Genomic DNA, 72089 nt, shown 5'->3' with positions numbered 1-72089 from the left:
ACTGCTGATCTCTGATTCTCTCACATCCTCAACATACACACGTGGCTGAAGAACAAATCTAAGGAGCATTTTTACTGTCTGCTTTCATTAATCCCAACACAGTGGACGTGTTAATCTGTAAGTGCTGTGCCCCCAGAATCCGCAGCTTGGATCAGTCCTCCTGCGACTTAATGACTTTTAAATCACGCGTAATGAAGATTTCTGTACAGTTGGAGGCGCAGAACAAATAAATGGTAACTAATCTGCAAACGCATTGTTGATATAATTATCCAGTTAAGTTTTCTATTTTTTTTTTTTTTTTTTTTTTTCATCTTTTTCATTACAGCTTTATGCAGCTAAAAATTCTAACAAGACGTCTGAAGATGCAGCATCAGTCCAGTCAGGTGCAGGGGCAAATTAATGTAAATATACACCACAATTTCTGATGAGGCCATTCTTCATCATTCCTCATTCTCTGATGTCCCCTAGTATTTATTATTCCAAACATTTCCCAAATAAAATTTAAAAACTCTTCACATTATCACTGACTCTGCTGTTGATGTCTGAGCTGCAGCTCTTTCTCCAGGGATTTCAGTCTGATCTAATATGTTCTCTGAGCTTGTAGAGGCTCTTTTCATCCAGCCAGGTCCAGTGGGCTACATGCTCGGTTCTGCTTTTGTTTAGCTCCTGTCTGGCCTGCTGATTCTTTTATGCATGGCTGTATCAGCCCAACAAAAGCCGAGCAACAAGTGTGTAACACAGTGAAGATATGTAAACTTTTATGCTCCTAAATCACAGAACGTGAACATTTGACACGCTAGTGACGCGTTTTCAGAACGTAAAATAATTTATTTTTGCAAAACTGTCTGATTGGAGCCGAAGGTTCATTTTGTTTTTGTGAGTCTTCTGTTGGGATGAAGTGTGTTAGAGACATTTTATATATTAGTTATTGAGATTTGTGTGTGTGTGTGTGTGTGTGTGTGTGTGTGTGTGTGTGTGTGTGTGTGTGTGTGTGTGTGTGTGTGTGTGTGTGTGTGTGTTTTATAGGCAGTAAGTGTTTTGTACGACTGTCAGCGGAAGCAGCAGAGACGCTGCTACGTTTACAGGGGTTCAGAGGAAATACGCAGTTGTGTCTGACAACCACATTCAGGGGGATTATCACTTTTTGTTTCAGTTTGGTCGAAGTGACGCTTGTAGCCCGCTCCTTCCTTCACACCGAGAGAGCAGCTGTTTATCCAAAAAAGAGAGTAAAAATTACATCTGACACCGAGTCATGACTGAGGCAGAAAAAGTGGAGCCGCAGATGAGGCTGCCGATGGGGGCCGGAGGGGCTCGCGCATGCAAGACTTCAGGGTAAATATGAAGAGACAAGAGATCGTTGTTATGGTGGCGCATCAGCCGACTGGCGCCGAGCGGCTCTTTAACAAACTCAGTCCGAGTTAATCAGGAGCTGCGGGGTTGTTCTGAAGGAGCTGTGCATGGAAGCTGTGGGCCCCCTCCCCCGGTGGTTCCCAGAGTCCCGCACTGTCCGTACTTTGACTAAATACAACCTGTCGGAGATTACACGGCACCACGGCCTGCTCTCAGCTCACACTGAGCACTAGATCAAGTCATCGCATCGCTTCATGTGAAAATAGAAACTAGAAAATATCAGACAGAAGTAAAACACACCTGCAGTCAGTCTAAACACGTTCTAGAAACTGTGAAGTTTGTATCGAAGTGAACACTCACCGCTTTCTTTCTCTCTGATTTTTCTCTCAAAAATTCATTCATTTCCTCAAGTTTTTTTCTCTCTCTCACTCCAAGAAGCTTTGTTGTTTGTCTTTTCCAGTCTTTCGAGCTGCTGCGGCTGCCGCCTTCCCGGCAGCGCGATCAGGGAAGCGCGCGGACAAACGGGCTATCTCGCCCGGGAAAGCCGGAGCAGGCTGAGGCGCACACCGCCAGACGCAGCCGCAGCCTCAGCGTCAAAACTGCCGACACATTTAACTACAATGTCTGTTATCATACAGCGCGACCGAGAGAGCAGCAGCATTCTGAAATTAATCTCCCCGGAATGCGACCCCAAAAAAGAAAGAAAAATAAAAATTAAAGCAGGAAAAAAAGAGAGAAAGAAATGAAAAATAAAAAAAAAAATGCGAGTCGTGGATTTACTGTCGGGAGTTGTTCTAAAAGACAGAGACTAAATGTGAAGAAGCTGTTCCTCTGTGTAAAGGTGAGTATTTAGACAGGGAGTCTGTGGACAGGTTGCTTTTTCCGGAGGCGACATTGTAAAAACGCAAACCGAGAGAGGTGATGCCTCCACCGGCCAAGAACTGAGGGCTGGCCCGGTGTTTGGCTTGGAAATGGGGGTGGGATTTCCCGATCTTTCCTGTCATTGGTTAATATTTTATTCTGTTGACATGTTTTCTTACTGCTAATGCTTCCGACACCTTCTTGTCCCCCTCCTCCTCTCCTAGAGTCTGGCCGGAGCTGTCAGAACCACGCCTATAGGGGCCCACAATTGGTCCAGAAAGCGTAAAATCAGCAATCAAAGGGGCTTGGTTCATTAGTGTTAGGGATGGAGGCAGGAAGGACATGTGAGATAGTAACAGATCTGCAGTGAACGGGGCCACATCTCTTTAGTCAGAGTGGGATGACTGAAGCAGAGAAACAGCTTTTTTCTCTGAGAGGCACACAGCGCAGCCGGACTCCACCGACACATCGCCGCTTCTGCTGAAGGACCCAGCGGAGGAACCAAAGGAAAAGCACATCGGCAGCAACTCCGAGCACTTTTCTTCACCCTTACAACACGTTGTGTGTTTGACAAGACGCTGGACTCTATAGCGCTCCGCAGAAATTAACAGCTCGCGAAGCGCGGATCTACACTGGCTCCAGGTCTGGGGAAATACCACTAAAATATATCCATTGTTTCACTTCGGTTTTTGTGGATGCACCGATGAGAGATCCAGTTTTTACAGGGACTGCAATGGCTTATCACCCTTTCCACGCACACCGGCCGACCGACTTCCCCATGTCCGCCTTTCTAGCGGCTGCGCAGCCTTCCTTTTTCCCGGCGCTCAGTTTGCCTCCCGGGGCACTCACCAAGCCCATCCCGGACCACGGCCTGGCTGGGGCGGCGGAGGCTGGGCTCCACCCGGCCCTCAGCCACCATCAGGCGGCTCATCTCCGCAGCATGAAAAGCCTGGAACCCGAGGAGGAAGTGGACGATGACCCAAAAGTAACACTGGAAGCCAAGGATCTTTGGGACCAGTTTCATAAACTCGGCACGGAGATGGTTATTACCAAGTCCGGAAGGTAAGATTGAACTATTATGGATTTTAGAGGCACAGAAAAAAAAAAAACAAATTGAAAGCCGCTTAAAAATAGAAAAGAAAAGAAATCCACAATCAAACGGAATCCTGTGCGTCAGGCCTTTACCAGACGCTGCTGATTTTCCCACAGATTATTAGTCTGTTCCACCACCAAGAATCAGACCTGAACTACACGATGTTTCCCACGGATTAAACACAATCTGCCTGGTTTTTAACTCGAATTCCAGTCCCACATTTAAGACATAAACCGAACCAATTAATATTTTATTTCTGCCATCCCAACAATTCGCTCGCACAGAGATGAAAGTACATATTTGTAATATTTTGGGGGAGAATGTGCTTAAAGCTGTTATCAGCTTTTATCTTCCAAACTGCGCTCTGTGGAGACGTAGCAGCTTCTGGATTTTATAAACAGGCTGTCAGTTCAAAAAGCAGAGACGTGAAGCTCTGTGGTCATAAATACACTGTTCAGCTTTGTAGTGGAAGGCTTGGACAACACACACACACAGACGACATAAACACACACTATAGTTTCACTTAATTGCGAGCAGAGCTGCAGAATAAAATCAGACAATAATATTTCCACGCGTCAGAGCGCCGCGTGTTTTTCTGCGACCTTTGGTGCCTCTTTTGTCAGATTTGTGCAGACGCTGCTTGATAATGTGTTTGGTGTTTTTTCGAGTCGCGTTGACTCCTTGTGTTTCTCTCTGCAGGAGGATGTTTCCTCCGTTCAAAGTGCGAATAAATGGGCTCGATAAAAAAGCCAAATACATCCTGCTGATGGATATCGTGGCGGCGGACGACTGCCGCTACAAGTTCCACAACTCCCGCTGGATGGTGGCCGGAAAGGCCGACCCGGAGATGCCCAAGAGGATGTATATCCACCCGGACAGCCCGGCCACGGGAGAGCAGTGGATGGCCAAGCCTGTTGCTTTCCATAAACTCAAGCTGACCAACAACATCTCGGACAAACACGGATTTGTAAGTAACTGAGCTGATGTTTTTTATATTTTGTTGTTTGGATCACCTCATGTAGCTGGCATTAACTGGGAATAATCATTATTATTATTAATATTTTATTATTTAAACAGAGGGAAAGGTTTTATTTTATATGGAGGAGAGTCGTTGTTTCAGCAAGATCTTGATCAGGAAAAAGTTAAATAGTTGAAACAGTTTAAACTTACATCTGGAATATTATAAAACTACGTTTCTACGTGGGAGACAAAGTAAGCCATTTTTTGTTTTCTTTAAATGAATGCAAAATATTCTAAAATCTAAATAGAAAATATGCTCGTAAAGTGGAGACACCTTCATGTTCCCACTTTGTTGCCTCTTGACTTCGCACCGCCGCTGACAAACCAGCCGACACAGAATATTACCAGCCTGCTTTTTTCTGCTCCTGCCTTCAAACCTTGTTTCCAACCCGGGACGCAGCAGTAGTCTGCGCTGCGTCAGCTCAGGACAGTCCGGCGATGGATCCTCTTTACTGCGTTAGGGGGGAAAGGAAAGAAAAAATGTGTGTTCGCGAGGCTGAGGATTAAGTGGTGTATTATCAAATCGGGTCAGAGAGAAATGACGTGAAATGATTGTGAATGTCTGCCGACTGACGTCCCTGACATCCCCTCCAGCTCTAAATATATCCAAACTATGTCCCTGTTTAACATTATTTTCCCTGTTTAATAATAATAAACATAAAGAACATTGCAGCAAATAGCGAATATGTGACAAAGTTCGTCGCACTGGCAGACAAACAAATTCAACATTTACATATCAGTCTAAATAATTTGAAAGGGAGGATTTCTTCGTACCTGCAGGCCTTAATTCTGCTGCTGCATCTGTGTCTTGTTTAACAGATTAACTCTATATCTTCTCATTTTGCCAGGAATTAACTCAATGTGTCATATTTACTGCTGCTTTGTCTTTTAAATTATTTACTTTAGATTTTCTCCGTATTTTTCTTATACCGTTGGTTAAAGAAAACAATTAAAATTTTAGATCGGGGCTTATGTGTGTATATATATATATATATATATATATATATATATATATATATATATATATATATATATATATATATATATGTGTGTGTGTGTGTGTGTGTGTGTGTGTGTGTGTGTGTGTGTGTGTGTGTGTGTGTTGTCTTGTCGTCTTTGTTTTTTGTGTTTGTTTTTTGTTTTTTGTCTCTTTTATTTAGCATATAGCAGCATCAGGTTGATTTGAAAATATTCAGCTTATTTATGTTTTAACACCAAACAGAGGTAACCCCCCCACGCTGATATTCACTCCAAAGCTATGCGTTTTTGTGTGTGTTGGTCCAGACCATCCTGAACTCCATGCACAAGTACCAGCCCAGGTTCCACATAGTCCGGGCCAACGACATCCTAAAGCTCCCCTACAGCACCTTCAGGACCTACGTGTTCCCGGAGACCGAGTTCGTGGCCGTGACGGCGTATCAGAACGACAAGGTGAGTCCCCCTCTCGCGACGGCCTCTAATATGGCTGCTATAGTTTGCATAATAAATGTGCAACATGCAACCCCTCCCCCGCCACCAAACCCTGAAGACTTAATCTGATTTTGTAGGTCGCCTAATTTCCCTGCTGAGGACTCCCATGTCCCACTTCATGCTTTTTTACCGCTGATATATCTCACGATTAATTTAAATAGGTGATTTAATGCTGTGTTTTCTGATGCTTCTGAGCTTTAAATGGTCTGTTAGAAAGAAGAAAAGTGGATAAATTGGGCGTATAAATTGCAGAGATTGCGTTTTGTTTGTTGTGATGCTGAATCAAGCATGACACTGATTTTATTTTGGCTTAAAAAACAACAAGGAGCGGTTACTTTAACCATTTTTAAGGTATTTCATGTCATTGTTCCAAGCCGTCATTCTGTCCCTTTATCCTGCGCCGTGAAGCTAATTGGGGCTTGTGTCCAGGGGGACGGGGGTCTCCTTGTTGTAAAAGTTTATGGCAAACAGTCACCATCGATTAAAGCGCGTTTAAAAGCTGCGCAGCCTGCAGCCGCAGTGGACAGATGCTGCAAGACAGTCCGCTCAAACTGGAAATGCCTGAAGCGTGTTGTTATGTAGGGCCACTGAGGCCCCTCAGGAGCCAAAGCCATGCAGACCTTTCCCGGCTCCCTGTTCAAACAGTACACATCTGGACATATCGAGATGGCAGCAGTGATCCAAACCGCATTTTTAATTATTGATATGATAGTCATCTGTTCATGTATGGCACCCTGCTTCTCTTTCTGGGGATCGGAGGGCTCCGGGCCGCCATGCTGGAATATTTCGTGGCAGGATTTCTCTCCAGGGGCCGATGAGAATAACGCCCTACATTTACACTTTTATTAATAATGCAAATTACGTCCAGTGGCGGCTCCTGCCAGCATCTTGTGTGTGTGTGTGTGTCTTAATCCAAACACACACACTATATTATAGGAGGAAAAGGACACCAACAATGAAGGCTTTGTGTTTTTAGTGGAGATTTATCAATAAAAATCATATTTTCTTTGCATTTTTGACAGATAACACAGCTGAAGATTGACAACAACCCATTTGCCAAAGGATTCAGAGACACGGGGAACGGAAGGAGGGAGAAAAGGTACAAAACGGTCTTTATAATAATAATAATAATAATAATAATAATAATAATAATAATAATAATAATAATAATAATAATAATATTGTTGTTGTTGTTGTTCAGGAAGCAGCTGACCATGCCGTCTCTGCGGATGTATGAAGACCAGTGCAAGGTGGACCGAGAGGGCGCGGACTCGGACGCCTCCTCCAGTGAGACTCCAGCCGGCAGGGATTCGGTCCACTCGCCGCTGGGGGCCGGTACTAGCCCGCTCAGGTTCAGCAGGCCCAGTCGAGGTAGGAAATAGTTTTATTATTTGACATGATTGGCCCTACATGGGCAGGAATTAATGTTTACTTATAATTTTGTGGGCAAATCACTTTTACATAAGCCTTAAATCATTAAATGGGATTAAATGTGGCTGTAATTTAATGGAAGACACTAAATGTTTGCATGAAGTTGTAATTTTTACTTTTGCAAACCTGTCGCATATATTTTAAGAGTTTTAATCATTTTGCAACCTGATTTAAAAAGTTTATTACTTGTGCATTTGTACTAGTTAATTTAAAGATATTATTTAATTATCTGCAGCACCTTTAAATCACCTTTTCTTTTGTTGGAGTTCAGCAACAATGCTGCACCTGGGCACCTTTCTTTTCTTTTCTTTCTTTTCTTCCCAACTTTTTTGCTTGTTTCACAATTTCAATAAAAAAATTGTTGCACTTGTAATTATGAGAAGGACCACTATTAAAATTCCATTTGACCTCATTGCGTAACTTCCATCAATTTGTTAAACTAAAGCAATTTGGCAAAAAATCTTAGGTTTGAATGCAACTTCTTCTTAATTAAAACAATTTTTTTCAGTGATTGCAATCAAAACATGACAAACTGACAAAAAATAGTTTATAATGAAAAACTTGTCATATCCAGATGATTGGGAGGATCTGAAAAAGGTTAAAGCTTTTGGTTTTTGTTGTTGTTGTTTTGTTTGTTTTTTTTTGTGAAGGGAGCTGCTGACACTTCTTTTAAAATTTGCCCTTTTTAGATGAGAAAACATGCACAGACAGTGAGCAGGAGCTGGAGCATCATGATGATCACTGCACAGGCTCCAACAGCCCAGGAACAGAACCCGTGTCCCCCTACAGCTCCAGGTGTGAGGAGCGAGTGAGGGAAAGGCCGAGTGCTGAAAAGAAGGACGACGCCATATTCAGTATAAGGAACCTTGAGAAGGACAAAGTGGAGAGCAGGCACAGGAAGGACACCACAGACGCGTTGACAAAGGACTCAGATTCTGGAGGCATTGGTGCCAGTAAGGACACCTTCTCCCCTCTAGTAGTCCAAACTGAGAGCCCCTCACACTTCAGCCCAGGTCACTTACAAAGCCTGGCTCTGTCTGGCCTTCACAGTCAGCAGTTCTTTAATCCTCTGAACACCGGATCGCCGCTGTTGTTTCACCCTGGGCAGTTTGCTATGGCCCCTGGAGCTTTTTCTGCTATGGGCATGGGGCATCTATTGGCCTCTGTATCCGGAGCAAGTGGTTTGGAAAGTGGCAGCCTCTCAGCCCAAGGCACAGGAGGAACCCCTAACCCCTTTCCCTTCCATCTGTCTCAGCACATGCTCGCCTCTCAGGTAAGGAAGACCATTCAGTCAGAAAATGATCTGGTTCGCTTCTAAACCTGTAGCACTCGTCTGATATCAGCAAAGCAGGAAAGTTAGCTTGTTTATTTGGCCTGAATCAGTCCTGGAAGTAATTGTGACCACTAAAGTAAAAATGCATGCATTTTCTGTGGATCTGTAGCAAACATTAGAACATGATGTTGGATCTGTGGAATAAAATGCCTGATTTAAGATCTGCCTGCCAGATCTTTTCCAAAAGGAGATTTTTCCAAAAAGACTATTGTGACAACTATATGAAAATAGTATCCTTTACAACTTTGACTCTGATTCTTTCCTTTTTCATATTGCAGGGCATCCCCATGCCTCCGTTTGGAGGTCTTTTCCCGTACCCTTACACCTACATGGCAGCAGCGGCAGCTGCAGCCTCAGCCTCAGCTCTCCCAGCTGCCAGCACCTCCAGCCCCCTCACCAGGAACCCTTTCCTGGGCTCATCTCGGCCCCGCCTCCGCTTCAATCCCTACCAGCTCCCTGTGTCACTGCCCCAGAGCTCCAGCCTGCTCACCACCGGCTTGCCAGGCAGCCTCAACCTGAGCTCAGAGTCCTCTAAACCTGGCAGCAGGGAGACCAGCCCGGCCCCAGAGCACCATAGCAACCACAAGACAGGAGGATCCAGCATAAGGGCTGCATCTCCCAAAACCTCCATAAAAGACTCTGTAAATGAGCTGCAGAGCATCCAGAGACTGGTCAGCGGCCTGGAGGGCCAGAGAGAACCCTCTCCAAATGCAGACTCTCCTAAGTGATTAAAACTGTGTCTGGGATGAAGATTTGGCCACCAGAGGACTGGAAGTGCACATCACAGAGACTGAGATGATGATTTGACTGAACATGTTTGATGAAGGCTGAATTCAAATATTTTTTGGAACAAAAAGCTGCAGGTAGACAAAAATATATAATCTATGTAATGATATTTAACCTTTACTGAAATCACAAACATTGAAGGCTTCATGCAAAGCTGTTTCAGCTGTAGGATATTTCCACCATCATCATGACAAAAATCCCCCTGAATCCATTCGCTTTAGGGTTAGCAACTCCTAAACACACCAGGTGCCCTGCTAGACTTTTCATTGATTAAATTAAGACCAAATCAGAAAAATTAACAAACTGAATGTGCAAAGTACAGGAAACAATGTTGACAATAAAACAATAATCATCAAAAAAAGATATAAATTAAAAATGAAAATCAAGTTTGATGACATGAAATAGAGAAACAAAAAAGATCATTATATCGATTATAATAAATAAATTAAAACAGATCACGTGATCATACATATCTGAGCCTGCAGCTCCACAAAAGGTTGGAATTGATGTGCGGAGTTTGGTTAACTTAAAGAATTTGAGCATCCAAGTCCGTTTTATTTTCTTTTTATTTCTTTTTCTTTTTCTTTTTAAACAAAACCGAGCCTTGAACAGGAGCCTGAACAGGCAAGTCTGATTATTTCAAAAGGGATGGAAGGTTTTCCGTCTGCAGGAGAGAGAAAACACAAACAAAACAAACAAGAAAGAAAGAAAGAAAGAAAGAAAGAAAGAAAGAAAGAATCGCTTTTCATTTCACGCCAGAAATATTCTCTCTGAACTATTTATGTAATTAAAATTTTCTGTAAATAAAGCTAAGATCCAAGAATATGCAATCGGTATTAATTTATTCAAGGCTGTATAATAGCGTGTATATATTTGGAATTGAACCCCCGCCCCCTCCTTACCCTGCCCCCCTCCCTCAGTTTTACATAGACTGTACATTGAAGCTATTTAGCGCTTGTTGGTTTGAAAAAGAAAAACTGTGTGAAGCGTCGCAGATTTTTTTTTTTTTTTTTTTTTGTTTTTTTTTAGGGGACGTGTGTGCCATGTTTTGTCCACATCGACAAACTGCAGAGGAATAGAGAGAAAGAAGAAGAAAAAAACACCTCAGGTTATTTCACTCCAGACTGGAGATATTCAAAGTAATTCCTCCAAACGGGCGCATCATTCATATCTACTCAGAAATATATTTAAAGATGGAAATATCTTGTTTATGCTGGTTGTCCGGGTATTTTTTTTATCTCCCCATCACCCCCCCCCCCCCCCCCCCCCCCCCCCCCCCCGCACCCCCCCCTTTTTTTTTTTTTTTTTTTTTTTGATTGTCTCACAATTTCAATAAAAAATCGTTGTGCTCAATCACTGTATAACTTTAATTATTGTTCTAATAATAGACTCTAATGGGAGAAGAACTTGATGGAGCGATTCAAAATGAAGTTATCAATGTTTTTGACACACACGAACATACACACACGCATGTTGACAAGTGGGACATGAGCGCCATCTGTTGGTCACGTGAAGAAAAAAGCAGGCTGTGAATGTGGTCTGGTGAATTTGACAAGAAAATAGACCTGGGTTGGGTTTGCATGGTGGCCTATTATAAAAATATATAAATATATCTAAATCACATGGTTTAAATTGTGGTGAAAATTACTGGTGGTGTATTTGCATTAAGGCTACAGCTCTAAATATTACATATCTAAATATTACATAAAAATAATAATGATAATAATAATAATAATAATAATAATAATAATAATAATATTATTATTATTATTATTATTTCCGGTTTTTAGATTTAGATAACAAAAATGGAGTGGAGGTTTAATTTGAATTAGATTTTTGAAGGCCTATATTTTGTACAGCAGCAGCTTAATCAGTGTATAATCAAGGTTTTGATTGACGTTAAAGTCTTGTGCGCGCGCTCATCAGGTCTATTTTCAGCTCGTTCTTGGTCGCCATCAATCAGCATTTCCTTTAGCATTGTGTGTCCGCTGTATTTTTAGAAAGAGTTGAGTAATGTGAAAATTATAGGAAGCCTTTTCTCTGCTCCGCACAAACATGCGCGCGCGCATCCTTTACAGTCGGAGAATAATTTCGAGTCTTAATTTTAAGACAGATATTTGTGCATAATTTGAAACATTAAATCATATAAATCTGTTTGTAGATAAAGTCAGTTACTGGCTCATAATGCTGGACTTAGATGGGATGTTTTTTCTCAGTCTCTATGATAATTAATTATAATAATCACTTGTTTTATTTCCGGAGGGTCTAGTAAAGATGTTGAGGCCTCGTTGAGAGCATGACGCATCACTAATGTGTGTGTGTGATCGTGTAGATGTGTGTGTCTCGGTTTAAAGGGTTAAGCAGGGGGAGTTTAGGGCAGCAGACAGCCTTTTGTCCGAGACCCGGCGCCTGTCGCCTGCCTGCCGGCCACAGCCTCCACACCGCCCCGCTTCCTAATTAGAGAGCCCACCCTCCTCCTCCTCCTCCCCTCCGTCTTCATTTTCTTTTCTTTCTGCAGCGACAATCACAAAACTCTCATTCTATTACGGGGTCCATTGTTGCCACTCTGTTATCTTCAATTAACAAGGAGAACGACTCGACCTCGCGCTCTGGGAGAAAAAAGTATTTGTCTAAATCAATCAGTCAGTGAGTGATCAATAGGCTCCTGTGGAGGCCCCGTGGATCATAACTAATGAGTGGTGACGGCGTGGGGTAAAAAGGCCAAGATTATTCACAACTTTGTGAAATGATCAGTGCAGGTCCGTGTTGTTGTTGAAGCGTTTTGTAGGCCAACAGGACAAGTTTAACGCACGAGACAAACAGCATCTTTCCTGCTTGGGACGGAGTGAAGCCGTAAACAGGAGCCGCAGACGGCTGCCCTTCACTTTGGATCTGCTCTCCTTATCTGCACGAGATGTTGCAGAGCCTGCTGGGATCTGGTCTCACATCAGTCAGCATGCCCCACATTACACAAATATTCTGGGTGGAAGGTGACTTATATAACTGCATGTGCGGAATGTGGTGTCAGTGTTGTACGTTTACTGGTTCATTCAGATTTACACCAGTTCATATAGTCATGGATGACATTTTAATTTACCCGAACATTGAACCGTTATGTGCATTTTCCAGTTAAAGCGGTGATAAGGATAACAGCTCTAGCACCTATTTTTGTTTTCATTTAGTTATTTTTCCCCGACACCAAAGATGAAAAAAAAAAAAGATTATACTGTGAAAATAAATGCGCCCACATTAGCAATGATCCGACATGGAACAAACAAAGTAGTATTAACAATGGAAATAATTCACTTAGACTGAACCTCCCCTATAAATCTCTCTCTCTCATTATATATATATATATATATATATATATCCATGTGTGTTACTTTTGTTCAACTATTACATCATCATTTAAACCTCCAAACATTTCTGCAAAATCCGCTGTCCCTTTCTTTGCTGTGAAAAGCTCAACAAAACATTTTCCTACAGTTTGGCCTGTTGGTCTGACAGTTCTGTGAAACATCCCACAAGCATGGTGTCTACAGTGTATTATTATGCTGCAACTCTCTTCGCAGGCCTCTCTCTCTCTCTCTCTCTCTCTCTCTCTCTCTCTCTCTCTCTCTCTCTCTCTCTGCGTGTGACAGGGCAGGCAGCCTATTGGCTGCTTGGCTCAGGTGCAGCCTGACGCGCCTCTGCAGCCAAGCAGGAAGGGTCCAATCACAGAGTACTGCTCTCTTTCAGGACTTGGCAGGGGAAGAGATGAAATCCACAGCTGTAACCTCACCCTAACAGTTACAAGAGTCTTAAACTAGATCAGAAGCAAAGCCAAAGTCATTGAGTTTTTAAGAATATATTTTAAATAAAGTACCCGAGGAAAAATGTTTAGAATGCTATGAGTTAACTTAAATCTTGAGAGCAGACAATCAATTAAAACACCTAAAAAGCACACCTATAAAATGCAGTTATAATGCAGGCAGGTCACGGGGCCACCAGAGCCGTTTATTTAGATCTGCAGCCAGAGGAAAGTGTTTCAGTAACCATCAAGAATCCCAAACCAGTCAGAGTGAATGAGGGCTTTCAAAAGAGAAGAGCAACAAGACCTGACTGTGTGAGTGGATTTGTGTGCTTCAGAGTTCTTTGTTGTTGTTGTTGTTGTTTTCTTTTGTTTTCCTTTCTGTTTTTTTTTTGTTGGGGGGGGGTAAATTTAGGGTTACAGCATGCCAGCCGGTCGCCCCCTCCTGGACACAAAGGTATAGGGAAAGAGGCTATTGTATCGTCATTAAGACTTAAAGAGATCAGAATACATACATGTATATATATATATATATATATATATATATATATATATATATATATATATATATTTGTTAGTTTGTTTTGATGTTTTCCCATCTACTAAATCAACATAAACTACAACAACAAGGAGATGGAGCTTTAAGGTGAGCAGATCATAAATTATATTTGATGTTCAGAAAATCCTCAGCTTTGTATTTATTTCTTTACACATATATATATATATATATATATATATGAAACTGCTGCAAAACCCTTTTTATTGCAACTAGTTTATTTAGGATATGTCTGCACTTTCTTTAGGTCAACAGAGGCTGCATCAGCTTGCACAGCAGAATAATATCCATATCCTTAGAACAGCCTATTATTTCTTTAGTTTATATTTCCTTTTAATGTGTTTAGTATTGTTATTCCACACTAATTCAAGTATAATACATGCGTATCAGACATGAAGCATCTGTATTTTCAAACATACATTCTTGTTTTTGAGCTGACAGCAGCAGGTGGGCCTCTCAGTCACATGGCCACTAGGTGGCAGGCTTACCTACTCTACAAGGATCAAAACTAAATATAACACAATAAATACATCATGTCAACATATCAACCAAATGCTTGCTTTTGTTATGTTAAGCGCCTTGAAAATATTTTTTGTGGTTAATTAGAAGTTATAGCAAAATATTAATTAAACTGAAGAAAATTTTGCATTACACCTAGTTTTACTGCAAAACAATTATAAACCATAACAGCTCATGTTGACACTCTTCTTGTTAACTCAGATATTAAATTAAACAGGTGACTAAATAAAACCAAATATCAGGAGGGAAACAACTTGAATCAATGCATAAAAATTATGCTACTGGATCATTTGATAAATTTAAATAAAGTGTTGCGTGAAAACAGATCTATTTCAACTCCAGCAAACAGTAGGAACACATCAGCATAAATAGACATTCAAGATTTTTTCCAATAAACTTTATTTAAACTTTAAAATGTACTTGAAAAAAAATCACAAATACTAATATGTATTTTCTTTTTTAAAATGCTTGGTTAAGAGTTGAGGGTTTGCCGTTAGTTGGCCAGGTTTGGAGAAAACAAAAATCAGTGTGATGGTTTATCCTCCTGTGATCTGCAGCTCTGAAAACAACTGAACAAACTGAGAGATGTTGACAAGAAAAGTAGTAAATCAGAGCATCAGTGTGCAGGACGACTAATGAAATCCAGACTCAATGAAAAGGAAACAAGAGATACCTTCATCTCAGCCACCACAAGTCCAAATCACAAACACAGAAGGAGCCCACTGAACATCCACAGCTTTGTAAAAGTAGACTCTTGATCATGGCTGAGTCTCCCACCACATGTTTAAAGAGCACATGAACAGGAACTATGTAGGATATGTGTGTCTGACCCTGTAGAAATAATTTGCTATGATGACTCTGAGAGTTTTGACCTCCACACACTGAGCTGACACTGAGATTAACAGAAGAGAATAGCAAAGGCTAGCAGTCTCTATCATGATGAAGTCGCCTCGGTCAAGCCAGGATGCTGAGAGTAGACCTGTCAGCTCGTCTAAAAACATACAATCCCCAACCTTATCGTCTTGTCTCCAGTAAAACACACCGATGGCAGCTTAGATAAACTCTCTACCACTTCAGTGTTGCGTCCTCTGACGAGTTGGCTTCAGCAGTTTTTTTCATATCACCATGACTACAGCTGAGATGAGTGCCATTCATTCATTCGTTCGTTCGTTCGTTAGTTCGATCATTCATTCGTTCGTTCGTTCGTTAGTTCGATCATTCGTTCGTTCGTTTGTTTGTTCGTTTGTTTGTTCGTTTGTTTGTTCGTTTGTTCATTCGTTCATTCATTCAGTTCATTCGTTTGTTTGTTCGTTCAGTTCAGTTCATTCATTCATTCATTCATTCATTCATTCATTCATTGTATTGCTTAGTTGATTATGGGTGGCGGGTAAGCCGGAACCTATCCCAGCATTTTATCAGGTGAGAGGCAGGGTACACCTGGAAAGGTCACCGTTCCATCGCAGGGCCAATACCAGCTGAGATGAGGGTCATCATACTTTATTCAGCATTGAAGATCCTTCAGGTTGTTTCTCTCTTACCAACCCAGAGGTAAGCTCCACTGATACTGTGTATATTTTCATACAAGTATTCAAATTCTTAGTTAGCTCATGAAAAATCTACTGATTATTTTAACCCTAATGCTGCTACAGTCACTGTGTTCATAGCAGAAGTACCCAGAGGAGGTTTTAACCAATAATTAACACTGTGGATTAACACACTGTCCCCTTACTGGCTGCAGCATATTCTACGTCTCCACACATAGGATGATGGGCCAAAAATGCAAAAATTCTAGCCTGAAATATCTGATGTTTCTCCAGGTATCTGTTAGAGCCACTTCTCCAGTGTGGGGGACACAACCCCGAGTATTCCGATGACCACTGGTACTACTGTTGCCTTCAGCTTTAAGGCTTTCTCCAGCTCTTCATTGAGTCCTTGGTATTTCTTCAGCTTCTCCTCATCCTTTTTTCTGATATTGTCATTGCCATTTTGTTAGATGTGGGATCCTGACTGGTGCGGTAGACCTGGGATTCTGTTTGGTGCAGTAGACCTGGGGTCCTGCACAGAGTGGTAGATTTGGGTTCCAGCCTGGTGTGGTCTTGTGGTGTGGTTCCTTTAATCCAGCCCTGTCTAGCCATCGGTAGGACTTGTTCATATCAGTCACTTCAGCTATCTGTCAGTGGTACATCCCATGCAGGGCTTGTCTTCTCATGATGGTTCCTCCATTTCATTCTCCTCCAGGTTCCATTGCCTGAGACATTCAGTCAGTGCTTCATGCCTTGGGGCCATCTTCCTGATGTATTCATGGAGCTTGGATGTTTCATCTTGCATAGTGGCCTGATGCTCACTAGCCCTCGGCCTCCCTTTTTGAGCTTAGTATATAGTCTCTGGACACTGGATTTGGGGTGGAACCCTCCATGCATGGTGAACAGCTTCTGTGTTTTAACATCTGTGGTCTTAACTTCCTCCTTTGGCCAGCTTATTATCCCAGCAGGGTATCTGATCACTGGCAGGGCATAGCTGTTAATTTCCCAGATCTTGTTCTTGCCATTGAACTGACTTCCCAGTAACTTGCCTTACTCATTGCAGATATTTGGCTGTTGCAGCTTCCCTTTTGGCTTCTTCATGGTTGCCGTTTATTTTTGGCATTTCAAGGTACTTGTAGCTCTCCTCAACATCTGTTATTCTGCCCCCTGGGGGTGCAATTATGTCAGAATGGGTTACCTTCCCTCTCTGTCACCATTCAGACACATTTCAGCAGTTCAAATGACATTCCAATGTCCCTGCTGTAGATCCTGGTGGTGTGGATCAGCGAGTCATTTTCTCGCTCACTCTTAGCGTACAGCTCGATGTCATCCATGTAGAGGAGCTTTCTGATGGTGGCCCCATTCCTGACTTGGAAACCTGGGGCGGCATGGCTCAGTGGGTAGAGTGGTCATCCTGCAGCCCAACGGTTCCATCCTGGCTTGGAGAGCTTATGTCGAGGTGTTCCTGAGCAAGACACCGAACCCCTAATTGCTCCTGATGGATCGTGGTTAGCACCTTGCATGGCAGCTTCCACCATCAGTGTGTGAATGTTTGTGTGAATGGGTGACTGTGATGTATAATGTAAAGTGCTTAGGACAAAAGCGCTATATAAGTACAGACCATTTACCATAGCCAGACTTGTTGATTGGTTGGCTGAGGGGGTTCAGGCCTATGCAGAACAGCAGCGGGGACAGAGCATCTCCTTGGAATATTCCACTTTTGATGAAGACTTGCACAGTTGGCTCACAGGTGGCCTCCAGGGTGGTCTGCTACAGCCTCATTGAATTTGCATCGAAGACTCTCAGAGTGTTGTTGATCTTGTACAGCTTCAGGCATTCCAGCATTCATGTATGTGGCATTGAGTCATAGACCTATCAATCCAGGCAGTGCACAGGTTTGTCTGTCTGGTTTTGCAGTCTCAGGTGACAGTTGTGTCAACCAGCAGCTGGTTTTTGGCTCTTTGGGTATTTTTTACCAATGCCCTTCTGTGCTTCTGTCATGTATTGATCCATGTGCCTACTTATCTTAGCTGCTCTGATACCCAAAAGAGCTTCATCCCAAACAATTTGTTGAAACAAAGGCTGACAACAGTAGTGTCTGAATACTTATGTTCTACTCTTTTTATGATGTCAGAATGAACCTAAAATCCAGTATAACCTTTAAAGGAGGACTAATTTGACTTTGGTTAAACTTTTGAATGGACATGTACAACCTTTCAATGTTTAAGCAATCATTGCACAAAATGCTGTTCTCTGACAAGATTAACGGAGACAAAAACAAAATAAAAAGAATTATCTGAACCATGATTGGCGCACTAAATGTTCTGGTTCAATGACAGCTTGTATGTTGTTTTAGTCGCCTTCATCATCCAGCTCACTTTTAGACATCATCAGACCAAGACCACACGTAATACATGACTAGTTATTGACACATTTTATGTTGTGGTATAGCTGCAACTGTTGGTAGATTTTGTTTCCATAAATTGAGATGAAAGAATTCCCATCATCAGATTCTACTTAAATGTCCTACATTCATGATAGAATTTCAATGTAGCTTCAACTTTTTACATTTTCTGTAAATTCCACCTGAACGCTGAATATAACTTTTTGAGAGAAGTATATATCACTTCAGAAAGACATTGCCCCTGTGATGCCAAACACAGCAGCAGATCTACAACAGAAAGGCCAAAAAAGAAAAGAATCAAGGTGCTGAGGTGATCTAAAGTTCAGACTTCAGCCTGATTGAGATTGGAATGTGCAAACATAAATGTCCACAAACCTTAACGCAACAGTGTGTAAAATTACTGCAATCTGCCATAGTGGCCAAAATTCTTCCAGATATAAAGATGTTTTCATGTGTGAGTGGATTCTGTGGCCTCAGCAATGACTGCACAACAGGTAACTATTTGTTTTACGGTTTTCTGCTATGGGGCCTTTAAGGCATTACTTATCAAACAAAGCTGGGACTGCAATTGTTTTGGTTTTGCGTTGTTGTTCTTTTTGTGTGTGTGTGTGTTTTTTTTGTTTGTTTGTTTTTATGTTTTGTTTTGTTTTTTTGTTTGTTTGTTTGTTTTTTAAATTGGGACATTGTACATTAATAGACATTACTGTAAATGTACCTGAGTTAGCCAAATGGCTATTTTACATCTGCAGACTCTGGACGAGGAGAAAACAAACAAAAAACAAATAGCAAGACAAAATTCCACACTACAACAATTAAGCTAAATGTACATACAAAATACAAATAACAGTGAATAGTTAGTTAAAAGTATTCAATATCCATTATTATCATGACGTTTGAAGATCGTGATGAGGTCAGCACAGGGTACACATACTGAAAATGTTAATGATGGCACATCTCACTTTTAATAAACCAGTGTTTTAATTTTATTTTTTTACTATATAAGGCCAGTTCTCTGATGTTCACCGGCACAGAGTTCCAGTCCCATGCAGCTTTTACTGAAAATTAATACTGACTAAAAGCACTTTTCGGAGAGGAACAATGCAATCGCCTCTTGCTGTATCTCTTGTAAGTCAATATGAGTTATTTCTAGTGTTTACAAACTGGCTAAGTGGAGAAGATGATAGACCACTAATAATTCTATACATTGGACACAAATTTGTATATTTTATTATGTTCTCCCAGTTGAGGATATTATGCTTTTGTAAAATTGTGCAGTGATGGTACTGTAATGGTTTCTTGTCCAATAATGTGATTGTTTGCTTTACAGAACTTGGTTAAATGAACTGGTTAAACGTGGCCTGTGACCACTTTGTAACCAAGTTGTTAAACAGTAGTTTACACTCAACATAATCACTCTGTGCATGTACACCTGTTGCCTGCATTGATAAGTCTATGTAGACCCCAAAATATTCTTATAAAACAAGTATTCTGTTGAGGCAAAAAAAAGTTACTCTGTCAAGGAATGAGGAGTCTGGTTCTGAAGTGAAGAATGATTACAAGTTTATTCGAACACAGAATTAAAATACAAAGAATAGAAAGAATAGGAAGAATAGAAAGAATAGAATTGCAATTCCTGAGAGACTGCCCAGAGGTCTGACAGCACAGAGATCTGAACAGAATCTGATAAGAAACACACATGCAGCATCTTTTAAGCAGAATGATCACGTCACAACACATCATGAAATACAAACAAAGAGATTGTCTCTTCCTCACACAGGATTAGACACTTCAGCAAACCTAATGAGCTTTTTCAGTTTATTGAGCACGTAAACAACCCCAGTGACATTAAGACAGGATGCCCGGCTGGGTCATCCTGAGGCGTCTGGCTGGTATCAGATAAGTCACACAGGTCAGAACGAACTGTTCTAAAGAATGCATGATAGCAACAGGCTACTCAGTATTAAACTTAATTACCAAGAACTTAAACAACCTGTTTACCCTGAGAGAGATCAGTAGACACAATATAATAAAGGGAATAATATGAAATTTCCACAACAATTCCCTGGTACATGTACATCAGGTACTGGGACGATTGATCTGGAGAAGAACATATCCACTATTTCTGTTACATTGAGTTTTAAGCAACATTGATTTAACCTAGCTGAGACATTGACTATGGACTGAGTTAGTCTTTCTGCAACTTCTGTCATATTTTTACAATGTGTGTATATCATTGTATCATCTGCATACATGTGAACGTGGTTATTAGAACATGCTAATTGATGGTAATTTATTTATTGGGAAAAAATTAACGATCCAAGAATGGATCCTTTGGGGACACCTGTGGATAAGTAAAGGGAAGGTGAGTGATAGTTATTGATTTTGACTGACTGTGATTGAGTTGATGAATGTGAGTGAATCCATTTTATGGTGTCTGATGAAAAGTTGAACTTCTTAATTTGGTCAAAAGCACTTTATTGTTCACCGTGTCAAAGGCCTTCTTAAGATTGAAAAACTCCAACCACTCCACCTTTATCCAGTAAACATTTTATCATTTTCTATAAAGAAGCAATTGGCTTTCTTTGTGGAGCAGGGGTGTCAAACTCAAACACACAGTGGGCCAGAAAGAAGAAATTTCTAAACATTAGGAAAGGTTGCCTGTGAGATTGAATTAGGAATTTTGGTTACTTATAAAGTTTCACACACAGAGTTGATTGTCCATTCAGAGACACTGTAGGATGGTGGCAGCTGCCGTGTACGTGGACCTACGGTATGTAGATATAAATGGTTCATTCTAAGAGAATAAAAACACAGCAGTTATTTTAGTAAAGTGATTAGATATTGGTAGAAACAAAGCTTTTAACAATCTCCACCTTTAATGACCTAAAATAACTTTATTAAGAAGTCAGACGAAATTCTTACACAAATATGAGACAAACTGATAATGTCGACCAGAAAATATTCCTTCAGATTGTTGTTATTAAAGGAGCTTGTGAAGCTGCTGGATGATGGAGTGAACTTAGTTTGAATGCATTTTTTTTGCATTTTGACTTTGTTTTGGTTTGAATAAACAATGTGTTGATCATTTGAGTTTGTACCCACTTTAAAACTTCATTAAGGCCATATTATTTTTTCCTTTTCAGCTTCAAACCTGCAGTTTAATCCCCACTTCAGGTGGAAGCAATTCCCCTTTTATAAATCACCCTCTTCCTGAAAGTTTGTGCAGGTAAAAATTATATATTCCTCCCCCTGCACACCCACATTCTACCATAAATGGTCAATGCAAAATACCTTATTATTATTAACAAGCTAGCTGATCAGTCTCTGTAAATTTGCATTTTCTTGTCTTCTCGGTTGACATGATTAAGCTTAAAAAGCCACAGAAGTTGGTGCTTGTTGTTGAGGTGGAGGCTCACAAAAACATTTTATTTGGAATTTGGGATTCCACAGTAGTGAAATCCCAAAAAAACAAAAGGCTGCAGGGATGAACTGCCCGATCACAAGTGAATCTATTTCATGGTGTCTGATGTGCACATGGTGCACCTGGAAGTGGCTGGGTGTGAACGGACGCCATCCTGCAAACACCATGACACAATCAGCGCGGTGAAGGAAGTCCGGGATGCTGAGCGTTTTATCTGAAATCTTTAGCTCATTAAAAGAACTCCACGACACCTTCATGCAGCCTTGCTCCTTGTTGAAACTTCATGTCCGGTAGAGGACTGTGCATCAGGGTCCTCAGGGTGAGGCGGAGGGAGGCCAGGTGGAAGAGGAATGGCATTTTTCAGTGCGACGTTGTGCAGGACACTACACGCTATGATTATTCTGCACACCTTTTTGGGATGGTACAGCAGTCTGCCCCCCGTGCATTCCAAACACCTCCACCTGTTTCTGAGGAGGACGATGACTTGACATCACAACAGCATGTACACAAGCGTGGACCACATTAGTGCACCGCCTCTGTGCTCTACAGATTTGCATATGGAGGAGCCAGCGCCGCAGTGGGTAGCCAATGTCACCTGCAAGTTATACCAAAATAATTATGAATCAGGTTTTAATAGTTAGTACAATGTGTATTTACTTACCAAAAAGCTGCACAACGCCTGCCTGCAGTCTGTTCCTACACTGCTGTGCATCAGGATCAATGAGTCGTGTGTTGACCCCGGCCACCGGGCCACTAAATTTGTCAGAACCATCTTTGAGTCACAAATAACTTGATTGAATGTACTGTTCAATTTTTTTACATAGGCAAATAATTTTTCTCTTGGAGCCCTTATAGCAATGTGAGTGCAGTCAATTACATTTACATTTACATTACTGCAAATTGCCTTTTGAGGTTGGCCTGTTCTCCTACAGTGTAAGGAAGCTTAATGTATGGAGTAGTCTTTTTAGCAATGCCATCCAAAACAGCTGGTATTACTGGGCTCAGGGAAGGCGGAGATATACTCCAGATCTATAGATAGATATCAAACACATATCAGCATACCTGTCGGCTAATTCAGGAAGGAGACGGTTGTCAGAAATCTGATAGTGGTCAGCAACTGCAGATGCAGTTCTGGCTTGTCGGCTGATCTAACACTGGGCCCAGTTCAGCAAATAGATCTAAGAGCTGCTCTAGGGAATCTAAATTGGCATTTCAGCCAGTCATCATGATGGGCCAGGAAATCTTCATCCATCCTGATCCTGCCATTGGCATGATCTTCAAGCAGTACCAGCGCATCCATTGTGAAGTCTTGTACATGAGTGTCACTGCAGTGTTTATATGTTTACTCAGTAATAACTATTACACACCTTGTCACAATTAATGTACCAATAAGTGCCATTGCTATATAATTTGAAGATGTACGTATGTAGATACTGTGCTGTAACTCTTAGTGTTTAAGGACTGTATGGCTTCATCCAGGAACACATCTATAATATTTCAAGCCTCTGTGTTTATGACTACAAGTCTGATATGAATGGTTAAATGCATCAGATGAATGTGGCTTAAATTCACCATGTCACCAGCTGTGCTGCCAGTTTCCCCGTCTCCACAATGTCCGTACGCAAGGATCAGAGTTGGTCTATGGGTGCGCACATTCTCCCATCAAGTTTGTTTTTTATACATCAAAGTGACGTTCACCACTTTCAGGCCGTTTTGTGTGTACACAACGTTTATAAATGAGGCCCCTCAGTTAAAGGTAATAGTTAGAATTTATCTTTGTAAGAAAGCGTAGCAGAGTGGCAGTCTTGGAGGAGCTCATACCTTCTGATCAGCACTCTGGGAAGAAAGGCTTCATTCACCTCACAAATCAATTTTTTTTTTTTTTTTTTTTTTTTTTTTTTTTTCTCTGCAAGAATTTGTACAGTTCCCCTCTGATTTTAGTCTTGATTAATAAAAACTGAGTTCAAATAAAGGGTAGGACAGAGATGGTGAAATATCGAACAATAAAAGTGAACAATTTAACCCCTTTAGCCCAATCAGTATATGGGCCAAAAAGAGCTAGCATTAAAATTAAATAAAATAAAATAAAATAAAATAACAGGACAGTTAGACCACATGGAAAGAGCGAGACTATTGAATTGAAAGCTAGTAAACATTGTGTAAATTACAAAATCCTGTTGCTTTTAAATTCATATCTAAATCTAAAGTGTTTACCTGGTGGTGCCCATGCTAAAACCTTTATGGAAGCTTTGCCCTTTTTCAAATTCTATCAAATTTAGTACATTTGTAGTCAAGTACGTGCTGTAGGTGATCGTTGGCATCTGTGTGAATGCAATCATTTTTAACACAATTTTATCCTCTGTCAAGTACTGGGAGAAACAGGCAAAGATAGAAAAAGATAGAAATGCCATATTTCATAGGCATAGAAACAGGTACAGTATTTCTGATAGTGGGAAAATGTTCTCTTTGGTCCATAGATGTCCCAGGAACATGCATCCAAATCTTATTATTGTGGAGCTTTTCTTCATTTATAAGTATTGATGGTTTTTTTTATTTTTGTTGTTGTTTTTTGTTTTTTTTGTTTGTTTGTTTTGATTTGTTTTCTTTCAATAAATGCAAAATAGGAAAGAAAACAGTTTGTTTTATGATAATGCCCATTATTGCATGCAGGTACACTACCGTTCAAAAGTTTGGGGTCACTTCCCTATTGAATCCCATGGCAAAGTGACCCCAAACTTTTGAACGGTAGTGTATATTTTTGTGGCCAAAGTTGGGGTTTCAGTGACAGTCACGAGGATGTTTATTCATAGCAGCGTGTTCGTATCGTCAGTGTTTGAGTCACATCCTCACAGGATATTTTCAGCTTGACAAGAACAAAGTTCAAACACAAGAAGAAAAAAAGACTTTTCAAACACATTTTAGATGACTGCTAACAAGTCACTTACACCCAATAAAAAGCAGAGATGTAGTGAAGTGCTGCATGACAAATGACTGCTCGGCCTTTATCGCCGAAGTACAGCTGGCAGCGCACCACTGGGATGATGGGGACGAAAACCGGTTCTTAAAATCCCACAGTTCCTTTTAACTTTAATGACCCCTCAGGCAAACAGTGAAAAGGAATACAGCAGAGCTTGTTGTTGTCACAAATGTCTGTATTTTATGAGTTTGTCACAGGCAAAGATATGCTGCTGTTTCAAATTTAGCTTACAGTGAATGAAGGCTGACTACAGGAGGAGTTTTAGGAGCACCATGACCTAAATACCAACAAAAGACACAAATGCCTGATAAAGAATAGGATCCGAATTAACTGTTGACCAGAGGTGATGAATGCAACATAAATTCACGAGGAATTTAGTTCAGCTGAAGCTCCATATACTCTTGATTGAGAGTTTGGATTTGCTAAGATCAGAAAAGGCAGCACAGAGAGTCCAAATACATCACGTCCACAGTCTGTGCACATGGCGAAGCCATTTCTTCTCTGAGACACGGAGAAAGCAGGCTCAAGATGTGGTGTACTGACAACTGGGAAGGAAGAAGAGGGCTTGGGATCCATGAGAAGTCTGAGCAACAACTTGCTGTGCTCAGGCCTGTGAAGTCGGCGGGATAACCAGGTCCCATGTCTGCCCTGTCACATGTTCAGGGATCAGAGGAACTGGAAGGGCTGCAGTGTGTATGTGAGTGTAACTAAGACTATGGGCTTGACCAGATCATGAACTGAGCAGCACATGATGCCCACATACCGCCAGCCAGGCAGCCTCTAAAGTCCAGCTGAAATCAGCAATTAACCCTGACACTAATATCATCAAGCTGCGCTCCAAATTAAATGGTCACAGTGCAAACATGGCGCCCACTTCAAAGAGCACGGGGGCTTACCTCCCAAAAAACAAAGGGCATGACACTGTTTAAATACGGGCACTGTGAAAGCTGGGAGACGCCAGAGCCGATGAGGTGGAGCCAAGAGAAAGAGGCCAGATAAACAGGAGCACTTTAATAGAAGCTGTAAAACCCAAGAAAAGCCAACAAGCTCCTGGGATTCCTTTTATTTGATCAAAAGGAGATAAAATCTATTAATTCATCACAAAAACAATCTTAATGCTTTAAAGTTCACATTAAGATAAAAGCAAGCAAGAAATGTTTTCTATTTATCTCTTTTAATATTTTATAATCCAGTTTTTGGTCCCATGTTGAAACAGTAATGGATTATCAAACAACCAAACCAAGAGGTAGAGATGGTTCAGGCAGGTTTATTTCCACAAATTCATTAAAGTAGCTGAAAACTTTGCTCTACCAAATTATCTTTTTTTCTTGTTCGTATTGTTGAGCTCTTCAGTAATAATCTTTAAAATGTTGTTTATCACTCTACCATATAAGAGGTTGTGCCCCTGGGACAAAAACAAACCAAAAAACAGAAGAAATAGCAGAAAAATTGGCTAGTTTTATTTTTTTTATCATTGCATAGAAAAGTGTCCATTATTTATGAGTGAAAAATGCTGAAGATCTGACTCATGTGAAACCCATAGACATGAAATTTATTTTTCATTGGACTTATTTAACCCTCAGTTTCAGTGCGTGGTGTCTGAAAAGCCTGTTGTTATCCCCACATCGACTCCATCAGCTCATAACTTAAAACAGTAATGAGAGTTCAGCGGTATGCCGATGGTGTTACTGCTGGGAGGACAGTTTCTCGGTTGGAGTTTGTTCTTCCTCTGCTGAGGAATAATAAGTTCAATCTTTTGTTTCAATAGATTTTCTGGTCTGTTAACCTGGATCTTGCAGACCTTGAAATGAAAAGAAGATATATCTCAACAGCAAGTCTGAAAGTGAAAAAGGTTGACCACAGTGACACTCGCTATTTGAGGCATCGATGCTTAAATTGAGAGATTTCCCCACAATAAAGGTGGAAACACCCAGCTAGCTTCTCCGTGTGTCAAACCGATGTTTGTGACTACATTTAAATGCCTTTGCGGAAACACAAACCACCACTCTTCCATTAATTGGCCACAGAGGATTTAGGGCTTGATCTAATGTGACCACACGGCTTTATCCCTGCACATAACTAAGACGTATTCTGTGACATATTCAAAACAAGACTATTACACAAAACATCATGTGGGTTTATACAAATAAAGACTAGTGCAACCACTTCCTTTAAAAGGGTAACTGTTATCTAGAATTTTAAGGCTTTTTCCACTCGAGCTGAATCACTTTTTAGAGTTTTTCTATCATTTTAATGTTTTACAAGAATATAAATTTTTAGGCATCTAAAAGTGTTTTTTTTAATTAATTTAACTTGAATTAATTTCATATTAATATCATTTTTGAATGCAAAGTCTAAAAAAAATATATCTTGGTCTTACCCTGGAAAAGCAGCATGCACTGTCTTTTCCCAAAAACCTCCAGCCAACACAGATGAGAAGTCTTATAAATGCTATGAATTTTACTTTAACCTCTGCTGAGTTCAGATGTCAACACATCATCTCAGCTGCAAATAATGTGAGACCAAAGCAAAGCGAAGAGAAAAGGCTGTTCAGTCAGCTTTAAATAAAGATGATTTGTTAAATGTATTCTTAAGTTGTGACATGAAAGTTACGAGCTTGTCCACTCAGACAGAGAGAATGAAGCAAAAATAGTTATTAATAATAATCACAAAGTTTCTAAAGCAGCATTAAAATGGGATTCAGCTTTTTTTCTATTAACAATGCAAGAACCTACACAAGTAATTTTAAAGAACCACCATGATGCAGCCTACACAGCTACAGAGAAGAAGAAGAAGTTCACAACAGTGAAATCAGCAGATAATCTTTGAGTAGTCTGGATGGGTGATATTAAAATCTTTACTGTCCATACGATAACACTTATGGTACTTTTTCATCAATACTGACTAAATTATACATGAATGAAAGATTATTTAAATTTCTTATTTTAGATAAAATAAATTAATTATAATAAATATAATAAGACATAATGCTCCAGAACCTCCAATAAACAAATAAAATATCTAAACACAAAATCAGTAATGTAAGACACCATGACATCTGATAGGCTACCATAATGGAAGAGAAGGAAGAAATATGGGTTTGGGTTGGCCAGTCAATAGTATCACTAACTACAATGTCCAAATTCCAGCGTATGAATTTTGAAAAAGAGCTAATTGGTCTTACAAATACAAAGTCATTATTCTCTCAGAGGAAATAAAGGATTTAAACATGACTTATATTTCAGAATAAACTCACAGAAAGACCAACGATCAACCCGTTAAAGTGAAGCTGTTCTTATTCTGTTTTTTTAAGGTTACCCACCAAACCCTCAAACCCCACCACCCTCATCCCATGTCCGCTTATATTTCACACACTAGTTATCCACGTATATAACATCTGGAACATATGTTACCGCCTTCTTTCATTAATCAAATGACAATATTCAACTCAAGACAACTTTATTTAACCCTTTATATAACGTATAAGAGCAACTCAACATGGTTTACAAGGAGGCACACAACAATTAAAACCACTGAAATAACAATATATAGATACCAATAATAAAAGCAAACTGCAAAAAATAATCAAAAATTACAGATTGTGAACAAAACAAGAAGATCTGTTTACTTTGGGTAGGATTCCTATGATGATAACCTTGATAAGATACCAGTCAGAACTGGAGTAGCCAGAAATGAAGACAAATGTTGTATCTCGATATTCAAAAAACTATCAAATCCCATATTTTGACTGGCAGATTTCGAAGTATTGACTTCAGAGTATCGATACGTCCATCCCAAATGTGAAGTGGGGGTCGCTCCAGAGCTGTTAAGTGGTCCTAAATGTACCAAAAAAAAAATTGAACATAAATGCAGCAACGCTCTCTAAATAACATGGTAATGTTATGAGATACAGTTCTCTTCCCGGGTTAGAGTTCAACTTTAAGTCCTTTCTTTGCTTAATAGCCTCAGGTCTTAGTTTTAAAAATGATGTGACCGAACATACATATAAGCGAAATGTTGTATTAAAAGGTTTTTATTAATATGGCTTCTATTGCAAACAATGTGGGAATATTCCTGCTGGCGACTGGAGAAGAGGATCCTTTTAAGTCCTTGTCACATATCCTGCAACACAAATTTAGAATTTACAAAAATTTGAGGAGCTTAAAAGTGGCTGAAATTTCCGGATATTATGTCTTTTGATGGCAGCTGCTTTGACACATCTGATCTGATCCGTGTGTCATTCTCCTCGCTTGTGGCATGTGGATACCGAGCCTTGGCGTTATTTTTCCAACATGTAAAACTCTTTTTTTTTTTTCTCTCTAAAACTGGTGCAGGGTGATTTTCAAGCCAGGTTATAGACATGAAATGGAAATCAGACTACAGCTGATCAAATCTGAAAGTTACAGTCGTCACTCGGGCAACAACTGGATGTTTTTTAGTAAAATCAGAAGCCTATGTTGCAGCATTCAAACCTAAAATGTGCTGCAGAGACGGATTTACAGCCTGAATTTACATTCTGAATAATCAGCGAGCAAAACGTTTACATTATGAAGCTGTTTCATCCAGAGACCCCTCCTGTTTTAATAGGCTGAAGTGCTCCACTCTGTTTGCCATTCACTGCTGGCTAAACGGTGTGTTTAGAGATTTCTTGCAGAAAAAGCTGCTGAGTGCAGTAAGAGTGAACAGAAACTGTAAATTTGTCTACAGTGAAGGCGAAACAATAACCAGAAATAGGCAGAAAAGTCCTACAGAGCTGAGCGAGGCAGCAAGGTTTAGTGACGGTCTGCAAGCAACACCTCCCACACAGTTCATGATTTTTATGCACAAAACATGCTAGAAAATATTAGTGGCAAGGAGTGTGTGTAAAAGAAATTTAGGAGGCATATCTTTCAAACTAAACTGGAAGAGGCCGGGACACGGCACACTACTCAGAGTGGCTGAATGAGAATATGTTTAACACACTGGAGGTCAGCCATGAAAAATGATGCAAGGACTGAGTACAGGAGGTGAGAGGTATTAGCTCCACCTTGTCTGTGACGCACTCCGCTACTTCAATGCCCAACATTGGCTAGGAGGATTGAAAATGACCAATGACTGATTAGACATAAAGTGGTGTTGAAGAGCTGGGAGGGCTGTATTCAGCTAATAAAAAAAAAGCCTCTGCCATTTTGAATCCAGAAAAAACAGAGAACCAGAGCAGAAAAATGCAGGGCTGCTAGCCAGACACCCCCCTTCCAGCAACTTCTCCACCTCCTCCAAGTTGCACAAGGAATGAGTTTTGTTTGGGAGAATAAAGGGCAGGATAAATCCAACATCTCCAAATACGCCATCAGAGATGAATCTCATATATAAGGAGCATCAACATGAGAGATTTCTGAATGAAACAGTCACGTTGATTCAAAGACTGAAAATAATCTGATCCCTGAAGCAGCACAGTGACCTGGTTTTCAGCTCTAGACGAAATAACAGCAGCAAAACATGCAGAGTAGGGTACCTTCAAGCTTTCCTACTGTTGTCATGGAGCTAAATCTGTTTCCAGGTTAATTTAAGTCATCAAATATGAATACACCAATTTAGATGTTTCATTTTCAATAACATGTACCCTATAAATGAAGCTGTAATTATAAGTGTGTCCCCATGTAAATTCTACATATTAACAGCCTGTAAACAGCATTTATATTTAGATTAGCTCAGTAGGGATTCAGAAAAGGATCCAGACTGAAAAAACACCAATCAAACCAGCTGGTGTGGGTCCCTTTCAGTTTTTAGCAAATGGAAGACATGTTTCTGGTTCTCACTGCAGCTGAAACCTCCTCCTGCCTCAACCACGTGACAGTGGGAGTGTGTGTGGAGGTTCAATTCCCGACCAACAATTTCAGGTCAAATCTAACTGCTATAATGAAAAATGTAATGAGCTTTTGGGGTTTTTTTGTTGTTTTTTTTTTCTCCAGCAGCAGCAGACACATGCAGCAGTGCTGAAGGACTGTAAGGACTGTCCCCCCCCGACCCAGAGGAGACCGAGCCCAGAGGTCTCTGACTGAGCAGGGCGCCGAGCATTACAGCAGGTAAGAACAGACACCCGCTCATAAATGCTGACTGGCTTCATTCTGATCATTAAATGGTGTTAAATGTGTGATTTCTGCAGAAGAGCATGGTGCGTTTATGTCAACTTAAAACCTCTCAAGCTTAAAATAATTCTTTATTTTAATCAAAAGCATGTTTTATGACTGTTTTTGCTTAACGAAAAAGAGAACTCACTATATAGCAATGTAATAAAATAAAGTTGCCTTAAAGCTATGAAGAAACTCAACTATTAGATTAACATGTTTTTAACTCAAAGAAACAAGTTTTACAAGTTGATTAACTTATGGCATGTGTTCTTTTAACTTGATGCAAAGATTTATAACAACTGACTTTGCTGCATTAACCGGGTTGTTATAGAACCTAATTCATTATGATGAACTCTTAACTGTTACAGCTCAGAATTTCAAATAAAAAGAACATTTTAATCTATTGTACACATTCCCCACTGAATGGGAAACTGTGACCTACCCCTCTACTGGTACCAGTCGGGTGTGTAGACACAGTTTCCCATTAAATCCACTGGGAGTGTGTCCAGGCTTATACTGCAGTTTGGAGGCTGTGGTGGATTTGCTTTCCTGTCCTTCTCACTCATCCTGCCAACTTTAAAATTCAAACACAACAAAACTTTCTAACATGGTCTAAAAATAAAGAAAACACTGGAAGAAGTGCAGCTAACTCAAATTTATAGGATCGAAATATTGCTAAATGTCTACCAAATCTGCATGTCCCATGAGCCTTTGTGGTTCAGGTTGAGTTTTTAAAGTAGCCCCGCCCCCTGCAAGCTTCACCTTAACACATTAGTTCAATCAACGATAAAAACCTGAACAACGTTAAGTTAAACATCCAAAAACATGTTAAGTTCTGTAAGCAAAACTCATTATAAAAGTGGAGTTTAAGTAAAAAAAAGAACAACATATAACCTAATGAGGATGTCCGTTTTTACAGTGTAAAAATGAAAATATATTAAGATCAAAACTACCATGTTTTCTGATCTGAATAGATCCAGAGGCTGTAAGTGGGTTCAGGCCTTCTGGCTAATTAAACTGATTGTCTAATTGGCTCTGACGGAATAAGGGCGTTTACTGAGATAAATGCAGCCACAACACACTGAAGCTGCGCGTTTCTGCTACTAACTCAGTGAGTTCAGCCAAACAATCCAGGCTTCTTCTTTTATGGCTATTAATTCAATCATAGCTGTATAAATACACGAAGAGAAAAATAAGAAAATAATTAACTCAAAATGACTGGTTGGGATTAAATAAAGCAGAGGAAGTTATTTTAGACTGTGAATGAGAACGTGTGGTTAAATAAAACAGCCTGCAGCAGTTCAGAGTCTGTCAGCAAAGAAATCAGGCAACGCTGCACGCACACGCACGCGCAGGCGCAACCGGATGACAAACGTTGGCCACTTATTGCGCACATGTCACCAAGCAGATATGTTAAGTCACGCTGGCATTTGATTTATAGACTGACGCTTCATTTGGTGTAAAACCACAATTCACCCGCAAACACAGCGCGCGGCATGGCACGGCACGGCGCGGCGCGGGGCGGTGTGGCGCGGGGCGGCACGGCGCGGCGCGGATGTGATAGCTGATGGTGCTGAGAGTCTTTAAACTTTGAGGTAACTCAACATTCAGACCGTCCTGAGGCAGTGGAGGAATGAAGTGATCTAAATAAATGACGCTGAAAAGTGTGTAGTTTCCATCCAAAGTCCAAAATTCCCAAAGAAAAATAAACCTTGAATTAATTTCTATAAATCAGATCTTTGTGTTTTATAATCATATAAAATAAATAAATACATTTTGATTTTAAAATAAAGTTTAAGCTGCAAATAATTTAAAAGAAGACAGAAGTTAAAAATCAAGGCCTGATGTGGACTGGCGTCAAGACAGGAAGGAAGGAAGGAAGGAAGGAAGGAAGGAAGGAAGGAAGGAAGGAAGGAAGGAAGAAAGAGAAAGAAAGAAAGAAAGAAAGAAAGAAAGAAAGAAAGAAAGAAAGAAAGAAAGAAAGAAAGAAACAAAGAAAAAGTGTAATGCCATCGCTATAATTACCTCAATCTCCTCAGGTGGATGATTTTTTTGTGTTTAATTACTATTTATTTATTTATTAGCTGAAGCATTATTTGTTATTTGAGACTCATGGAGTTTCATCTTTTTGAGAATTAGTATTTTCTATGCTGCTTTTCTTTGCAAACCTTTAGACTGAGCCCGAGGCCAGGTGTTTGCTTCCAGCTCTGGTGAACGTGCAGTATTCACCTGAGTAAAATGAAACAATTAGCAGTGCTGGTTAAGTCTGAAATGTGAAGGGAGAGGTTGGTGATGCTGAGGCTGAGAGGAGAGATCCTCCTTCCCGCCACAGCTTCAAGGCCGACCCCGTTGACCAGAACATGGGAGGACAAATCACTCTCTCTCCGTTGCTTTCACACATGGAGGGGGCTGTGTGTGTGTGTGTGTACGATTTTAAGAAAACACCCCGTTGAGTTCCCCCTTAGACCTCTGAGAGCGTGCACTGCACAGGCGCAGAACGCAGATTGACTGGGGAGAGGCTCACAGGCACTTGTGGGCAACAGAAGACACCGACGCTTCCCAGAAGGGCCACCGCTGCAGCCGCCAGAGATCCGCAGGAGAGCGGGGTCCTTCCAACCCACGTGCAGCCGTCGTGGGACCCCGCCGTCTGCAGGCCGAGGACATCAGCGATGCGCGGGATGGATTTAAGCAGATGATAGCAGACTGCATGTGAGGTAGCCGCGTGTCCGCCGCTGATTAACTGAACTGTAAATTGATTATTAGCTTATTATCAGCGTTAGTTAGCCTTAGTTAATAGAGTCTGAGGAGAGGAGAGGAGAGAAGAGAGGGATCCTCTGAGGATCAATCAGCTGCAATAATTAGAATTTCCTCATTCTGCAGGTCTGAATGTGACAGAGAGAAAGGAGAGGATTTTATTTACATCCACTGCGTTATTTCCCCCGATAAAGTTTTTATTGCTGTTACTCTACATGATAAAATAACAATACAAATCTAAAAAATATGTGGTCTAAATTAACAAATAAATAATAATAATAATAATAATAATTATTATTATTATTATTATTAGTATTATTATTATTATTATTATTATTATCTACATCCAGTTATTGACATTTACGTAGTTTTACTATTTTATTTTCATGAATACACTCTCTATTTTTAATTTAGTTTTTGCAATGCAGGATTATTAGACAACTAATCAAATAATAAGAACGATATTATAAATATCATTAAAATTGCAATTATTGCAATAATTCTTATACAGAAAATGAGCTTTATTACAGAAGTTGGAGCAGCAGGAAACACCTTCTCTGTGGCAACGACAGAAATGGTGACAAAAGCGTTTTAAGGCTCTGTTTCATTTTATTTTATTTAAACCCTTTAAACTATGTAGCTTATCAGGATAATTGAAAATGTATATTTTAATTGGTTTATTAATCATCTAAATTTATAATTTTCTTTTAAAATTTGTGTGATATTTGGATTTAACAAAAAAAACTCAAGCTGCAGGATTCATGTAAAATAGCATTAAATCTTTCCAGTCTGTTATCACTCCTCACATTTTTAAAAACAACAAAAACTTTTTGGTTACATCTCCAGATTTGGACTGATTTAAATAAAGTTGTTTTTTCTGCAGGGGTCTGGGGTTTACTTGAATACTGGTCAGAGCAGCATGTTAGGATGAACAAAACACGTGAAGACAGTGGATTTACAACATTAACTTGGTTTATATGCAAATCAGTTACACTTGTGTCTTAATGCTTTTTCATGGCGGAAGTGCTCAGATTTACAAGTTGGATTTCTCCAGATTTGCATGTTATGCCTTCTGTAACACGACTTATTAGTGCTGCAAAGACACTTTCACTCCTTTTGAGGTATGTTATGTGGTTTTAAAAGCAGTTAGTTGTAAGAGAAATGTTTCCTTCAGTACAAACAGCAGACACAGACCAGGCTTTATCTTAATTTTACACATTTAAACCTGTTGAATATGCATCCAGCTTCTAAATAGTTTTTAGGTTTTAACATCGTTCAGGCCATGTGATGTAAAAGTATGTGTGCGTAGTAGTTTTCAGACTGGATGTTCAGAGTGACAGAAACGTAAACAGGGTGTTGGCTCACACTTAAACAGGATGAGTGAAAGGCTGAAAGATTCACACTGTAAAAAACAGGCTGTTTTTTAGTCAGTCCTTATCTTTATTAGCTTTCACAAATGTCTCCACCAGTTTACACTGGACGCCGCCTCTCCACTTTCATGGCTAAGAGAGGGTTCCTCTGTGTTTACACGTCCACATCACCAGCGTGCAGCTCTGAGGAATAAACATGGACATGGAGACGGTAGCAACAGGTTTTCTGCAGACTTTCCAAGCAAGACTGGTTCAGCTGCATGAACACGATAATATTACACGAGTGATGGTAATTGATGGTTAGTCTGAAATTTAGCAGCTGAAACATGTTCAGAAAGAGAAATTATAGCTGGAAATGTGTTTGAAGAGGAGTAAGAAGAAGAATAAGTCATTCATCCAACATATAAACACTGGTTCCTTCTGCACACTGAGCAACACTCAAAGGTCCGAGGCGTTCATGGACGTCCCGGCAGCGTGAGGAGACGCAGATGGGAGGTAACGAGGCCGTGTGAGAGTCAGTCTGCAGGGATTCTGGAGGTGTGACGGATACACAGACTTCATGACGTGGACAAATGCTCCTTCCATTTTTACTGGTTTATTTAATTTCTGCAGGTTTTCTTCTCTCCCGTAAACATTTCTAATCTTATTTTAGTTTTTTAACGTGAATGCAAAAGAAACCTGAATCAGGAAACATTCTTTCTATTTTCTAACTTAATCATTTCAGGAGAGCAGCTGATAAAAGCACAATTTATCTTTTATTGCATTTCACCCTTCATGTCTACATCCAGTAATAAACCATTCTAAATATTACATTGGTCAAACTAACCAAGTTATTTTCCTCTTCGCGTGACTTTGCCAACAACAGCAACTGGTGCCTCGACACTCCGTCCACTTGCAAACAATGACCCAGGTCTTCCTGACCATACAGATTTACTTTGATTGCAAACATATGTTGATGCAGCAGAGCCGAGAAAAAAAGAATAAAAAAAAAATCACTGGTTTTTGAAAACATTTTACATTCAGACTTTTATTTTTAAATTTAAAAAAGTAAATTTTTATGGCTTAAATATGCAGAAGTATTTATATATAATATGGAATTTTGGAAGCAGCTGTTAATTCCGGTGAGAGTGGGATGTTTTTATAAACTATTATTTAATATTTAATAACACATTAAAAAGCTTGTTTATATATATATTTGTTAGGAATATTCTGAAATATTCCTTATTATCATAAAAGATTCAGACAGTAAGTGGAAGTAGAAATATTATTAATAAAAAGTATAACTGAATTGGGAATAATTTTTTTACAGTAATAATAGTTGCATTTTTAATTTTAATGCAGACTTTGGTGTCATTATCACTCTGTTCAATAATAATAGTTTCTAACAGTTAAAGAAGAGCCAACAGACATAAACTGACCTCTTTTTTCACAGGTATTGGTCTTTTTTTACTGGTATTGTTCTTTTTTTACTGGTATTGTTCTTTTTTTACTGGTATTGGTCTTTTTTTTACTGGTATTGGTCTTTTTTTTACTGGTATTGGTCTTTTTTTTTACTGGTATTGGTCTTTTTTTACTGGTATTGGTCCTTTTTTTTTACTGGTATTGTTCTTTTTTTACTGGTATTGGTCTTTTTTTTACTGGTATTGGTCTTTTTTTTACTGGTATTGGTCTTTTTTTACTGGTATTGGTCCTTTTTTTTACTGGTATTGGTCTTTTTTTATTGGTATTGGTCTTTTTTTTTACTGGTATTGGTCTTTTTTTATTGGTATTGGTCTTTTTTTTACTGGTATTGGTCTTTTTTTATTGGTATTTGTCCTTTTTTTTACTGGTATTGGTCTTTTTTTATTGGTATTTGTCTTTTTTTTACTGGTATTGGTCTTTTTTATTGGTATTTGTCTTTTTTTTTACTGGTATTGGTCTTTTTTTATTGGTATTGGTCTTTTTTTTTACTGATATTGGTCTTTTTTCACTGGTATGGGTCTTTTTTTTACTGGTATTGGTCTTTTTTTTTTACTGGTATTGGTCTTTTTTTTTACTGGTATTGGTCTTTTTTTACTGGTATTGGTCTTTTTTTTTACTGGTATTGGTCTTTTTTTTACTGGTATTGGTCTTTTTTTACTGGTATTGGTCTTTTTTTACTGGTATTGGTACATTTAAATGAAGCCTGGTACGAGTAAGGTGACCAGAATTGTCTGAAAATGGTCACATGATGCATGACGGCCATTTTTACCTCTCCTTCAGCTCAGTGATGAGTCTGACAGCTGAGTATTTTTCTAATCCTGCAGAGATGCTGCAGGAGAAGGCTTCAGCTGTGTCGGATGAACATATGAGCCGGGTCCAGACCGACGGGGAGAGGGATCTCCTTCCAGACCAGTCACGACTTGGCCTGTCTACAGCTCCCACAGCTCCCAGTTCCAGTGGGCCTGACCAGGTACACATGGCAGCGGTTGTTTGTTTCGTCTGCAGCTGAATAAAGGAAGCATTCTTCTTTCCAGCCAGCCAGAAGTGGCTGTAAGTTGTTGGAAAGGTTTGGACTGCCACCAGAGCCAGAACCAATAGAACCCAAATCCAGCTTTTAATAAAGCACACTTTGATTAAGTATTAAACTGAAGGACAAAACTGGAGAGAATTTGAATTAAACTAATGTGTGTTTTTATATTTTAGACAGTTTGATTTGTGAAGATTGTGGTTTTTGCTTTTCTCTTTAGAATATTGAGAATATTAAGGTTGTCCTGCATGAGAGGGAGCTGTGGAGGAGGTTCCACGAGGCCGGCACAGAGATGATCATTACGAAAGCTGGAAGGTAAGAAAAACTGCATCTATCAGGCCTAAAGAAAGTTATTTGCTAGTATTCACCTCAACATGTTATTTATTCACTTCCATAAATTAATATTTTCACATTGTTGGAAAGTCTAGATGTGTGAACAGCAGAACAACCTGGCCTGCAGACCAGATTTAAACGGCCACCTGAAGGTCAAACTTGTTTTTCTTTAAGCTGTCAGGTATTCAGTGGTGTTTTTTGTTGTTTCTTTATTTTATTTATCAGGGACAATGCAAAGAAACATAGAGGACATATAGAACCACTGATGTTTTGCATATAGTGTGTAGCATTAAGCTCAGTCGATACTTCCTGGTTGGGCTTTTCAATTAAAAAAGGAAGAAAGAAAGTAGGAAGAGAGGGATAAAAAGTTCAAGTTTAAGTTATTGTTATGTGAAATTCTCACAAAGACGCATGCTCAAGTTGCTCAGCTTTCTTCTCCAAGTTGAGCAACTTCCATGTTGTTGCACATCACAGCAGATGATTTTCAGCTTATTTTTTTTATTTTTTTTTATTTGGATGAAATCAGAGGGAAATGTACAGAATTAAAATTGAAACAGAGCACATGCATTATAAAATCTAAAAGTTTTCATGAACTTGAGTGAGTTTAATGAACTGATGATGAGAGTTTGTAGAAGTTAAATGAACCAGAAAAATGTGAGTTTGCTGTAAGTTCATGAGGTTGTGGAAGAAACTTCTTAAATTCCACATAAACTAGAACATAAACGTAATAAATTCCACATTAATTACCTTCGTTAATTATGTTTTTATTTCCAACCTGCACGATGATTCTAGTCCAGCTTCTTTAAAGTGAGTGATGTCGTGTGGAAAGTTGTTGCTTTGCAGCAGGAAGTTGGTGTGGACGAGGTTTTAGCTAAAATGATGTCCCAGTTTTGGGATCAGTCAATCAATAAATCAATCAATCTATCTATCTATCTATCTATCTATCTATCTATCTATCTATCTATCTATCTATCTATCTCACACACACATACACACACACACACACACACACACACACACACACACACACACACACATCTGGAGATCATCAAGAGTTTTTAACATTTCTTTTATCCTTAAATAATTTCTTGTTGTTCAAGAAGAACAATTGAAAGATGAGAAACTTTAAGACATTTTAGTTTGTATGATGGAAAAACGACGTGACTTTAGTTTTTTTTTCTCATTTTTACTTCTTACTGAAATTATTGGAAACATATTTCTGTCAGTTGAATTAATGATCAACCACATGAATAAAAAGGTAAAAAAGCAGTTTTATACAATAATTTACGTCTAATTTGTTCATAGAAGTCTATTCACTATTTTCCACACGCTCATCTTAATTAATTTAAGTACATTGATTTATTCAATCTTTTCCACTCCAGAGTTCATCTGACTTATTTAAAATTAGTTTTACTATTACTATTACTAAAGTAACAACTTAAAATGAAGAAAAACCCACTAAATATATTCTGTTACAACCACTGTGTCACATTAGCACAAAAATGACTTTATTGTATAATATATAATTATTTTCCACAGCAGAGTTAATAATGATGTAAGAAATCAAATCATTAATACCATAATATCGCGACCATTACAACGAGGTAGAAACTTTAACTGTTTCCTGAAGGAAGTCACTCTGGACTTTCCTGATGTGTCGCATGTTGTAGCTTAAAAAATGGTGTAATTGTGTTTTTAGTCACATATGAAAGTTTTCACACACAAGTACTTTTCTTTAACCATCTGCTGAGATATTAACATGGAGCAGTTTTGTCAAGAGACAGAAAGTTCCTGCTACATAACTGAAACCACAAATGACTGCTTGGCTTGTTGGATTTAATGCGTCCTGAGGATTACACAGTGAAGTCTTTGGACATTAACCAGAGAATAACACTCAAATCGACCTCTGCCTCTCATTCCTCATCAGATGCTGTTTTTCTTTTTCCAGTTAAAGAAAAAATGAAAACGGGAAAGGTCACCACATTTTTCCTTAATGCTTCATAACCATAAGAGATGGGCTTTCCCTTGTCCAGCTGATAAAGTGGCTTCTGAATCCTTAAAGCCCTTTGAAGGGCGGTGTAGTGGTGGAGCTGTGCTGGGAAACCTGTCTGCATTTCACTGCAGCAGTCACTTAAAAAAGGAAAAAAAATATCTGGCTTCATCCATCAGGAGTATCAGCTCTGAAAGTGAAAATGATATCTGCAGCAGGCCAAATTATACAAGCATCTTATGAATAATACATATATAAGTGAAAGTAGTGCCCCTTTATTAAATCTGCACTCTCAGAAGGCAAAAAAAGCAATGACTATGTGTGACATGTGCAAAGGTGGCAGGGGAGGACGGACAGATGCAGGAGACCCCACATTTCCTCCACACCCTGAACTGAAACCAGCTCAGTCCTGTCCCAGGCAGCCGAGCCGAGCACTTGTTGAGTGTCACCGTCCAGGCGCAATCCTCCCTCTTCAACATACCCTGCACAGCTCTTCCCTCACTCGCCCTCTTTGTACACAGCCCGTCAAGAGAGCAGCAGCAGCAGGTTGATAAGAGGAATCAGGCGCCCACAGTAGGCCTCCGTCTACAGGGTTGTAGTGCTTCATCATCCCCGACTCCAACCCCCACCCTCCAGGCTTCTTTTGATCTGGCAGTGGTACAGGAGATTCCCAGAGTGGGATGGATCAGTGGAGGGCCTACACATGTGGGATTGTTAGGAGAAACAGCTGGCTGGGCACAGAAACACACACACCCTGACACTGATATCATACACACACTCATCAACAGCCATTTCTCATGCTCGCCTTAAACTCGTTGACTTCGCTCAGTCAGCCACCATCTGTATACTTACACCTTCAGTTTTCTGGTGACCGAAGCTGGAATATGAATGTGTATTTTAATGCATGTGACATGTGTTTAACACTAGTTGTTTACATGTTTCATCACATGTACCTGAGACTGGACTTAGAGAATGTCGCTTGGCTAAAACATTATCTGTTACTACTCAAGCTTTGTAAAACTCTTTTACATTTAGCTGGTGAAACGTGTTCATGTAAGAATGAATACAGGCAGAAATATTACTTTATGCAAGTTACTTTCTAATAAATGTGAACAACATTTTTCATGTCTGTCCAGTTTAACCATCTTTAGAGGCAAAAGGCAAACATCTGACCCCATGTCAGCTTGAACAAACATACATAGACTATAATACCCTGCAATAGAAACAATCAGCTGATTCTTGAATTATCTGACTGACAGATAACAGCCAACAGTTCGGTGATTGATTATTTAACCTCGTCTTCATGGGGCCTATTTTTCTGCCTCCTGTCTGAAATAACGTACACAGAATAAATAAAGTATATCTTTACAACTAAAAGAGCTGTATGTTTAATCTTGGTCTCTACAGAAAGCAGACATGAGCGATTACTACAGAAGTGTTACTGCGTCAAAGTAAATTCAGCCGGAACACAGCAGGAAATGTAAATGGTTATCTCCTACTAAGAGAAAACAACATTAGTTTCAGTGTAAACCAGAAGATAACAGCTCAATTCATCTAGAAATGAGTAAAGTAATCCTATAAATGAGTAAAGTAATCCTATAAATGACTAAAGTAATCCTAGAAATGGGTAAAGTAATCCTAGAAAGGAGTCAAGTAATCCTAGAAATGAGTGAAGTTATCCTAGGAATGAGTAAAGTAATCTAGGAATGAGTAAAGTAATTTAGGAATGAGTAATCTAGGAATGAATAAAGTAGTCCTAGAAATGGGTAAAGTAATCCTAGGATGAGTAAAGTAATCTAGGAATGAGTAAAGTAATCCTAGAAATGAGTGAAGTTATCCTAGGAATGAGTAAAGTAATCTAGGAATGAGTAAAGTAATCCTAGAAATGAGTGAAGTTATCCTAGGAATGAGTAAAGTAATCTAGGAATGAGTAAAGTAATCTAGGAACGAATAAAGTAATCTAGGAATGAGTAAAGTAATCTAGGAACGAATAAAGTAATCTAGGAATAAGTAATCTAATATCTGATGAGGACCTGCACTACAGTAGAAGGTAAAAGTGAACATGAGCAGGTTTTCAGGCATTTTAATATGCAGGTAAATATCTCAGGAAGTCATCAGCTGATGATGATGATGATGATGATGATGATGATGATGATGGTGATGATGGACGCCTCTATCAATGGTCAGAGTCTGGAGGATCCAGGGATAGCCCCACATTCACCTTAGAAACACCATGAGGATCCAGAAAGAAGTGAAGGCCAAGATAGTCTCTGATAGAAAGAGTGAATCCTTCTCTATAAAACCTCCTTCATCTCCATGGAAACCAGCAGGACCTTCATGGTTCATGTCAAAGGCAGAGTCATAGGGGAACACATTAGCAGAGGTGGAAAACCCACAGCACCAGGAACTTTCCACAGACTGAACAGCAGTATCTGAGGTAGAACGGGATTAAAACCAATTTCCTGTTGGATCTGAACGCAGATCTGTCAGCATGCATTAGGACTGTCCACCACCACATCCTGCCTCCCAGTAAGCAACTGGAAATAAGATTGTAAATGCTCCACACTCATACAGAACCTTCTAATATCATCTGGACTCTACCATTATATAAGGAGCAATGTGGTTCCTCACTGTGTTGCCAAAGGACATGTGGAGGGTCTGGGGATGAACAGACTCCAGCTATAAGACCATCACATGAACAGATGGGGCTGAAGTTCATGTGTAACACAGATCTTTTTTGCATGTGTACCATGAACTAAAAGTTAAATAGTTGCATATAGACACTGAATGTATATGTTTTAAATACTAAAATACAAAAACAAACACTACATATTATTCCATCCATCCATCCATTCTCTTCCGCTTATCCGGAGTCGGGTCGCGGGGGCAGCTGCCTAAGCAGGGAAACCCAGACTTCCCTCTCCCCGGCCACATTCACCAGCTCATCCGAAGGGATCCCGAGGCGTTCCCAGGCCAGCCGAGAGATGTAGTCTGTCCAGCGTGTCCTGGGTCTGCCCCGGGGCCTCCTTCCGGTGGGACGTGCCCGGAACACCTCACCAGGGAGGCGTCCAGGAGGCATCCTAACCAGATGCCCGAGCCACCTCATCTGGCTCCTCTCGATGTGGAGGAGAAGCGGCTCTACTCTGAGCCCCTCCCGGATCACCGAGCTTCTCACCCTATCTCTAAGGGAGAGCCCGGCCACCCTGCGGAGGAAACTCATTTCGGCCGCTTGTATTCGAGATCTCGTTCTTTCGGTCATTACCCACAGCTCATGACCATAGGTGAGGGTAGGAACGTAGATCGACCGGTAAATCGAGAGCTTTGCCTTTCGGCTCAGCTCTCTCTTCACCACGACAGACCGATGCAGAGCCCGCATCACTGCGGACGCCGCACCGATCCGCCTGTCGATCTCTCGCTCCATCCTTCCCTCACTCGTGAACAAGACCCCGAGATATGTAAACTCCTCCACTTGGGGCAGGACCCCATCGCAGACCCGGAGAGAGCACTCCACCCTTTTCCGGCTGAGGACCATGGTCTCGGATTTGGAGGTGCTGATTCTCATCCCAGCCGCTTCACACTCGGCTCCGAATCGCTCCAGTGCGAGCTGAAGATCACGTCCCGATGAAGCCAACAGAACCACGTCATCTGCAAAGAGCAGAGACCCAATCCTGAGGCCACCGAACCGGATCCCCTCGACACCTCGGCTGCGCCTAGAAATTCTATCCATAAAAGTTATGAACAGAATCGGTGACAAAGGACAGCCTTGGCGGAGTCCAACCCGCACTGGAAACGATTCTGATTTACTGCCGGCAATGCGGACCAAGCTCTGACACCGGTCGTACAGGGACCGGACAGCTCTTACAAGCGAGTCCGGCACTCCATACTCCCGGAGTACCCCCCACAGGAGTCCCCGGGGAACACGGTCAAATGCCTTCTCCAAATCCACAAAACACATGTAGATTGGTTGGGCAAACTCCCATGCCCCCTCGAGGACCCCATAGAGGGTATAGAGCTGGTCCACTGTTCCACGACCGGGACGAAAACCACACTGCTCCTCCTCAATTCGAGGTTCGACTATCCGACGGACCCTCCTCTGCAGCACCTCTGAATAGACCTTACCGGGGAGGCTGAGGAGTGTGATCCCCCTGTAGTTGGAGCACACCCTCCGGTCCCCCTTTTTGAAGAGGGGTACCACCACCCCAGTCTGCCAGTCCAGGGGGACTGCCCCCGATGTCCACGCGATGCCGCAGAGGCGTGTCAACCAAGACAGCCCTACGGAATCCAGAGCCTTAAGGAACTCTGGGCGGACCTCATCCACCCCCGGGGCCTTGCCACCAAGGAGATTTTTAACCACCTCAGCGACCTCAGCCCCAGAGATAGGCGAGCCAGCACCAGCTACCCCAGACTCTGCTTCCTCATCAGAAGACGTGTTGGTGGGATTGAGGAGGTCTTCGAAGTATTCCCTCCACCGCCTCACAACGTCTCGAGTCGAGGTCAGCAGCCCCCCATCCCCACTGTACACAGTGTTGACGGAGCACTGCTTTCCCCTCCTGAGCCGCCGGATGGTGGACCAGAATCTCCTCGAAGCCGTCCGGAAGTCATTCTCCATGGCCTCTCCAAACTCCTCCCACGCCCGAGCTTTTGCCTTAGCGACCGCCGAAGCCGCGCTCCGCTTAGCCCGCCGATACCCATCAGCTGCCTCTGGAGTCCCACAGGCCAAAAAGGCCCGATAGGACTCCTTCTTCAGCTTGACGGCATCCCTTACTGTCGGTACATATTATTAGTTTCCAGAAATAAAAGATGGTATCATATTTTGCTAGTGATAAACTCGCTGTCATACACCGGAGTGAGGATGCTATCCGTTGGGTTCTTTCAGAAATTAGCATGTATAAATACAATTACGCTGCACTGGACTGTATTAAACTAATGACCTCCGCATTATGCTTTCAGAGGCATATTTCCTTCCAAGTTCTGGTTCACTGGAGCTTTTCCTTCCTGGTTCTGGCTCTGATGGAGGTTTTCGTTCCTAGTTCTGGTTGTGATGGAGGTTTTCCTTCCTGATTCTGGTTCTGATGGAGGTTTTCCTTCCTGGTTCTGGCTCTGATGAAGGGTTTCCTTCCTGGTTCTGGTTCTGATGGAGGGTTTCCTTCCTGGTTGTGGTTCTGATGGAGGTTTTCCTTCCTGGTTGTGGTTCTGATGGAGGGTTTCCTTCCTGATTCTGGTTCTGATGGAGGTTTTCCTTCCTGGTTGTGGTTCTGATGAAGGTTTTCCTTCCTGGTTGTGGTTCTGAAGGAGGTTTTCCTTCCTGGTCGTGGTTCTTACGGAGGGTTTCCTTCCTGGTTCTGGTTCTGATGGAGGTTTTCCTTCCTGGTCGTGGTTCCGATGGAGGGTTTCCTTCCTGGTTCTGGTTCTGATGGAGGGTTTCCCTCCTGGTTCTGGTTCTGATGGAGGTTTTCCTTCCTGGTTCTGGCTCTGATGAAGGGTTTCCTTCCTGGGTCTGGTTCTGATGGAGGTTTTCCTTCCTGGTTCTAGCTCTGATGGAGGTTTTCCTTCCTGGTCGTGGTTCTGATGGAGGGTTTCCTTCCTGGTTGTGGTTCTGATGTAGGGTTTCCTTCCTGGTTCTGGTTCTGAAGGAGGTTTTCCTTCCTGGTTGTGGTTCTGATGGAGGGTTTCCTTCCTGATTCTAGCTCTGATGGAGGTTTCCTTCCTGGTTGTGGTTCTGATGGAGGTTTTCCTTCCTGGTTCTGTTTCTGATGGAGGTTTTCCTTCCTGATTGTGGTTCCGATGGAGGGTTTCCTTCCTGGTTCTGGTTCTGATGGAGGGTTTCCTTCCTGGTTGTGGTTCTGATGGAGGTTTTCCTTCCTGGTTGTGGTTCTGATGGAGGGTTTCCTTCCTGGTTGTGGTTCTGATGGAGGTTTTCCTTCCTAGTTCTGGTTGTGATGGAGGTTTTCTTTCCTGATTCTGGTTCTGATGGAGGTTTTCCTTCCTAGTTCTGGTTGTGATGGAGGTTTTCCTTCCTGATTCTGGTTCTGATGGAGGTTTTCCTTCCTGGTTCTAGCTCTGATGGAGGTTTTCCTTTCTGGTTGTGGTTCTGATGGAGGGTTTCCTTCCTGATTCTGGTTCTGATGGAGGGTTTCCTTCCTGGTTCTGGTTCTAAAGGAGGTTTTCCTTCCTGGTTGTGGTTCTGATGGAGGGTTTCCTTCCTGATTCTGGTTCTGATGGAGGTTTTCCTTCCTGATTCTGGCTCTGATGGAGGTTTTCCTTCCTAGTTCTGGTTGTGATGGAGGTTTTCCTTCCTGATTCTGGTTCTGATGGAGGTTTTCCTTCCTGGTTCTGGCTCTGATGAAGGGTTTCCTTCCTGGTCGTGGTTCTGATGGAGGGTTTCCTTCCTGGTTGTGGTTCTGATGGAGGGTTTCCTTCCTGGTTCTGGTTCTGAAGGAGGTTTTCCTTCCTGGTTGTGGTTCTGATGGAGGGTTTCCTTCCTGATTCTGGTTCTGATGGAGTTTTCCTTCCTGGTTCTGGCTCTCATGAAGGGTTTCCTTCCTGGGTCTGGTTCTCATGGAGGTTTTCCTTCCTGGTTCTAGCTCTGATGGAGGGTTTCCTTCCTGGTTGTGGTTCTGATGGAGGTTTCCTTCCTCATTGTGGTTCTGGTGGAGGGTTTCCTTCCTGATTCTGGTTCTGATGGAGGTTTTCCTTCCTGGTTGTGGTTCCGATGGAGGGTTTCCTTCCTGGTTCTGGTTCTGATGGAGGTTTTCCTTCCTACTTCAGGTTGTGATGGAGGTTTTCCTTCCTGATTCTGGTTCTGATGGAGGTTTTCCTTCCTTGTTCTGGCTCTGATGAAGGGTTTCCTTCCTGGGTCTGGTTCTGATGGAGGTTTTCCTTCCTGGTTCTAGCTCTGATGGAGGTTTTCCTTCCTGGTTGTGGTTCTGATGGAGGGTTTCCTTCCTGATTCTGGTTCTGATGGAGGGTTTCCTTCCTGGTTCTGAAGGAGGTTTTCCTTCCTGGTTGTGGTTCTGATGGAGGTTTTCCTTCCTGGTTGTGGTTCTGATGGAGGGTTTCTTTCCTGGTTCTGGTTCTGATGGAGGTTTTCCTTCCTGGTTGTGGTTCTGATGGAGGTTTTCCTTCCTAGTTCTGGTTGTGATGGAGGTTTTCCTTCCTGATTCTGGTTCTGATGGAGGTTTTCCTTCCTGGTTCTGGCTCTGATGGAGGTTTTCCTTCCTGGTTGTGGTTCCGATGGAGGGTTTCCTTCCTGGTTCTGGTTCTGATGGAGGTTTTCCTTCCTACTTCAGGTTGTGATGGAGGTTTTCCTTCCTGATTCTGGTTCTGATGGAGGTTTTCCTTCCTGGTTCTGGCTCTGATGAAGGGTTTCCTTCCTGGGTCTGGTTCTGATGGAGGTTTTCCTTCCTGGTTCTAGCTCTGATGGAGGTTTTCCTTCCTGGTTGTGGTTCTGATGGAGGGTTTCCTTCCTGATTCTGGTTCTGATGGAGGGTTTCCTTCCTGGTTCTGAAGGAGGTTTTCCTTCCTGGTTGTGGTTGTGATGGAGGGTTTCCTTCCTGATTCTGGTTCTGATGGAGGGTTTCCTTCCTGGTTCTGGTTCTGAAGGAGGTTTTCCTTCCTGGTTGTGGTTCTGATGGAGGGTTTCCTTCCTGGTTCTGGTTCTGATGGAGGTTTTCCTTCCCGGTTGTGGTTCTGATGGAGGCTTTCCTTCCTGGTTCTGTTTCTGATGGAGGTTTTCCTTCCTGGCCATGGTTCTTACGGAGGGTTTCTTTCCTGGTTCTGGTTCTGATGGAGGTTTTCCTTCCTGATCGTGGTTCCGATGGAGGGTTTCCTTCCTGGTTCTGGTTCTGATGGAGGTTTTCCTTCCTGGTTCTGGTTCTGAAGGAGGTTTTCCTTCCTGGTTGTGGTTCTGATGGAGGGTTTCCTTCCTGGTTGTGGTTCTGATGGAGGTTTTCCTTCCTGGTTGTGGTTCTGATGGAGGTTTTCCTTCCTGGTCGTGGTTCTGATGGAGGGTTTCCTTCCTGGTTCTGGCTCTGATGGAGGTTTTCCTTCCTGGCCGTGGTTCTTACGGAGGGTTTCTTTCCTGGTTCTGGTTCTGATGGAGGTTTTCCTTCCTGATTGTGGTTCCGATGGAGGGTTTCCTTCCTGGTTCTGGTTCTGATGGAGGTTTTCCTTCCTGGTTGTTGTTCTGATGGAGGTTTTCCTTCCTGGTTCTGGTTCTGATGGAGGGTTTCCTTCCTGGTTCTGGTTCTGATGGAGGTTTTCCTTCCTGGTTGTTGTTCTGATGGAGGTTTTCCTTCCTGGTTCTGGTTCTGATGGAGGGTTTCCTTCCTGGTTCTGGTTCTGATGGAGGTTTTCCTTCCTCGTTGTGGTTCTGATGGAGGGTTTCCTTCCTGGTTCTGGTTCTGATGGAGGGTTTCCTTCCTGGTTCTGGTTCTGATGGAGGTTTTCCTTCCTAGTTCTGGTTGTGATGGAGGTTTTCCTTCCTGATTCTGGTTCTGATGGAGGTTTTCCTTCCTGGTTCTGGCGCTGATGAAGGGTTTCCATCCTGGGTCTGGTTCTGATGGAGGTTTTCCTTCCTTGTTGTGGTTCTTACGGAGGGTTTCTTTCCTGGTTCTGGTTCTGATGGAGGTTTTCCTTCCTGGTTCTGGTTCAGATGAAGGTTTTCCTTCCTGGTTCTGGTTCTGATGGAGGTTTTTCTTCCTGATCGTGGTTACGATGGAGGGTTTCCTTCCTGGTTGTGGTTCTGATGGAGGGTTTCCTTCCTGGTTGTGGTTCTGATGGAGGGTTTTCTTCCTGGTTGTGGTTCTGATGGAGGTTTTCCTTCCTGATTCTGGTTCTGATGGAGGTTTTCCTTCCTGGTTCTGGCTCTAATGAAGGGTTTCCTTCCTAGGTCGGGTTCTGATGGAGGTTTCCCTTCCTGGTTCTAGCTCTGATGGAGGGTTTCCTTCCTCGTTGTGGTTCTGATGGAGGGTTTCCTTCCTGATTCTGGTTCTGATGGAGGTTTTCCTTCCTGGTTGTGGTTCTGATGGAGGTTTTCCTTCCTGGTTGTGGTTCTGATGGAGGTTTTCCTTCCTGGTTGTGGTTCTGATGGAGGTTTTCCTTCCTGGTCGTGGTTCTTACGGAGGGTTTCTTTCCTAGTTCTGGTTCTGATGGAGGTTTTCCTTCCTGGTCGTGGTTCCGATGGAGGGTTTCCTTCCTGGTTCTGGTTCCGATGGAGGGTTTCCTTCCTGGTTCTGGTTCCGATGGAGGTTTTCCTTCCTGGTTGTGGTTCTGATGGAGGGTTTCCTTCCTGGTTCTGGTTCCGATGGAGGTTTTCCTTCCTGGTTCTGGCTCTGATGAAGGGTTTCCTTCCTGGGTCTGGTTCTGATGGAGGTTTTCCTTCCTGGTTCTAGCTCTGATAGAGGTTTTCCTTCGTGGTCGTGGTTCTGATGGATGGTTTCCGTCCTGATTCTGGTTCTGATGGAGGTTTTCCTTCCTGGTTCTGGCTCTGATGAAGGGTTTCCTTCCTGGGTCTGGTTCTGATGGAGGTTTTCCTTCCTGGTTGTGGTTCTGATGGAGGGTTTCCTTCCTGGTTGTGGTTCTGAATGAGGTTTTCCTTCCTGGTTGTGGTTCTGATGGAGGGTTTCCTTCCTGATTCTGGTTCTGATGGAGATTTCCTTCCTGGTTGTGGTTCTGATGGAGGGTTTCCTTCCTGGTTCTGGTTCTGATGGAGGGTTTCCTTCCTGGTTCTGGTTCTGATGGAGGTTTTCCTTCCTAGTTCTGGTTGTGATGGAGGTTTTCCTTCCTGGTTCTGGTTCTGATGGAGGTTTTCCTTCCTGGTTCTGGCTCTGATGAAGGGTTTCCTTCCTGGGTCTGGTTCTGATGGAGGTTTTCCTTCCTGGTTGTGGTTCTGATGGAGTTTTTCCTTCCTGATTCTGGTTCTGATGGAGGTTTTCCTTCCTAGTTGTGGTTCTGATGGAGGTTTTCCTTCCTGGTTCTGTTTCTGATGGAGGTTTTCCTTCCTGGCCGTGGTTTTTACGTAGGTTTTCTTTCCTGGTTCTGGTTCTGATGGAGGTTTTCCTTCCTGATCGTGGTTCCGATGGAGGGTTTCCTTCCTGGTTCTGGTTCTGATGAAGGTTTTCCTTCCTGGTTCTGGTTCTGATGGAGGTTTTCCTTCCTGATCGTGGTTCCGATGGAGGGTTTCCTTCCTGGTTGTGGTTCTGATGGAGGGTTTCCTTCCTGGTTCTGGTTCTGATGGAGGTTGTCCTTTCTGATTCTGGTTCTGATGGAGGTTTTCCTTCCTGGTTCTGGCTCTGATGAAGTGTTTCCTTCCTGGGTCTGGTTCTGATGGAGGGTTTCCTTCCTGGTTCTAGCTCTGATGGAGGTTTTCCTTCCTGGTCGTGGTTCTGATGGAGGGTTTCCTTTCTGGTTGTGGTTCTGATGGAGGGTTTCCTTCCTAGTTCTGGTTCTGATGGAGGTTTTCCTTCCTGGTTGTGGTTCTGGTGGAGGGTTTCCTTCCTGATTCTGGTTCTGATGGAGGTTTTCCTTCCTGGTTGTGGTTCTGATGGAGGTTTTCCTTCCTGGTTCTGTTTCTGATGGAGGTTTTCCTTCCTGGCCGTTGTTCTTACGGAGGGTTTCTTTCCTGGTTCTGGTTCTGAAGGAGGTTTTCCTTCCTGATCGTGGTTCCGATGGAGGGTTTCGTTCCTGGTTCTGGTTCTGATGGAGGTTTTCCTTCCTGGTTGTGGTTCTGATGGAGGGTTTCCTTCCTGGTTCTGGTTCTGATGGAGGGTTTCCTTCCTGGTTTTGGTTCTGATGGAGGGTTTCCTTCCTGGTTTTGGTTCTGATGGAGGGTTTTCTTCCTGGTTAATTATTGTGAACTGGTTTATAGGAACACAATTATTGTAAACTGGACTAATGTGGATCATATGGTGGATTTGTTTTCATTGGATTATAATTGGACTACAATGATCAGAAGTGAATTGGATGCCACAAATTAGGCTGAATTTGTTTTAATATATAAACTTAAAAACAGATTTTTATTTGATTTTTTTTCTATTTTATAGTTATTTTAACAGAAGAAAATAATCATATTTAGATCTTTTAATAGTTAAAGCAAAGCTGTTAGCTTTAGTCTCCTCTGTGGACAAGTAAAAATATTCCTCTAAATAATTTGAATCCTTATTTTTGTCATTAATAAATTTTATATATATATATATATATATATGCGTGTGTGTGTGTGTGTGTGTGTGTGTGTGTGTGTGTGTGTAGGCCTTTTAGTGTCCTGACATGATAAATGTAGAGATATAAATAAAAAAGATTAAACCAAATAATTCTTAAAAAGCTCCAAAAATGTTTAGGGGTTAGACTTTAAGTACACTTTGTGTGGTTTGCAAAGTGGAGGATGGCACACTGTTGATTTTGAATAGAACTTTATTGTCATTGCAACAAAAAGTGCAACGAAATTCAATACAAATTCTTGTGGAATTTGTCAAATGTGCACAGTCAAAAACTATGAAGTAAACCTGGTTTTATGAGGCCCTGGGTATAAAATTGTCCAATTCTTATGAAAAAAAAGAGCAAAATAATTTAGCTATTTTTTATTATATTTTTTTATTGTAAAAATAAATCATATAAATGATTAACAAATAAATGTTCTAATAATAAATCACAAAAATTATTGTAATTTCTATCTTGGGATAAATAAAGATTTTTTTCATTCACAATAGTTGTAAAATGACTATACAATGCGTGCTCATTAACTCAACCCCCGCCACCGCCAATGGATAGGTATGACCATATTATAGAAATCCATGGGACACATGTCTTACAGGCTTCCATCTGCTCTGTTTGTGGTCTAAGTGGAGCCATGGATGAGCACAGGTCTGTTTTGAATGTTCCCCTAAGATTAAACTGTCTTTCAGTGAGGATGATAGCAAGACTGATCTGTTCCATTGATTGGATTTGAAGCCTGAGAGAGAGATTTGAATTACCTGCCCTCAATCCCCCTTTTCTCCCTCCGTCTGACGTGAGGAAATATTTACAGTAACATGATCAGCACTATGAGCCTTTGAAGATCAACAATTGAACCAATCGGAGCAGCCGGCATAAAGACAGGGGTTTCGATACTTTCCCATCCACCCAGATAAGCATGCAAGGCTGTTATGAGAGTGTGTCATCCATTGAACATGCTGCCATGTGTAGTACCCATGGATAAACTGCAGGCCTTTTTGACGAGCCAGCTGTTTAAGCTGTCCGATCTGGGGTGCCATTAAAAACCACTTAGGGCTTTATAAGAGGGAGCACAGCCCTTTGTGAAATTTCCTTTAGTGCAGATGGGATGAAAAAGTCTTTTGGTTTCCCAGAAAAGGTCAGAAAGGTAGCTCCCTTCATTTCTTTTAGTCCTGAAGCATTCAAAAACAAACATATTTCAAAAGCTTTGTGAGGATTTCACTCTGCTCCTAAATAAAGATGAATTGCAACCAGGCCAGAAAACGTAACATTTTGACAGAAAGGACCCTGTCAGTGTAGACGTATGTCATCCGCTTAATGTTTAGGTTTGTTTTAGGTTTCAGAGAAGGGAGCTTCTCGCCCTACTTGTTTCTCAGCCCTTGATCTTTAAGAGACCTTGCTTGTTCCAATCCTTTAAGAACATCAGCAAGCTGCACTCTGCAAACTAATCGGATCTTTATCTGCACTATTCGTGAAGATAATAGACACGTCACACACAAACACACGTTTTTGTTTTTTTAACCTCTCTGAAGATCTTTTTCCTAGAAGGCACATGCCTTTCCACCAGCAGGTAACTACTTTTTATAAAAAGCATTTTTCCTTCATTTATTGAATCAACATACAGGTTTTGATAAACATAATCCAAAATTTATAAATCAGTAGCTTTGATTTTTAGATATAAACCTTAATTGACTGCAATGTACAGAAGCTGCTTAAGCTAATCAATCTCAAACACAAGGACGTAGCGGTGACCGTATTAAGACCACATAAGACCAAGTGGTGTGTGGCTGAGGTCAGTTATTCTGGGAATATAAAACACTGTTTAAACAACAACATATGTAATTGTTGACATGTACATTCTTCAACAGGAGGATGTTTCCTAGCTACAAGGTTAAAGTTACTGGCATGAACCCAAAGACCAAATACATCCTTCTTATTGACATTGTCCCAGCTGATGACCACCGCTACAAGTTCTGTGACAACAAATGGTAAGTTTGGAAGATCTAGAAATGAATTTTGCAGCCTTTTAATGAATAACAGTGGCTCATCATAAAGATAAAAAAAACATAATTTTTGCTTTAATCTGTGAGAATTAAAACACACCTCTGCTAATGTTAGCAAGCTTTGGCTTGGTGGTGCATGTCACACATAGAGCTAACGGTTTCATCATAACAGAGGTAAACATGTCTGTTCTTAATGTCTTTGGTCTCATTCAAGGTTCAATTTTAGGCCCAATTCTTTTTAATCTGTACATGTTGCCTTGGGGATGTCATCAGGAGGCATGACATTGATTTTTACAGCTATGCTGATGATACGCAGCTTTTCATCGCAGTGTTTCCTGATGATCTGAAGCCAGTTAACGTCTTTTTAAGCTGTATTTTAAAGTCATGGATGGCAGAGAACCTCTTATAGCTCAACCAGGACAAAACTGAAGAGAGAGATCATTTCAAGGCAAGGCAAGGCAGTTTATTTGTACAGCACATTTCATGTACAGGACAATTCAAAGTGCTTTACATAAAACAAAGATATTACAGATATTTAGAATAGTAAAAGGCATCAACACATAATCACAATAAAATCATAAATTACATTAAAATGATTAAAAGCAAGATAAGTTAAAAAAGTTACCGTGCAGATTTCAGTGGCAGTTTGTTCCATTTGTTTGCAGCATAACAGCTAAATGCTGCTTCTCCATGTTTAGTCTGGACTCTGGTCTGGACTCTGGTCTGAACTCTGGTCTGGACTAGTTGACCAGAGTCTTTGGATCTAAGAGCTCTGCTAGGTTTATATTCTCTGAACATATCACAGATGTATTCTAAACCATTTTGGGATTTGTAAACAAGCAGAAGGGTTTTAAAATCTATTCTGTGACTGACTGGAAGCCAGTGTAAAGATTTTAAAACTGGTGTGATGTGTTCAGATCTCTTAGTCCTGGTTAAAACTCTAGCAGCAGCGTTTTGGATGAGCTGCAGATGTTTAATGCTCTTTTTAGGAAGTCCTGTTAAAGACCATTACAGTAATCCAGCCTACTGGAGATGAATGCATGGATGAGTTTCTCTTGGTCTTTCTGGGAGACTAAACTTTTAATTCTGTTGATGTTTCTGAGCTGGTAAAAAGCTTCTTAGTGAAGCTTTGATGTGGCTGCTGAAAGTCAGATCTGAGTCTATCAACACTCCCAGGTTACGAACTTGGTCGGTGATTTTAAGAGCCCGAGTCTCCAGGTGTTTACCAATGCTGACCTACTTCTCTTTCTACCAAACAGAATAATCTCAGTTTTGTCTTCATTTAATTGTAGGAAATTCTCCCTCATCCAGGTGTTTATTTGCTCCAGACACTGACACATTAAGTCACCAAAATTACAACATTTTAATCCTCCTAAGTGTGTGAAAAGTCTGGGTGTCCTTTTTGACTCTTAACTGGATTCTATTCCACACATTATAAATGTCACAAAGACTAGATTTTATCATCTGAAAAACATTGCCAGAGTCGCCTATTTCTCTCTCTTGCCAGCACAGAGATGCTAATACTTTTATATCTAGTAGATTAGATTACTGTAAAGCCCTGCTCTCTGGTCTTCCCAAAAAGTGTTTCACAACTACAGAACTCAGCAGCATGAGTTCTGACAAGGACTCGGGGGGGGGGGGGGGGGGGGGGGACACATTAGACCACTTTTAAAATCACTGCGTTGGCTCCCCGTGCGTTTCAGGATTGATTTTAAGATTATTTTAGTTGTTTGTAAATGTGTTAACAGTCTTGGGCCTATTTATTTATCTGACCTGCTTTTAAATTATGAACCCTTGTGGACCCTTAGTTCCTCTGGTACCAGCCTGTTGGTTGTTCCTAAAGTCAGGACTAAAACTCTACAACGAGGCCTCTTTCCACCACTACGGCCCTCATCTATAGAACAGCTTGCCAGAAAACCTCAGGGCTGCAGAGACTGTTGATGCTTTTAAAAAGAGTTTCAAGACCCACCATTTTAGCTTAGCTTTTAACAGAATTGTTCATTTTACTATTTTTTATTTTATTTTACTTATTCATGTACTTATTTATTTAAAAACCGCCTCTTGGGGTTTCTTTGGTATGAGTGTGTGTGTGAAAAAGAGTAGGTGTGAATGTTTATTTGCTGTCTTACATTAGTTTTACTTGCAAACTTTGTTTTTGTGTGCATTTGTGCTGATTTTTATTTATGAAATTTGCTCTATAAATAACATTTGATTTGATTTGGTCATGTTTTTGGCAGTGTTGGTTTGTTTGTCTGTTAGCAACATAACTCAAAAAGTTATGGATGGATTTTGATTAAATTTTCAGGAAATCTCAAAAATGAAATAAGGAACATGAACATAGATTTTGTGAGTGATCTGGACCACCTCTTGGATCCAGAATTATTTTAAAGGATTCCTTACAGGCGCAGGGAACATTGGTGAACTTTGTCACATCCACGTCCTTTATCAGTGGAAGCAAAAGGTTGCTAATGTAACATCAATGGATTTTCATTGTCAAGCGTTATAGATTTTTATCGGATTTCTGTAGTTTCCTTAAAATATCCTAAAAAGTTGTTTTGTGGTTGGCTGCCATAAACATAGGAAGAACAAGAGCTCGTTCTTCCAACTACTGAAAAGACATAAAAGCCCAGAAAAACATGATAACTGGCTAATGGCTATCGTGCGTGTTAACAACAGCAAATTTTAAGTTCCTAAAAACATTCAATAATTTATTCAGATCATGTAGTGACTGGTGACTAAAACATTCATTATGATTACAGTTTAAAACCTATGGTTGTTTTTGTAAAGATGCCAAAGACACCATGAAATGTCTGCTCACAGTAACAATAAGAATCATCTGTTGGTACTTTTTGTGAAGTTTTCAATGTTTCTAGCTAGCAGCTCCTTCACAATGTGATTGCAGATTGTGCCTGCCCATGGAGAGATAGGGTTCATTTTGCCTTTAGAGCTTCTAACTCAAAAACTAATGGCCACAATCATTGGCAAGAAAAAAAAATAAAAAACACAATGTCTTGGCAGAGATCTGCACTTTCTGAGTGATTCTAGTGTTTCCTCTGGAAAGAACAGATACTTATTTATTCCTGGTATTACTGCAAGATCTGTGTCTTGATAAATTATGTTACCCATCAGTCTTTGTTTATCTTGACTGTGGTTGCAATTTGATCTGATCTCAGTATGAAAATGATCTTTCTGGGAGTGACTGATTGGTCAAAAAATAAGTGAAGGTATCAAACTGAACTGCCTTCACATCTGGTTAAGATGTGATCAAGATGCAAATCACAAAATTATGATCCCATCTGAAAATGTTCAGTCCACATCTATATTTTGCTTTGGAATGTGTTTCTCATCATCCAGACCATGTTTTCTGGTCGCAGGTCATTTTATACCAATATAACACTGATATGAGATGGAAATGAGTCTTTACTAATGAATGTCTTAGTTTTATAAATTGTAAAACTGTGCATTCACTGTCACGTCTAAACCTAAACTGAAGTGCAAACACATCTTGATACGTACATACGTACATCTTGATACGCTAATTAGGGGAGTGTCATTTCATTCATGGTTAATAAAATAGAAATGGAAAAATGTGCACGTATATATAGTTTGACCATAACTGAGATGAATCTGGAAAAATGAACGTATACATAATGCACATTTATACACGTTTCCACCTTTGTGCGCACAAACAGATTTAAGAACTGAACTTCACAGTTTGATGCATCTCCTCTCACCTCTTTATGGTAATACAAAAAAAAAGAAAAAAAACATAAAACACACCTGTTAGTTAACTATTGCAAAAGCACAGATTTTACATCCTGGCTTGTGATCAGGTGCAGACACTGATGATGTGAGGAAACACTTGTCACTGCTAAGTTGTGACTGCAGGTCATCAGTGGTAACACCTTCAATCTGCAGGGAGCTTGCAAAATGCTAGGAAAAAAAGAAAAAAGCTCCTTTAATTCAATTCAGTTCAATTCAAATCATTTATTGTCCCCAGAGGGAAAAGGATTTTGCAGCCAGAACACACACAGAGGACAGACATGACATCAAAACATCAACAAACAAAATCAGAACCAATGGCATATGTCAAAGAAAAGATTCACACAATTCAAAACAATAAATGAGCTTAAAATAAGTTAAATAAAATAAGTTAATTAATTTTACTTCCAGTGCCATTCAGCTTTATTTGTATAGCACCAGCAAAGTCAACTCAAAGTACCTTACACAGTCCAGTTTAAGCCAGTTTATTGTGGTAAAATTAAAACACATCCACTTTAGTCCAGTTTATAATAACTGTCTTCATAAAAACCAATTCATAAAACTAGGAGCACTTAGAGTGCAGACCTCTGCCAAGCCACTGGAAATTTTTATTATTTTTTTGTTTTGCCAATGATTGCGAACATTATTTTTTGAGTTAAAAGCTCTAATGGTAAAATTATCCTTATCTCTCCGTGGGCAGGCACAAACCTACGTCATAACCTGGTGATCACATGACCACGAACAGCTTGCTGGTGAAACCAAACCCTGAATCATACCAGCATTGTGTGTGCAACTTGTTCTCATAGTTTTAAGCTTTCTATATCGGTTTTTGATAGGAAATGATTCCTAATGTCCTCTAGTTATATTGATCCCCTCAGTGTCAAGGCTAGACAAAGATTAGAGGCGAAGCTAGTGGCTGTAGGACTGAACGCATGTCCTGATGTCTATCCACCATCAGGTTGTAAAGGAACTGCTAAAAAGGTTTCATTTTTAAAACACTGGACTTAAAACATACTTTAAAAAAAAGCACAAGATGTTCATCCAAACACTTTCATCAGTTGCTCAGGAAGTAGTTCTGGCAATTGTAAACATGATGGAGTCACATGACCAAGGTCACATGACAGGTGATGGTGTCCCAGCAGCCAGAAACAGATGCTCCTCCCCGCCTGTGAAGTGGTTGTTTGATCTGCTACGGTTTAGAGACCTTTTGTTTTTACCAGCGAAAAACTTAGAGGTGACAAAGTTCACAATGTTTCCGGATGTTTGCGCCTGCATGGCTGAAAATCTGTGATCACCCTAAAATTTAATAACTTATTTCATTTTGGTGATTTCATGAAAATTTCTTTAAAATTTGTCCTTAACTTTTTGAGTTATGTTGCTAACAAACAGACAAACATACATCGCCGAAAACATAACCTCTGGCTTGGCGGAGGTAAAAATGACCTAACTAAGGAAATCAATGGATTGAATCTTCTTTTTGATACAAACCTCCATCCTGAGCTGCAGAAGGAGACAGTGGAGAGGAAAACCTCTGTCAGAACCAGAACCAAACAGAAAACCTTTAAAATTTAGAGCATGCTCTCTAATAACATTACCTAAAACAAGCATGTACAATTAGGCAACTATCGGTCCAAGTACAGAATCCTGAGGAACTCTATGACTTATTCTGGTGTGTGTGAAACTTATGCTTTGCATGTACAAATTAAAATCTAATCTTGATGGGACTCCATCCATTTTACCTTCGATCCAAAGTTGTTAATAACTCAAGTGTGACCACGGCCATCCAGCTAAGGGTGGAAAAAAAAATTAAGTTAACATTAAGTCTAATGCCATTTGTTTCTGATCTTCTGGTTTGAAGGTTTAATTAGGATCTTCGTCTACAACCTTTCGCTGTATTTGCAGCTAATCATATATCAAGCAGGTGTTTCAAATAGGTATAACAAATGAAACACCCACCAACTCCTTAACCTCTGAGTAAACCTCTTTAAAACTCCAAGCCCTTATTTGGTTTGCCTGTTTTGTAACTGCCTGGAAAACTTCTGTAAACCAGCTAAAGGGTTAGCTATCCATCACAATTTACCTCACAGAGTTACACACTATCGTTCCTGAGATACTGATGATATAAAAGATAGCGCTGGGGGGATGCTGGAGGTCTAGTGGAGTTTTAAGGGTTAAAGAAATTAAATTCACTGTCACGTTTGTAGTTTCTGTCTACATCTAATTTTTTTCTTCACATCTCTGTAAATCTGTGTTTAAGGACGGTAGCTGGCAAAGCTGAGCCAGCCATGCCAGGCAGACTCTACGTGCATCCGGATTCCCCCACCACGGGTGCTCATTGGATGAGGCAACTGGTATCATTTCAGAAGCTGAAGCTAACAAACAATCACTTGGACCCTTTTGGTCATGTGAGTACCAACAGAGAACCTAAGTTATTTAAAGGTTTTTAGTATGTAGAAACTATAGAGAATGCACATGTGATGTTACCACAGTTCTTTCTTTCAGGGGCACCTGGCTTATGTTTAAGTTTACACTTACAGGTTTCTCACTAGTAAACTGTGTTAAAAACACATAAAACACACTGAATCGAAACGTCCTTCCCATGATTCATAAGAGAAAGGAGTCGTTACAATGCAGAAACACTAATTATTAATAACCTAGATTGTTACAGTTTGCTAAATTATGACGATCTAAGATGTGCATTAGATGCAGAGCCACCTGCTTCAGTGTTAGACATCGGTGGTAACATTAATCTAAAAACTACCAGTCATTCAGTATGCAGCCATTTTACAAAGGGATGGATTAAAACCTGTGAGTCCACAAACTGTTGGCTGCAACTATGCCATCACACTTATCATTTATATGTTAATTAAACAGTTATCGCTCTGATATTTTAATTATAAAATCAGATAGATTCTAAATATGTCTTGTCAGCTGGTGTTTTCTGTTACTTTCAAAGTTTCACATCTCTAACATCATAGACTATCTTGGGCTTCACTTCCTTCTGGATCCTCATGGTGTTTCTAAGGTGAATGTGGGGCTATCCCTGGATCCTCCAGACTCTGACCATTGATAGAGGTGTCCATCATCATCATCATCATCATCAGCTGATGGCTTCCTGAAATATTTACCTGCGTAACACCTCTATTAAACACCTGAAACCTACTCAGGTTCACTTTTACCTTCTAGTGTAGCACAGTTCCTCCTCAGATATTATATTACTCATTCCTAGATTACTTTACTCATTCCTAGATTACTTTACTCATTCATAGATTACTTTACTCATTCCTAGATTACTTTACTCATTCCTAGATTACTTTACTCATTCCTAGGATTACGTTACTCCTTCCTAGGACTACTTTACTCATTCCTACATTATTTTACTCATTCCTAGGATTACTTTACTCATTCCTACATTATTTTACTCATTCCTAGATTATGCATTCCTAGATTACTTTACTCATTCCTAGATTCTTTTACTCATTCCTAGAATTACTTTACTCATTCCTAGGACTACTTTACTTTTCCTATGACTACTTTACTCTTTTCTAGGATTACTTTACTACGACTACTTTATTCTTTTCTAGGATTACTTTACTCATTCCTAGGATTACTTTACTCATTCCTAGACCTACTTTACTCATTCCTACATTATTTTACATATTCCTAGGATTACTTTACTCATTTCTAGGATTACTTTACTTAATCCTAGGACCACTTTACTCATTCCCAGGACTACTTAACTCATTTCTAGGATTACTTTACTCATTCCTAGGATTACTTTACTCATTCCTAGCCCTACTTTACTCATTCCTACATTACTTTACATATTCCTAGGATTACTTTACTCATTTCTAGGATTACTTTACTTAATCCTAGGACCACTTTACTCATTCCCAGGACTACTTAACTCATTTCTAGGATTACTTTACTCATTCCTAGGATTACTTTACTCATTTCTAGAATTACTTTACTCATTTCTACGATTACGTTACTCATTTCTAGGATTGCTTTACTCTTTCCTAGGATTACATTACTAATTTCTAGGATTACTTCACTCATTTCTAGATGAATTGAGCTGTTATCTTCTGGTTTACACTGAAACTAATGTTGTTTTCTCTTAGTAGGAGATAACCATTTACATTTCCTGCTGTGTTCTGGGTGAATTTACTTTGACGCAGTAACACTTCTGTAGTAATCGCTCATGTCTGCTTTCTGCAGAGAGCAAGATTAAACATACAGCTCTTTTAGTTGTAAAGATATACTTTATTTATTCTGTGTACGTTATTTCAGACAGGAGGCAGAAAAATAGGCCCCATGAAGACGAGGTTAAACAATCAATCACCGAACTGTTGGCTGTTATCTGTCAGTCAGATAATTCAAGAATCAGCTGATTGTTTCTATTGCAGGGTATTATAGTCTATGTATGTTTGTTCAAGCTGACATGGGGTCAGATGTTTGTCTTTGCATCTAAAGATGGTTAAACTGGACAGACATGAAAAATGTTGTTCACATTTATTAGAAAGTAACTCACATAAAGTAATATTTCTGCCTGTATTATTCTTATATGAATGTTATTTACAGTTATATTCCTTTATAATTCCTATAGAGTTCATCTTGTTGATATATCTCGGCATGTTTTGAGGGTCTGCTGTGTGCAAACATCTCAGCTTACTTCAGAAAAATCAAAGTGAGGAGGAATAATCTGTGGAATATCTCGTTGACTGAAATACAAACAGTAAGATCATGGAGCTCCTTTTGATCGAAGGATGGAGGCGAAGTGAAGGAGTGTGTAAAAGAGAGAGAGAACTTGGTGAGAGAAAGGAGGTAGAGGATGAAGAGGGAGATGAAGAGTGTGTCTGTGACAGCGCTCCCCAGGGGAACTCTGGGATAGCTTGTCCGAAGCCATCCCATCAATGGGCGGGCTCATTAGGTTCATAACCTCTCAGATCAGTGGTGGAGCCTGCTGTCAGATTGAGTTGAGTGCCTGGCCAGTGATAAGGGTGAATAATGAGGGCAGAGCAAGTTAGAGGCCAAGCAGAGGCCAGATGACACCCAGGCTGAGAGGTGTGACTGCCTCCCAGAGTGGGGTGAAGGAAATCTCATTCACTGCTAATTATGCTCATCACACAATGTATGCAAATGAGTAACGTAACCTCAGATGTTGCTGCTCGAGTCAGAAAGACATTTTTTATGTAGAGAATCCATCAGATGATGTCACAACATATAAGGATCTGCACAATGACTCATTAGTTAGATCTGCACAATGACTCATTAATTTAAGTCAGGTGTGTCGGTGCAGGGATGCATGGAAAGCTTGCAGGATTGTGGCTCTCAAGGACCGACGTTGGCCACCCCTGGGTTAGTGGTTCGGGTGACACCGTGAAAAGGAAAGTCTCAAGTTTGATTTGCCATCAGTCAAATTTTTAGTGCAATTTGTCTTCCGTCACGTGAATGCTTTGAAAATAGGTAATGTATATATTTAAAAATAAATCTCTTGGAGTGAAAAAAAGATACTGGAAATCACATATTAACCATGTAGATGATAAACTAATCAAGAAGTACTTAGCAATGTTATACAGAGCAAAGCAAGTCCTGGATCAGAAACCAGTCCACACTTTAATCTGGTTTCACCGTATTTTACATACTATCCAGAAGTTTAAACAAAAGTTTGTTTCATTCATTATTCATCCTCCAAAAAAGAGCAATACATATCATTTTAATGTTGGATATCAGGAACACATTAACTTATTATTAACTTAATTTCCAGATCTGGTGAATTATCAAACAGCACAACTGATGGAAACATCCAGAAATTATTATATTATTCAAGAGCGAGTTAAGGTTAAGGGGAAAACTTCATTTGAAAACTCAGTTCACAAACGACCAGAAAACAACTTTGTATTTCAAACAATGTCCAGACAAACAGCAGTTTAAAACAAGGTGTAATAATGTGTAATAAAGAGGAGGATTTATAATTATAAGAAATTATATCTGTTTATATATTTACCTTCACCTCTTAATACAGAAAAATGAGTAATGAACCATTTTGGATAAATAGGACTGACATGAAACATGAATTTATTTACAGTTTATTCTGGTCACATCTCTCATATATATTTAGAAGCAGTTCATTATTAACGGCGTACATATATACAAAACTAAATATCAGTTCATATGCACACATGTATGTGTGTATAGGCATACATAGATATTTGTTTGTGTGTATTGTTCATGCAATCATTTTAAAAGACCCCACAATGTTTATTCCCAATTTAAAGAACTGCACTGAAGAATGACAAACTTCTGACTTATTTTATCTATTTATTATTTATTTTATTCATTCACTGTCATTAATTTATCTAAATGTATTATTTCATTTCAGTACTTTTCTTTTTGTTAATTTTCCCTCTTATGTTTTTTTTTTTAACTGTATTTATTTAGTTTTTGTAAATAAGTCTATTCCGGCTTTAAGGGATTGATTGTGAATACTGAAGTACAGTAACCATGAAGCATATACCTAGAAAAATATTCTTCACTGGGCAGCAGTAGTATTTATATCCCATTAGAGAACTGAACTGGTATTTCGTTGTATGAACAACAACCACATCCACTCCCTGATGCTCTCACCAGACCTTTTATATATTTGATATTATCATATTATATTTCTCTCTAACCTTCGTTAAACTGTAGTTGCCAAGATTAAAAAGCACTCAGGACACATTCAGATTCGTCAGAAACACATTTACGATAACTAAATGAATCACATCTGCATGTTTTACATCAGTGGAGATGAAAGTAAATCCTGTCTTTGCCTCTTCCCTGATCACTGCTTACTGACAGACGTCCATGAGTCTCTGGTATCACTCTCACACAGTAAAGCAGACAAAGGTCAAGAGAGAGCCTCTGGTGCACCAGCCAATGGCTTATTTGTGTCTCCAGCCTGCCTCAGCAACAGAAGCATGTGAGCAAGGAGATGCTCGGTGTTCAACGTAAGCCTAGCAGCCCATGGCCTCTGCAACCTTTGCCTCTCTTTGGGAGCCCCCTTGAGGAGGAGGAGGCTTCTCAGGAGAGAGTCAGGCTTGTTGGAGAGGAATGCAGGGTGGGGGGGCAGAGTGTGATGTTTATCGTGGCTGACAGAGCTGGGCTGGGGATGAACCCTGCCCCACTGTTGTTAACGCCTTGCTGGGCACAGAACTGGACTGCAGTGAGCAGAGTGATGTTAGCGAGCTGACCTGCAACCACCCAACAACCTAAGCACCATGCACGCACAACACATGCCACCTGCTATACTGATACACAACACTCAGATCCCACGTCAAGTGTGATGGAGATGATAGATGCACAGGAAGTGTTCATTGATCTAATTGATCCCAGCAACTTTACACTTGAAGGGTTCCGCTTCAGAGTGGAAGTTGACCAGAGATGCATGCTTCTCTGGCATGTTCACTACATTTGCAGTGTATTCTGGAAATGAAATACAAAATACACTAACCTTCAAGAAATTATGTGTCACATACAATATTTACTTTCTCTACAGTTTGTCCTTAATAATGAAGAATTATATATGTGGAATGATGTCCACTTACCATTTAAATGCTTTAAAGCCATTCTGTAAAGGAACCTGGCTTAATGGGAAACGCAAATGGAAGTGAGTCACCCTTAATGTTATGATTTCACCTGAGCCTCATTACAAGTTAATACTAATGGCTTTCTGTAAATGTCTGTTAAAGCAGTGGTTACCAACATATTTTCCTTGAGAAGCAACTACCAATAAATAAATAAATAAATAAATAAAACAAGCCCTTCTCACCTCATCACACAAACTGAAGTTATATTAAATCAGAGAGATAAAAAAGATAGAGCAAGTTATCCCCATGCCTTGAAAATGTTTTCAACATTTTTAAATCAACATTAAAAACACAACCACAAAGTATGGCTGGTTTTGGCCTCTGGGCTGTACATTTGACACCCCTGCGCTACAGTTAAACCCTGCAAAGACGCCCTAGGATGTTTGGGGGCCCTCTTGGGTGGTCAGGGACCCCAAGATGGAAACCACTGTGTTAAATTTCAAACTTTTCTATAGTAAATGCCAAGACGATGTACTATGAGTTGTAAAGAAATTGTAGCAAAGTTAAGATCAGCTGAGAAGAAAAGGTGACCCACTTGAGCTTACTTATACATTAAACACTCCCACAGCACTGAAAACACAGGAATAAAGTGATATTAGTACATTTAATGAGTGAGATTAAATAATAACAGCAGCTGGGACACCTCTCTGTAAAAAGCCCTGACATGAATAAAAAAATAAAGATCTATATACCATTGACATTACAGTTTGTTCCTGTATTATTTCACATTTTATTGCTTGTATTTTTTAACTATAGGGATGCCAATAAGATTTCAGAAACAGACAGCAAATTTACATATCCAGCATAGAATAACTGTTAAAATACATAACAGTTTTTTTCAAGCAATGGTCATAGTACATTTTCAAATTTGTGATAATTGCGCTAAAGCATAATTCCTTATAAAAAAAAAAATCGTCAAACAGCTTAATACAAGTTTAATACTGAATTTAGTAATGCTGTCATAAAGTGTGGCTGTACACTTATAGTGTTGGACTTGAGGTTAAAGAGGTTGACTTGGGGTTAGAGGATCCCAAACTGGCAACAAACTGATCTGCCATGATATGTGCTAAAAACTGAAATAAAACAAAAGATCATGTGTAAAAGTGAAGATATAAACTATGCTTGGCTGGTGATCCAGCTGACAGAATATTATATTTTTTTTTTAGGGCTGGGCATGTTAACTCATTATTATCACGTTAACGTGTTAATGAATTAATGGCGTTATTTTTTTTATTGCGCGTTAAAGCAGTTTTTTGTTTTTTTTTCCTCAAACGTCTTGCTACTGGCTCTGAACCAGAGAAAGCTCCTGCAGAAGCTGCAGTCCAAGCCTCTTCCTCCATGTCTGGTCCTGCTGCAGCGGTAATGATGGAATCAGGAGAGAACGGCTTTATTAACATGAACAGACGTTTTCTGTCTGGAACTTAAGAAAGAAGAAAAAGATTTTTTCTTTGTCTGTCAAAACCCATGTAGATGAGCAGAAAATTGGGATTTTGGACCGGAAAATGCTCCCAAAAGACAATGAGAAATGTACTTTTTTTAAACTGTGGTTTTATAAGTTTTGAGGAAAGACAGCAAAGGTGAGAAATTTAATGACTATGTTTTAAAAGCGTGCAGCATAAGTCGGGTCTTCTTCTGCCTCTGGTTCGGTGAATCTTGGTCATAGCGAGATGAAACTTCCAGCTGTGGAATCTGAGATGTGAACTTTCAGTAGAGGAGTCGTTTGTTCGTGTTCATGCCGTCAGGTGGAGACGGGGAGACATCATCTGTGTTTACATCTTATTTCGGACTTTGTGTAGCTGGTCTTTAAACTGTTTTCTGTCTTAACTGTGTTTGTTGGACTTTCTCTGGATACCACACGTTTATAGTTACATCTACAGACCTGACGTTACACCCCTAAAACCAGATGTTAACCCCTTAACTCCTGGTAGCAGAGGGTTCTGGCACAAGAGGTGAAGCTAAACAGTCAAGCTAAGAATGAAAGGTTAGAGAAATTATAGGCTAGAAATGTGGATAATGAAGCAGTGAAGGAGCATGGATGGAAGTTATTGTGCATATTGTGAATATTTCTCTCCTCACCATCTAGAAGCTGTGAGATTCTCATCCTGCTTTCTGTCTGTTCACCTGATGCTGATATTCATCACATATTGTTCCTTCTGTGTTTAGAAGGAAGCAGCTTCACAGCTTTAAATTCATCCTGCTGACTTTTTACCTTTTAGTTAGTAAATCCTGAACATTTCATCCTTCTTTCTCATAAATATTTGATTTTATTTATACTAATAAAATATTTTAACTGTTGCTGTTTAAAGAGAAAACTGCTGCTAAACCTGTTTATGTGTTTAGTGCAGGGGTCTGCAGCCTTTCCAATCCAAAGAGCCATTTTTTCCCTCAGCCAGCTAAATAAAACTGCTTTAGAGACGCAGATGTTACCAGACCTTTTGATAAAACACAACTTAATTTTTGGTAAATATCTATTATAGGACATTTGTTGTTATTTTTGAAGAACCACATTTTAATTTCTATTTTTTTGGTTTTTAAAAAATAAAAACATAAAAATGTTTGCAAAAGGAGGATAGACAGACTTTCTTCTAAGGGATGTAGATATTTGTTAAAAAAAAAAAAAAAAAAAACTATAGTTTCCAACCTAATGACAAGAAAAATAGAATACTATATATATATATTACTATATATTAAAACGTGACTTAGTTCTTTAGCATTTTAGCCATGCATTAAGAGCCGTTGTGGAAGGTCCAGAGACCCACTTGCAGCTCCAGAGCCTCAGGTTGAACACCCCTGATTTAGTGTTTGTAAACCAAAGTTTACTGCATTTTCTCCATATAGTAGTAGACCTTTTTTTGAAAGGAAAGTACATTTTAATCATGATTAATCGCAACATTTTATGTGATTAATCACAGTAAAAAAAAAAATTCATTGTTGCCCAGCACGGTTTGTTTTTTTGTTTTTTCATGGTGTACACCTAACATGTTGCCTTTTCTTCCTTTATCTAGATAATCCTAAACTCCATGCACAAGTACCAGCCCAGGCTTCACATAGTCAAAGCTGATGAAAACAACGCATTTGGATCGAAGAACACCGCCTACTGTACTCATGTCTTTCACGAGACTGCCTTCATTTCCGTAACCTCTTATCAAAACCACAAGGTATAAGTAGAATATTTACTCCAGATTAGAAAAATGTGGAATACTCTCCCTCATATTTTATTTTTCTTGGTTGCTTTCCAAAGATATTTCATGTCTCTGAATCAATAAAATGTTAATTGGAGCATTTAGGAGCATTTATATTTAATTTTTTAATGAAATATATTTTCCTAGATCACTCAGCTGAAGATAGAAAACAATCCATTTGCTAAAGGATTTAGAGGAAGTGAAGAAGGAGATATGCGTGTTTCAAGGCTACAGGGGTATGAAACCAATACTTTTTTTCATTTGAAGTACTTTTTATACACCCATTGTCCACTTTACCAGGTCTACCTTCTAGTACCGGTCAGACCTCCTTTTTAATTTTTGGTGTCATAGATTGAACAAGGTGTTGGAAACCTTCCTCAGAGGTTTTCTCCATATTGACATGACAGCATCACACAGTTGATAAAAATCTCCGGTTCCACCACATCCCAAAGCTGCTCTACTGGACTGAGATCTGGTGGTTGTGGAGGCCGTTGGAGTCCAGTGAACTCATCGTCATGTTCTAGAAAGCAGGTGGAGATGATCTGAGCTTTGTGACATGGTGCATTATCCTGCTGGAAGTAGCATCAGAAGATGCTCCACTGTGGTCATAAAGGGATGGACATGGTCAGCAACAATACTCAGGTAGGCTGTGCTGGTTAAACCAGGTCATGTTGGTACTAAGGGGCCCAAAGTGGACCAAGAAAATCTCCCCCCACCATTACACCAGCAGCAGCCTGAAGCGTTGATCCAAGGCAGGATGGATCCATGTTTTCATGATGTTTCCAGCAGATTCTGAGCCGAGCATCTGAATGTGGAGCTGAAATGGAGACTCATCAGACCAGCAACGTTTCTCCATCTTCTATTGTCCAGTGTTGGTGAGTCTGTGTGAACTGTAGCCTCAGTTTCCTTTCCTTCACCTGGTAGGCGTGGTATAAGCCAGATAGATAGATGCCTGAGCTATGAAATTGGGAGGAGCAACACCTTTTTAAATATAACGAAGAAGAACGTGACCCAGAAACAAAGGAGAAGAGCTGTGGACATCCAGCAAATTGTGTTCTTTCTTCTTGGCATGTGGCTTTAAACAACAATAAATCCACCATATATTTAAACATGGAAATGTTCCTGCTTTGTTCTTATTCCAGAGTCACACAGGAAGTGATCATTCTTTCCACCAATCAATGGACTGCAGTGTGTGAAGCTCCATCCTTTATGTTTGGATCAGTAAGATTGGGACCCCAACAGAAAAGTATAAAAAAAAGTAGGATATTCTTGGACCCTTCCTAGTTTTTGCCAGTTTTTTGTTTTTCTTCTCTGGTTTTTAAAATGCAAAACAAAAAAGCGTACTGACCCCTCCAGTACTAAACCTGGACTTGTTGGTGGAAACAGAGCTTTAAATTCCCTTTCTTTCTTTTTTCCGATGCTCAGTTTGAACTTCAGGAAGTTGTCTTCACCATGTCAACATAATTAAATGTACTGAGGTGCTACCGTGTGACTGACAAGGCTGACTGGATAGATATTGTGTTAACAGGAAGTTAAACAGGTGGACCTGATAAAGTGGTCAATGACTGTAATAGGCAGGTTTGTACATCTTATAAAGAACTAAGAATTCTCCCTGATAGTGGTAAACTGAGGCTGTTTCTGCACAGGAAAGAATATCCAGTAATATCAAAGAACATGGTGCGCCAGCGGATCATTTCCTCACACAGTCACATAGCAGGGAAACTTCGAGCAGGAGTTTTAACAGGGCACTCCCAAGTCCTGCCCTCCTATCAGTATGAGACCGGGGTTCCTTTGTCCAATTCCGAAACCCAAGATCCCATGTCAAACCACTTCCCTCAAAGCAGAGATCCCAGCCTCATGTATCACTGCTTCAAACACAGAGGTAAGTTCGTAGTTAACATTTAGAGATGAAGTGTTATTTTTCCTTCAATAAAAGTAGCGATTATATCCCTCTGCAGATAATTCCCGACACTTGGATCTTGGATGTAAGCGGCCATATCTGGAAACATCCTCCATGATGTCAGAGGAGCATTACTTTCGTTCACCTCCAACTTACGAGTCGCCTCTACTGTCTCATCCGTACTGCACTGAGGCCATCACTTCCAGAGAGGCGTGTATGTATGGTAGCATGGAGTCTGAGTCTGGATCGGGGGCCGCGGACACTGGCGAACTGACAAACTCTCCTACAGTTAATTGCAACATGTGGGCGACAATGCAGCCCTTTCCTCGTTACAGTGTCGAAGGGGTTCCCTACCAGTCCTTCACTGCTCACTTCACCAACTCTGCTCCTGTCACCCCTGTGGTACCACACCCTACATCATCGATGGTGTCACGACCACAGGCTGACTTGAGGGTCTACAACTCAGCAGCAACCCAGAGAAGCCTGCCAGTTGTACCACCGTCGCCCTCCTCTACATCTGGCTCTTCAGCTGTCACCAGAGATCGGTCAGGCCATCCATCTCTTTATCACAAGAAGCCGGGATCAGCCTATTCCACACAAGGCACTATATCCATACGGGATTCATCTTACCAGTACCAAGTGGGACTGGGTAGTACAGGGAGTCACTGGACTGACAGCTAATCTGGGACAAAGTAGTTCTGTTCAACTTACAGGTCTGAAATTATTCTAGGTTTCTAAAACTCAGTGAGGGCTGTGGATGTGGATTCACAACCATACATTGCCAAATTTCTCTCTCAATGTTTGAGGTGAAAGGTTATCGGCCACATGTTCATATCCCTTGATGTAATCAGATGCAGTAAGGTGGTTTTCTAATTCTTAAATATAAATTGTGGCTTAAGGAGGAGAAAACTAACGTAAACTTAATAAAGGAAAATGATCATTTACAGAATGTGATCTAAGACGGGGGTGAAGCTAGAGGGGTGGCACTGGCTACCTCTGAAATCTGACTGGACACCCCAGGTGCCACCTCAAGTTAATGACAGATCACTGGAAGAAACATCTTTTCAGACCTGCACAGATCACTAGTATCACTGAACCAGTTTAAAGTAAATATTAAAGTAGTTTCCTAATTATTCATCATTCAAAAATATTGACTATGGCTGCACATTTCTAAAAGATTTTGTCCCTGTGCAGGTACAACTACCAATGTTATGTAAGGCTATTAACCTGAAGTTAGAATGAAGCTACGTAGCAGTGCTAATCTAGTTCTATGCTAGCACTAGATTAGGTTTAAGATTATGTGGGGGAACCAGGTAATATTTAGTTTTCAGTGAGTGTATTTAGGGACTACACATCCCCTACGTTAATCAAGAAAATACCTATAAAGAAGCTCAAAGAGAACCTCAGGAAGGCCCACTTCCACTGAGCTTTTCGGTTTGGGCTAGGGTGGTCCGGTATGCTGTTTTGTGTGTTTCCATTATAAAATGGGGCCCATACAACCGAACCATACTGCACCGTATGGACCCCCTTCAGTTGTAGGGCAGAGGTACTGGCATCTAACGATAAAAGTGCGAAACAAACACAATGTTGCTGTGCAGTTCATGGTTCAGTTGGACACTGGAAAGATGATAGATGCCACATTGTCTACAATGCAGCATGTATCGTTCGTACAAAGAACCAAAAGCCAACCAGAACAAAAACAAGCTGCTGATTGGCCTCCATTGTTGTTTGTAGTGTCACATTTGCTGTCATCGCACGTATGAGGCCATGTTAGGCATTTGGTCTACGCCCGCATGCCCAGTGGTGGTTCGACTTGCATTGGAAACCTGCATTTGGCTGGACCATTCTAAAACTAACGAACCGTACTGGCCCGGACTGAACTGCTCAGTGGAAACAGGGCTTCACTTAGCGCTTTCTAAGCTAGCACTAAATAATCCAGTTTACTTTAACAGAAGGCTAGCAAGGCTGCTAGTTGGCTTTAAAGTAGCTATAGCATGAAAAAGTGGAGAAATAAATCCTTTAACCAGTCTGGTTTAGCAGAGGAAGATATAACAAAGAAAAGAAAGGGAGATATTTATGACTTTTTAGTAAAGAAAGACACCAATCGGGTAGAGACAGACCCCAGACCCAGTATCAGCAACCTGACAGCTCCCAACATGGAGCTAGCCACACAAGGATCCAGTCTACCACCACAAGACAGAAGACCAGAATTGATCCCCCTACTACCACATCAAGATCCAGTCTACCACCACCACCATACAGTAAACCAGAATTGATCCCCCTACTACCACATCAAGATTCAAATACTGCACCCGAAAACAACCAACTTATCTTTCTATGGACCTTTTTAAAAAATTGTTGCAAAAATTTCCACTTAGTGATCCAGATTATTAATGTAGATGTTTTATTTCTCATGTGGCTCTAATGTGACACAGTTATCACAGCAGTGTGATTTTATTAGTACATACCCCCCCCCCCCCCCCCCCCCCCCCCCCCCCCCACACACACACACACACACACACACACACCCCTCCCCTGACAAAGTCTGGCTTACCCTCTTCCCCACATGAATAAATTTCTAGCTCCGCCGCTGATTTAAGAAAGCCTTAGAATGAAATTTGGATGCAACTTTCTTGGGGAAAAAGGAATGAAGGTTTATTATATTTCCAGAATTTTAACTTTACTTTTTATTTTCTTATTGCCAATGAATTCCTCCCTAAGACTGAAATACAACAGTTTAGTTCATCTCATGAATTCTCTTCTGATACCACCTGGAAGCTGTCTGGTCCTTGTTGCTGTTTACAGGCTTTTGGGGGTAATCTGTAAT

At 40.5% G+C, this 72089-nt stretch overlaps 2 protein-coding genes and 2 long non-coding RNA genes across 5 annotated transcripts in view; 3 read left to right on the top strand and 1 right to left on the bottom strand.

Moving 5' to 3' along the window:
- LOC121645961 overlaps positions 1-2246 on the bottom strand; it is a 4664-nt gene extending 2418 nt beyond the window's left edge. Inside the window, exon 1 of the long non-coding RNA XR_006011542.1 lies at positions 1711-2246. This is a non-coding gene — a long non-coding RNA (uncharacterized LOC121645961). The remainder of the gene's footprint in view (positions 1-1710) is intronic.
- Positions 1105-10604, top strand: tbx2b (T-box transcription factor 2b). Of its 2 annotated transcripts, XM_041994769.1 has the most exons (8): positions 1105-1332; positions 2436-3273; positions 4004-4271; positions 5603-5755; positions 6817-6893; positions 6996-7165; positions 7915-8498; positions 8837-10604. In XM_041994769.1, the coding sequence occupies exons 2-8, from the start codon at positions 2915-2917 to the stop codon at positions 9284-9286; spliced, it is 2061 nt and encodes a 686-aa protein (XP_041850703.1). In that variant the 5' UTR covers positions 1105-1332; positions 2436-2914; the 3' UTR covers positions 9287-10604. The 2 variants fall into 2 exon arrangements, with proteins under 2 accessions (XP_041850703.1, XP_041850704.1); XM_041994770.1 differs by lacking the exon at positions 1105-1332 and having other exon boundaries at positions 2246-3273; positions 5609-5755.
- Positions 10605-37055: 26451 nt separating this feature from the next.
- tbx4 (T-box transcription factor 4) lies at positions 37056-69943 on the top strand. Its single transcript, XM_041995083.1, has 8 exons — positions 37056-37199; positions 37477-37571; positions 52656-52775; positions 58810-58957; positions 67186-67338; positions 67510-67598; positions 69009-69244; positions 69321-69943. Exons 1-8 carry the CDS (start codon positions 37056-37058, stop codon positions 69941-69943), a joined length of 1608 nt encoding a protein of 535 aa, XP_041851017.1.
- Positions 48378-50048, top strand: LOC121646194. Its single transcript, XR_006011586.1, has 3 exons — positions 48378-48469; positions 49337-49384; positions 50019-50048. It is a non-coding gene; the product is annotated as an uncharacterized LOC121646194 (long non-coding RNA).
- Positions 69944-72089: the final 2146 nt, after the last annotated feature.

The sequence above is a fragment of the Melanotaenia boesemani genome, chromosome 9, assembly GCF_017639745.1.
Source record: "Melanotaenia boesemani isolate fMelBoe1 chromosome 9, fMelBoe1.pri, whole genome shotgun sequence".
NCBI classification, from domain to species: domain Eukaryota; kingdom Metazoa; phylum Chordata; class Actinopteri; order Atheriniformes; family Melanotaeniidae; genus Melanotaenia; species Melanotaenia boesemani.
The sequence above is the reverse complement of the archived record's forward strand: the minus strand, read 5'-3'. Positions and strand labels throughout refer to the sequence as shown.

Coding starts and splice junctions, on each gene's coding strand:
- tbx2b (XM_041994769.1), top strand. CDS start 2,915: ATGAGAGATCCAGTTTTTACAGGGACTGCAATGGCTTATCACCCTTTC. Junction 4,272..5,602: donor TCTCGGACAAACACGGATTT/GTAAGTAACTGA, acceptor TTGTGTGTGTTG/GTCCAGACCATCCTGAACTC. Junction 5,756..6,816: donor CGGCGTATCAGAACGACAAG/GTGAGTCCCCCT, acceptor CATTTTTGACAG/ATAACACAGCTGAAGATTGA.
- tbx4 (XM_041995083.1), top strand. CDS start 37,056: ATGCTGCAGGAGAAGGCTTCAGCTGTGTCGGATGAACATATGAGCCGG. Junction 37,572..52,655: donor ATCATTACGAAAGCTGGAAG/GTAAGAAAAACT, acceptor ATTCTTCAACAG/GAGGATGTTTCCTAGCTACA. Junction 58,958..67,185: donor ACTTGGACCCTTTTGGTCAT/GTGAGTACCAAC, acceptor TCCTTTATCTAG/ATAATCCTAAACTCCATGCA.